General features: G+C 33.4%; 3 protein-coding genes, 1 long non-coding RNA gene and 1 pseudogene across 4 annotated transcripts; 3 read left to right on the top strand and 2 right to left on the bottom strand.

Annotated features, from left to right (window-relative positions):
- Positions 1 to 27,960: 27,960 nt before the first annotated feature.
- On the top strand, positions 27,961 to 29,180 carry LOC120208249. The gene is made up of 3 exons (XR_005524295.1): positions 27,961 to 28,050; positions 28,135 to 28,225; positions 29,012 to 29,180. It is a non-coding gene; the product is annotated as an uncharacterized LOC120208249 (long non-coding RNA).
- A 2,666-nt stretch (positions 29,181 to 31,846) lies between these two features.
- On the bottom strand, positions 31,847 to 34,149 carry LOC120208235 (phospholipid-transporting ATPase 2-like). The gene is made up of 5 exons (XM_039207555.1): positions 34,003 to 34,149; positions 33,241 to 33,338; positions 32,753 to 32,895; positions 32,019 to 32,106; positions 31,847 to 31,922 (listed from the first exon to the last, which is right to left on the bottom strand). The coding sequence occupies exons 1-5, from the start codon at positions 34,147 to 34,149 to the stop codon at positions 31,847 to 31,849; spliced, it is 552 nt and encodes a 183-aa protein (XP_039063486.1).
- A 506-nt stretch (positions 34,150 to 34,655) lies between these two features.
- LOC120208237 lies at positions 34,656 to 40,250 on the top strand (annotated as a pseudogene).
- A 1,316-nt stretch (positions 40,251 to 41,566) lies between these two features.
- LOC120208238 lies at positions 41,567 to 43,819 on the bottom strand. The gene is made up of 4 exons (XM_039207556.1): positions 43,419 to 43,819; positions 43,294 to 43,315; positions 42,415 to 42,525; positions 41,567 to 41,950 (listed from the first exon to the last, which is right to left on the bottom strand). Exons 1-4 carry the CDS (start codon positions 43,764 to 43,766, stop codon positions 41,787 to 41,789), a joined length of 645 nt encoding a protein of 214 aa, XP_039063487.1. The 5' UTR covers positions 43,767 to 43,819; the 3' UTR covers positions 41,567 to 41,786.
- Positions 43,820 to 56,406: 12,587 nt separating this feature from the next.
- Positions 56,407 to 57,807, top strand: LOC120208248 (F-box protein At5g07610-like). Its single transcript, XM_039207565.1, has one exon. The coding sequence runs from the start codon at positions 56,456 to 56,458 to the stop codon at positions 57,647 to 57,649; it is 1,194 nt and encodes a 397-aa protein (XP_039063496.1). The 5' UTR covers positions 56,407 to 56,455; the 3' UTR covers positions 57,650 to 57,807.
- Positions 57,808 to 72,089: the final 14,282 nt, after the last annotated feature.

Here is a 72,089-nt window from a genome sequence, read left to right on the forward strand (position 1 = left end):
GTACATCATTCTATTCTTCCAATAGGCATAGTTAGCTCCATTGAAGAAAGGAGGCTTGTTGACGGGCATCGAATCGAGACCGGAGTCGAAGTTTAAAGTGGAGGCCATTGATGACTTTGATTATCGATATAACTCTTCCCGAATCGACTCAAGAGGCGATTAAACCTTCAAATGAGTTAGGCTCTAATACCAATTGTTGAGTTAATCGATTGACTGAATCGGCCAAGAGGGGGGGTGAATTGGCAATAAAAATTTGGTGGAAGCTTTTGCAGAAAATTGAAAGAAATTACACAGCGATTTAGAGTGGTTTGACTTTATCAACCAAAGTCTACGTCCACTACCTTAGTTATCCACACTAAGGATTTTCCAACAAATTCACTAATTTGTTCTTTCTTTTGAGGCCAAAGAGATAACCTTACAACTCCCTCAAGAATATACCCCAATTCTTGAAAACACTCTTTTCTCAAAGAGAAATACAAATTTGCAAACTTACAAGAAAAACCTCACAAGGCAAATATGTTTGCACAATTCTAGAACAAAGAAAGAACACTCAAGAATAAATACAATTGAGCACAATAAGTGTTCTTGAAAGCAAAATGAATATTGAATGAAAAATAGGCTTGAAATGCTTAAACTTGAGGTTTGATGCTTTCTCTTTGATTCTCTCTTGATTCTCATTGCTTGATGTTTCTTGTTATTGATCAATGGCTTATAAGCTTGCTTAAATACACCTTGAATCAGTTCTGAATGTTGGGGATGATTAGAGAAGATAATATAGCCGTTTTAGTGTTAAAACAATTAATAAAACAGCTTGGAGCGTGGGGGGAATCGGTACCCCCTATGGGGAATCGGTTCCCTAAATGTAAAATTCAAATATTTTGACCGCTATACAAGGGGGGAATCGGTACCCCCCTTGGGTGGGAATCGGTTCCCTTTGAGCAATCTGGAATTTTTGGCTTTGAAATGGTTCGAAATACTTTGTAAAATTATTTTGAAATTGTTTTAAGATTAAAACTTAATTTTACACTTGAGTAAGGATTAAAAGTGATTTTTGAAAGATTTGGAGTAATGTTTTGATATTCGAATAGTTATATCGAATATACTTAGAAAATTATTTGGAAAATCTTAAAATTCATTTAACTTAATTTGTTATATCGAAATATCAAAATGTTTTCAACACTTAGTTAGTAGCTAAGCTCCATTGCTCACGTAGATCTAACCTAGCTCTCTCTATACTAGGTATCTATACTTAGAAAATGGCAATCTCTCGAAATCTGTTACAAGACTATGCAAATTACGCTACAGTAAATGGAAATCTTTCAAAAGCTCTTACAATGCTATGGCGTTCATATTATAACAAAATAAGAAAAACAACATTTAAAATAAAAACAGCAAACCATCCATTAACTTAAAATAAAATCATCCAACACCAAATAAGTTAGTACATGGGGTGGCTAAGCTCATCCAAGATCATTCAAGTTTAGTACAAGCCCAAATAGATAAAAAAAAATATAAAGCACAAGGAGAAGAATACTCCCAATGAGCTGCTGTTATGACTCTTAGCTCCACCGCCATGCATCGCCTTAGTAAGCTAGCCTCTCACAAGGGCCTAGCTGTTACCTCCTTGAAGCTCGACTATGGAGGATACCAAAAAAAGGGATGAAAAGAGGAAGCATATGAAGAATGTGTAGTCGCCTTTCTCTTAGGTCACCTCCCAAAAGTTCTATCTAAAATATAAGGCACCTTAGGTATTTATAGAGGGACATTTTCTAGGGTTTTGGGCCCAAAATTCCCTTTGTACCCTATATGTCATCATATTCACATGAATGGACAGTTATGGTAGTAGGTGGTCCAAAAAATTACAGCAGGGGTAGTGAGTCACGTGTGGGTGGATAACTTGGCAAAGATATTTTCTTGCTATATTATATTTTCTGCTCCAGATTCTACTGCCCATCTTTCGCTACAGTAAGTCTTTTAACTTCCATCTCCAGAATCCTACAGTAACAACATCTTCTCCTTAAGCTTTCATCGTCTACACAACACCACTAAAGCATGACATTTCCCTCAGGAGTACCAGTTTTCAATAAATACATGATGCAACAAGACTTTACCACCAAATACAACTACATGACCTAAATGCACTCTAAATTCTATGACATGGGCTTTAAAACAAACAAAAACCTAAGTAAAGAGGCATAAAATACAACATTTCTATGGGTTATCACACCCCTAAACTTAAGCTATTACATTTCCTCAAGCAATGGATAATGATTAGTAGAAAATAATGTTATGGCATAAATTTAGTCAAGGCAGTGATGGTTGGATAAAATTTTTGCCATCAGAAATAATTGGATTCAACATGCTAGACAAGTCAGGATATAAAGAACTTTTCCCTAGAGCAAGACCTTTTCTATTATGTGTGCGTGATTGTATCCAGTCTATGTTTAACAAAGTTAGAAAAATTCTAGGCAAGTTCTCTATTTTGCTTTGGCATTTCTTTACTCATTAAGCACACATTTACTCCAATTTCCTTAAATTAATAATTTAATTAATATTTAAGCACTTCTACGAGGGGAGTTAGCCTATCACAACTACCATCCCACACTCTAAATGAATTAGAGTAAACATTCCATCCCCTAGCTAATTAGGAAGAGTCATCCCGTGACTACTTTCATTCACTCGTATACTACAACTGCCACTTATTGAAACTTGATATACAGGCACTACTGATACCAAAGAGGAGTATCCCTTTACAATTATGCCGAAACATTTATTCGCAATAAAAAATTTATAAACATACGAGAGTTCAATTCAAACATATATCCATTAAGTCCATCATTCACAAAGTTATGATGCAACAGGCAAGTGTTCTTTCATAAAAAAATTTATAAGTCTCTTAAGCATAGAAAGCATACAATTGTGTATCAAAGGTTTACAAAGAATCAATCACTAAATTTGGTCCTATCAATCCTAACAGTCATGTACATTCAATTCACATCCATGGCAAAAATTTATAATTATCGAGCATCCTTAACTTATTCCAAAGAAAATTAACTCAACTTAACTAAATGCCATAACATAATTCTACTAACACTATAGATGAAAAATCTTAACTATGAACAATACCTCCCCTAAACTTGAAGGATGCATTGTCCTCAATGAATGAAGACTAAAGTAACTAAACTACACTACATGAATACAAATGCAAATATAAAGAGAGGTACCATATTGTGGTGGTATCTTATTCCAAGTACGTCTGGTTTGTCTCTTCTTTGGGGTTGGTTTAGTAAATTTTAGCTTGTTGGTGGTCTTTGTTGGTTTTATGGTCTCACATATCATGACAGACGTTTCAGATGAATGCCTAACAAATCTTTTCAAGCGATACTGGTCATGGGCAGATCTACAGGCTACGAGAGAATATGTGAGGGTGTGTTCTCCTCGATTTTATCAGTAGAGTCTGGCACTACTTCTTCATCGATCTTGTCGGCATCATCATGATGGACGAATCTTTGTTACCTTGGCAAAATATTCTCCTCATCCTCAGTATCAGATGAGGGGCGGTTATCGAGGACTTGTTATCTTCATCAGATTGTGCTTCTTGAGTGGGTAAGGTAGTTGTTTGCATATTCTGGTGGTATGTGGAGTGCGGGTCTTGGTCAGTAAATGTTGCGGCATCATTTTCATCCTCTAAAATATCTTCAGGGAAAGGAGGAAAGTTTTCAGTGCTTAGAGGTAGCATCTCCTTGAAAACAAATGATAGAATCGCATCATTTTGCCTCACATAGCTGAAGAAGGTATGTATCTTGGTCTTCAGTTTCTCCACCTAATCTTTAGTTTCTCGATAGGAGGCCACTATATTCGCCATTCTTTCCACAATAACAGTTTTTTTTCACCTCTTCCGAGGGTCTCTTTGGGTCCATCTTCATCAAAGACCATTAGCTAGGGAATCTGTTTCATAGTTATGTCAGCCTTCATTGGGATCGTCTCTTCAAACATCTCCTCCACTATCTTCTTCTTTTTGCATATGATGGTGATCAAGTTTGGTAATATTAACGTACCCTTCTTTCGTTTGACACAATTGTATACTTGTTGGACAATGACCTCGCCGATGTTGATTGGGCGTCCAAAAATAATGGAATGCAAAAGAAGCATCCGCTGTAGTGAGACATTAGTATGGTATGATGTAGGCATTAATCAATTTTTAATAAATTGATTCCAGAGCTTTGTTGGGGCTTCAGACAATGCATTTTCATGCTCTATTTACTCGGACTCTCACCCTTCCATTGTGTCCCTTAGAAACACAAATCCTCCAAGACTCCTATGTAGGTTTCAGCATATGCTTCAACAACAAATTACACATGGTGGTTGGGTACATTCTCCAGCCCGAAGAATCAGTTGATGGCTTTCAGAGTAAAACGAACTTTCTTGCCTATACCCAAATTTCATGCTTTGAAGGCTTGGTAAGATGAGCATAAAATTCCCTAACTATAGTTCGGGCAATGTCATCCAGATGCTTAATAAAGACCTCCCACTAATGTTTTGTTATGACATTCATTACTTCAGGTGTAAGAGGCTCTTCACCTTCCTCCGGAAGAACAAAACCCTGCTCCAAGTACATCGACTGGCCTTTGATGTACTGAAATATTTCATTCACAACGTTGTCTTTGAATTTTTTGACTGGAGTTTGCGAAGGCAGCTGATAGGAAGATCCCTCATCAGAAATATTCTTGCATCAAGCCATCTCTTCTGTGACAAAAGAAAACAGAAAACAAAGAAAATCATGGGTGGTGGTTATTACAGAAAACATGTGAAGAAGAAGAAGTTGAAAGAAAAAGCTAAAGAAAATAAAGTAAAGAAGATAGGGGTTTTGGACGGTTAGATACAAAAGGGGTTGGTGTGATATGGAAGTTTTGGGAAAGTAAAAAGTAATGGGGGAGTTAATGAAAAGTGAGAGAGAGAAAAGGAAAGAAATAAAAAAAATATTTGATTGGTGGGTTTAAAAATTAAAAATAAAAGCTTTTTTACTCTCTCCTACTTTTATCGCCTAAACAAAAAATTGCTAGGGTTTCTTTTTGTCATCTGTCAAACTTTCTCCCCATGCTGCTACGTGTCCTTGGATGAACTAAAAAAATCAAGTTAAAATCAAACTGAAAAAGAAAGGAAAGAAACGGTTAAGTAAAACAATTATTTATATATAAATTATAGACAATAAAATGCTATAACAAAAATTTTAAGGGATATGTGGTGCAAACTCGGAAACATCATGGATGAGAAGTGCTGACTTTACTCGCAAAATTGGGGCTCTAATATACACCTTGAGGCATTAGCCATTCACCTTAAATATTAAACCATCTTCGATGTTCTTGATGTCCACAGCTTCATGGTGGTACACGTGATGAACAAGGAATGACCCAGACCATCGGGATTTGAGTTTTCCTGAGAAGAGCTTCAGCCTAGAGTTCTATAGGAGGACTTGTTGTCCGTCATGAAATTCCCGTAACATAAGATTCTTTTCGTGCCAACGTTTAGTCTTCTCTTTGTGTAGACGGACATTTTCATAAGACTGGGCATGAAATTCCTCTATTTCATTTACCTCTAGCAATATTTTCTCACTAGATATCTAGGTATCCATATTGAGCCTATTAATTGTCCAATAGGCCTTATGCTCTAGTTCCACGGGAAGATGGAATGACTTTTCATAGAATAGCTTAAATGGTGGCATCTCCAATGACATTTTAATGCTATGTGATAGGCCCAGAGTGCCTCATCAAGTTTTAGGGACCAGTCTTTCCTCTTCGGGTTCAACACCTTCTCGAGAATCTGATTGATCTCAAGGTTGGAGACTTTAACTTACCCATTGTTTAGAGGGTGATATTCTATAGCAATTTTATATCGCACCCTATACCTCTGTAATGCTTTAGCAATCAACTTGTTATTGAAATGGGTGCCTTCATCACTTACAATGGCTCTAGGTGCTTTTAATCGTGTGAAAAAGTCATTGTGAATGAACTTAAGCACATTCTTCAAGTCATTTCTTGGTGTTGCTATGGTTTCTACCCACTTGGACACATAGTCCACAACTAGGAGTATGTAAAGATCACCAAAGGATGATGGGAAGGGTCCCATGAAATCTATTCCCCAAACATTAAAGAGCTCTATCTCCAAAATGTTTTACAATGATATTTCATGTTATTCGAAATATTCCCAATGCGTTGGCATTTATCACACGCATTGTAGAACTCGTGTACATCTTTGAAAAGCTTGGGCCAATAAAAACCAGATTGTAAGAACTTTGCACAGTTCTAACACCTTTAAAATGGCCTCCACATGGTGATCTATGACAATAGAATAGAATATCATTTTGCTTCTCTTCAGGGACACGCCTTCTAATCACTTGGTCAACATATGACTTGAATAAATAGGGCTCGTCCCATTGGTAGTATCGCACATCATGTTGCACTTCCATCTGCCCTGTCTATTTAAATCAAGAGGCAAAACATCAGTAATAAGAAAGTTAACTATATTAGCATAGCACAGACATGTCGCATCAAATAAAATTTTCTCATCAGAGAATTTCTCCTTGATTTCTAAATTCTCATGGCATTCATTTATGTTGTGTAGCCTAGATAGATGCTCAAATATCCTGATTTTCAGTTCTTTTTCTATATCTAACCTCTAAGTCAAATTCTTGCAACAATAAAATCCATCTAATAAGTCTAGGTTTGGCATCTTTCTTGTTCATTAAGTATTTAATGGTCGAATGATTGGTGTGTAAAATAACCTTAATGCCTATTAAATATGCCCTAAACTTATCGAATGCAAATACTACGGGAAGTAATTATTTGTCAATGCTTGTGTAATTTATTTGCGCTTCATTTATGGTACGACAAGCATATTAAATGACATGAAAAATTTTACCTCACATTTACCCCAGCACTATTCTCATGACATAGTCACTCACGTCGCACATCAATTCAAATGGGTAGTCTAATTAGGTGGAACAAATATCGACGTTCTAACAAGTCTTTCATTCAGCTCCGTAAATGCTCTATAACAATTTTTGTCAAACAAAAAGGTTGATTCTATTGTAGAAGAAGACATAGTGGCTTTGAAATTTTTGAGAAGTCCTTAATGAACTTTTATATAGAATACAACATGCCCCAAGAAACTCCTTATACCCTTCACGGTGGTGGGTGGAGGTAACTTCTCGATTACTTCAACTTTAGTTTTTTCCACCTCTATTCTCTTTTGAGAAATCTTATGCCTAGCATGATTTCTTCAGTCACCATAAAGTGACACTTCTCCCAGTTCAACACTAGGTTGGCTTCCTCACATCTCTTCACTACCTTAGCCAAATTGCCAGGGCATTTGTCAAAATTGTCACCCGAGGCGGAGAAGTCATCCATAAAGATTTCCAAAAAGTCTTCAACCATGTCTAAAAAAAATGACTAATATACACCTTTGGAAAGTTTTTGGAGTATTACAAAGTCCAAACGACAATATTCTAAAGGCATATATTTCATACGAAAAAGTAAAGGTTGTCTTCTCTTGGTCTTCTGGTGTTATGGCAATTTGATTGTACCCTGAGTATCCATCGAGAAAACAATAAAAAGACTTGCCCTCTAGTTGATCTAGCATCTGATTAATGAAAATGAGGGGAAATGGTCCTTCTTCATCACCTTATTGAGATTTTGATAGTCTATGCAAATCCTCTAACCCATGACGATCCTCATAGACAAGAGTTCAATCTCCTTATTTCTCATCGCGGTCACCCCTCTTTTCTTAGGCATGCATTGCACTAGGTTAACCCATGAATTATTGGAGATAGACTTATTCCAACATCATGCCACTTGATAATTTTCTTCATAACTACTTTCTTCATGATGGGGTTAAGTCTTCTTTATGGTTAAACAGAATTATTGTGGCAATCTTTGAGTTAAATCTTGTGCATGCTGATTGTAGGGCTTATTCCTTTCAATTCAGTCATAGTCAACCCTAGAGCTTTCTTATGTTACGCTAAGACATTTATCAAACTGCATTCATTCTCAGGTGTTAGACTAGCAAAAATTATAATAGACAAAGTATCATCACTACCTAGATAATCATACTTTTAATGTAATGGCAAAGGTTTGAGTTGTAGCGAAGCCGTTGGAAAAACAAATTCATCAAAATCAAGAGGCTCGAAATCCGTACTTGGTCTAGCTAGTAGCAAACTAGAATGTTTCACCTCTGAAGAAAAATCATGGGGCTCCTCAATACCTTCATCTCTAGTGAGCCTTTTATAGTCTACAAGCTGTAAAGAGTTGTTGCAGTAGAACTTTACAGCATTATCATCCACTTTCGAGTCCACGTATGACAGACTTTGGCATTCCTCCAAATCATCCACATATATGAGTGTGTTGAAGACATTGATTAGCCACTCACATGCTGAACTATCCTTTCTCGTAATCAATGAGAATGTGACCAGTGGCTAGAAAAGGACGTCCTAGAATAACAACCGCATTGTTTTCGGCCTCATAATTGAGAATAAGAAAATCAATAGGAAACACAAAATTGTCCACTTTTACTATGAAATCTTTAATTATGCCCTAGGGACAGACATGAGATCGATCAGCTAATTGTAGGATCACGATGATAGGTCGAGCATTACCGATTCCAAGCTTCAACAACACAGACTTGGGCATCAAATTTACACTTGACCCAAGATCACACATGGCTCTTCCCATATATTTATCATCGGTAGAACAAAGAACAACAAAGCTGCCAGGATATTTTCACTTCGATGGAGATTTACTCAGCGCAGAATAATATTCTTTCACTGTAGCAACAATTTCAAGCTTTTTCACCTTTTTTGTGATAATTTCCTAGATAAATTTAGCATATGTAGTCATTTGATCAATGGCCTCCAGAAGTAGGACATTTATATAAATATGGTTAAGGATGTCAACAAACTTCTTGAATTGGATGTCATCATTATACTTTTTCAGCCTTTGAAGGAAGGGTGGTGGGGGTTTGACTTCTTCCACTGCATGTGGGGGAACAACTTTTGATGTTACATTTGTTTGTCTTTCATCAGCAGATTTACTTGTGGAACCCTCATCTTTTTCCTCCTCTATAGGTAATTCATCTTCATATTCAGGTTCTTGTTGCATAAGCTATAGCGGGGATCTTCTACCTTCTTCCCCCTAAACTTATAATCTTGATTAAGTTGGGTACCACTCCTCAGCGTGAGCGCACTGCATTACTCCTTTACATGAGATTTAGTGACTTCAATATCACTGGGGAAACTTCCTTATGGGTGAGCATGTAATGTTGTAGCAATCTACACCACTTGGTTCTCCAGTGCTATCAAAGATAAGCTATGGCTTTGCAACAAAGCTGCTTGGGTTTTTGACAAGTGTTCATGCAGTAAATCATTTGTAGAATCTATAAAATCATGAAGGATGGATTCAAGAGAATTAATATTTGACGTAGATGTTGAACCTTTGTTAACATTCTGCCATGACATATTTTATTGCTATGGCTTATTCGAGCTTCCTATATTTTTGTTGTTTGCCCTTTGATAACCCCATGAGAAGTTAGGATACTAACGCTATCCAAGATTGTAGGGTTAGAATAAGGGTTGTTATTGCTTCGGTTGAAATTTCCCATATAATTGATGGATTATTGATTGTTAGAGCATTCACTCTCATGATGATTGCCACAACATAAGAAACATACAGAGCCGGCCATCTTTACTTTCTTCACCTCACTCGAACATTGCAAAATTTTCAACATATTTGTTATAGTAGAAAGTTGGGCGAACACTGAATCCTTATCATCTATTTCGAATGTCCCAAGTGCCTTTCTTGCAGTTCCTAACCTTGAAGACAAAAATTAATAAATGTTGTTGGTTATCCTGTCTAGGATGTCAAAGGACTCTTCAGGTGATTTGTCAAGAAAAGTACCATTTTCTGAAGCATTTAGCATCAAGTGTGTGGGTGCATTGACTCCATTATAGAACATCACCTCTTTAGTGTAGCGTGGAACCTATGATTCGTTCACTTACTAAGCAAACTTTTGTATCAGTCCCAACACTCATACATTGATTCGTTATCAGCTTAACAAAAGCTTGCTATTTCATTTCTTAACTGAGTGTTCATGTTGGGTGGATTATACCGCAGTAAAAAGCTTTTACATAGATCAACCTAAGATTCCATCAAGCCGAATGGAACTCTACTAAGCCAAGCTCTTGCTTGGTAACGCAAAGAATAGGGGAACAACTTCAACTTTATCATATCCTCGTATACTCCTTGCTATTTGAATGAGTCACAAACTTTCAAGAAAGATCGGATGTGTTACCTTTCATCTTTGTTAGGCACACCATTAAACTATCCGATCAAATTTAGCATGTTGAACATGATTGGTTTAAGTTCGAAATGGGCTGCCTGGATCTCGGGTTCTATGATCCCAGGGTTGAGATCATCCAAAATAGGAGCTAGGTGATCTCGATTAGATCTCGGCCGAGGTATAAGTTCTTTATTCCTAAATGCTGTAACATTTGGATCTACATGATCTTGAACTTGATGAACACCTTGGTTTTGATTGTTTAGGACTCTATTAGCATGCTGATCGCATTATATTTGACAGAATATATGTGTAACACCCCGAATTACAGGTTAATAGTTTTAGATTTATTCGTTTGGGCTTTTGGATAAATTTCCCTTAATATGTCAAGCTTTGGACCCAATTTGATTTTATTTGGGCTTGAGATCAGCCCAACAAGTATTAAAAAGGGTGTGTTTAATCTTACTCAAATATAGGGACCAAGGAAGTAATTAACCCATTTTTAAAAGTTAAGGCTAATTTTCCATTATGAAGGATGACTTCACGTCTGAAACCCCCCTTTAATATCTCATTTTCACCACATTTTTGTCTTCTTCTTATTTCAATTCCACTTTTTCTCTTCAACATTCCAAGAAAGATGAGAATTTTTCCATGTTCTAGACCTTATTCAGTAACACCAAGGTAAGAATACTAATCTCCTCACTCTAAGTTTTCATTCAAGCTTAACCTTGCAAGTTTTAGTTGAGTTAGCAAAACATGGGTTTAAGTGGGATTTAAAGAACCTTGTGATTTCAATATGGTTTTGGGGAGTTTTGGGTTGTAGGAATTATTTCTAGTGTTCCTTTACATTTAAGATAAGTTAACAACTCATTTTCATGGCTTTGATTAGTGCAAGCGCAATGGGAGAACTCAAAGGATAGGGGCAAAGAAAATCTAGTCCTTGGGTGATTCAAGAACGTTTTTCAGTCACCTAAGCACAAGGTAACACGATTTTAACTTAACAAAACTGCATGTAAATCATGGTATGTGCATTTTGTATGTTTTTCATTTAAGCATGAAATCTGTATTTGTGTTTCAAGTATGAAAGATGGTACATTTTCACCTCTAAGACTTCAAATAAGACATTAAAAACATTTTCTACCCTTAGGGGAGTGAATGGGTGAGATTTGGGTGTGTTTTTATACTCAAAATAGAGCACTCTGGTCTGTCAGCATCGGTATTGGACGAACAATACCGATACTGTTCTTCATGAAAGGCCAAAAACAAGCCATTTTATAAGGGAATTATTAATACTCCCCATAGGAGTATTGATACTTGGGGTTTGGTATCAATACTCATAGGGACAGTATCAATATCGACGTAATTTTGAAAACATCAAAGCCAAATTTAGTATCGATACCCAAGGTAGAGTATCCATACTCCTCATAGGAGTATTGATACCAAGCATTTGTAAAAACATTGAATATGATTTTGGTATCGATACTCACCTGAGTATCGATACCCAAGAGGTGAGTATCAATACTGCTAGCCCATTATCGATACTCACGGTGATTTTTGAGAAATTTTATTCAATTGGTTTAGGGGTTTCAAGCTTTCGTGTCTTGAGTCTGTATGAGCTTCAAGTATCCAAAACAAGTGAAAACAATTAAGACTCCTAATTTCTCACCTAGAAATCATGCAATATAAGATTTCATAAGATTGGCCTTGTGTGATAATCGGGAAATGGTTCGGACACCCGAGTTACTCTAGCATTAAGACGATCGTCATTTGTTTGTGAATATCTGGATATTGTCTGTTTGGTACGCATCCGATGCACAAAAATTCCAGGTTGTACCTGTACAAATTCTGATGTATGTAAATTTTAGGTCGTACCGATACAAATTTCAATGCACATAAATTCTAAAATCGTACCTTATGCTTGACTAGGTATGGGATGTGAGCTTTCGATGCACGTAAATTTCAAACCTCACCACGAGCTCTCAAGAATCCTACGTAGACTGAGGGCTATAAGATCTGACGCACATAAATTTCGTTTCTTACCCTAAAGATATCACATTCTACATAGGTTAGTGTGTTGTCCAAGATGCACGTTAATTCCTCCAACCATGCCATTTGGTCTATCTCGTGTTGATATGTACTTGTGCATGTTTATGGTCGTGCATTCCGGCATGTTCATGAAATGAATGCATGTAGTATTGCATAGTTATTCTCGTGGCATTAAGCTTATGAGCTCAGTGTATGGAATGTGTTTCCGTACGCAGGTTAGTAGAGGATTATTAAGGGAGTCTATCGCATTCGACCATTCCAGACCATACAATTTACAGAGTATGTCTTGAGTATTTATAGAGGGCATGTATTCTATATGGACCTTGTGTATTCGAATCATAACTTTGTTTTGATTTTTAAACTGATTGGTGGAATTGTATATATTTTGAAAGGACTTATGTTTTGTAATTGTTTAACTTAATTTCCGCTGCAATTATGTTAAGTTATTTTGATGATTATAAATGTTTTCGAAGAAATTTTTGGGTTGACCACTTCAATGGTCCCGTGTGGCACCGTAATCCCAGATCTTCGGGTCAGACTGGATTAGGGTGTTACAAAATGTTCGATCTTCGGAACTAGAGGATAAAGTGGTTCCTCAACAGTCCTTTGGGTCATGAAACAAAAAAACCTGAAAAAGAAATAAATAAAAGAAACAAGTAAAACTAAAAACAAAAACTAACAACAAAACTCTTGATACATCGAAACTTTAAAATAGCCAGTTTCCAATCCCTGACAACGGCGCCAAAAACATGATCGCTTGTAAATATATTGTGTTGTGGTACTTAAATCTATGCAAATATACACAATCAATGCAAGTAATTCAGTAATGAGTGATTATCATCTCCACAGGGACTGGAGGTATTTCACAAGCAACCTATAGCAAATAAAAATTTTCACAAACTAAATCTAAGTATATATTTACGATGATATAAATAAATGAAAGTTTAGTTATGGAAGATTGTATATTTAAAGGATAATGGAATTATATGGCAAGAATGGTGTGAAGTGGAGTGAAAATGCTATGACAGAAGTTTGATGAAAATGTAAAAGTATGTCGCGATAAGAATTTAAGCAAACTGAAAAAGTATGCTAGAGCAATATAATAAATTGGACCTTGGAAAATGAAATAAGACTAAAAACCTCACACAATCAAGCTTTTCTAGAGGTAAATGGCATGGATTTTCTATTGAAACAATATTTTGTGCTACAGATGATCTCTGCTTCTATGAATATGTTGCCCGACAGGATTTGCTGAAAATGATCCTAAACTCTCTCAAGCTAGGAACGTGATAAAACTAATGCTACAATAATACCTCTCAACGTGAACTGCAACACTAGTCTATCGATAAAGTACTATCCCTTTTAGTCGAATGAAACCTTCTCCTTATCTCTAAGGTGGGTTAGAACTTAGTTAGCAGCTAAGCTCAATTGATCACGTAGATTTAACCTAGCTCTCTCGATACTAGGTATCTATAGTTAGAAAATAAAAATCTCTCAAAATGTATTACAAGACTAAGCATATTATGCTACAATAAATGGCAATCTCTCAAAAGCTCTTACAATGCTATGGTGTTCATAGAAAAAAAGGAGCAAAACAACATTTAAACATAAAAACATCAAACCATCCATTAACTCAAAATAAAATCATCCAACACAAATCCAACACCAAAAATAGATAAATAAATATATAACATAAGGAGAAGAACACTCTCAATGAGTTGTTGTCATGACCCTTAGCTCCACCGCCATGCACTGCCTTAGCAAGCTAGCATCTCTTGAGGGTCTAGCTGCTACCTCCTTGAAGCTCGGCTATGGAGGACTCCACAAAAAAGGGATAAAAAATAAAGAAAATAAATAATGTGTATCCGCCTTTCTCTTATGTCATATCCCAAAAGTTCTCTCTCTAAAATGTAAGGCACTTTAGGTATTTATAGAGGGAATTTTTCTAGTTTTTTAGTCCCAAAATTCCTTTGTACCCTATGTGTCATCATCTTCACATGAATGGGCGGTTAAGGTGGCAGGTTGTCCCAAAAACTGCAGCAGGAGTAGTGAGTCACGTGTGGCTGGACAACTTGGCAAATATATTTTCTTGCTAGTTATCTTTTCTACTTCAAATTTTATTGTCCATCTTTCGCTGCAGTTCAACTTTCCATCTCCAAATAGCCACATCTTCTCCTTAAGCTTTCATGGCCTGTACAAAACCATAAAAGCAAGACCTTTCCCTCAGCAGTACTATTTTTCAATAAATACATGTTGCAACAAGATTTTACCACCAAATGCAACTACATAACCTAAATGCTATGACATAGGCTTTAAAAGAAACAATAACCTAAGTAAAAAGGCACAGAATACAACCTTTTTACGGGTTATCAAGAAGCACATTTGTTAATCATCACAACTATCATTCAAGACTCTTATTGGATAAATTTGTTACAATTTTTTTCGAGATCAGAGTAGTCGTCGTCGTTAGATTATTGATCTAAGATATTTGATCATTAATATTCATCTTCTTGTTTTCTATTCACTTATTGATGTTGAAAAGTATAACAAAAAGAAAAATAAAAGATGGAAACCCCATGTCATCATATGTTGAATCAACTGTTGTTTGGGAGAGCATCTTTGACATTGGTTGTCACGTTCTTCATGTCTATAGGACTTCTAGAGTTTTTATTGTTAAGTCTCGAATGTCATTCAGATTGTTTTTCAAGCAAGGGTTCTCTAATGTGGAAGGTTACAATCGATGACACCTTATGTTCTTGAACCGAGTGGTTTTCAATCTTTTAGGGGTTTAAAATGGAAAAAAAGTAGAGGGTAAAATATACATATGATATTTTATGTCAATGTTGATAATTTGTCCTAGCTTCTTGCTACTTCTAATAATGTTCAATCTTTTGCATTGTGTACCTATATATTTCAATAATAGAAGAAGAAGAGGACACAAAATGTATATTTTTATTAATTTTTTTATTGCAACGTAATACTTTCATTAAAGGATTAACGAGAGTGAACAACTAATAGACTAAAATTGACCAAATAGATAACGTAAGGACTAAACGCGCTTAATTTTTAAACCGGTGACCAACGGTTAGAATGAAAACAAAGGGAACTACTCATATAATTTACCCAATTTTAAAACTTACAAGAATTTTCAATTGACTTTTACTATGATTATTATCGTAAAAGACTGTAAAAATATGTTGATATGACTGTTTTAAGTTATTTTTTAAAAAAATTGGATAAATAGATAATCACTTGTCTCTTTTCATCTTTATTAGCATTTGTTATACATCGAATCAAGAATGGATCGAGGAGTTAGTGGAAACAATTGCCCTTAAAAAATTTAAATTCTTATCTAATTTAATTTTTCATATTTTCTATTGATAATATCAATTTGTACCTTAAAAAGATGTAAAGGCACACATTTAATAAAATTTATAAAAAAAGTATATTTTTCATTAAAAAGTTGTTGGAATCGAAATTAAATATTAATTAGCAAAGTTGAGAGTGTTGAACTTATATTTTGATATAACAAATAAAGGATAAAATATTTTTGGACTTGGTAGAATTTGTTCAAAGTTTTTGAAAATAACTCAAAGTTCATAAAACAAGAATTTGAACACAAAATAACTTCCTGGGTAAGCAATATTTAGTAGGGATGGGCATGAGACCCGAACCCAGCGGGTTCCAACCCGATCCAATCAGTTCAATTTTTTAAAAAAAAAGGATTTGGGTTGGGTCAAGTCGGGTTGGATTTTTTAAAAGTTATGCTCAGGTTGGATCAGGTTCGAGTCTAGAGTGAAAATATTTTACCTGACCCGACTAGAAAAAAATTATAATTTTAACTTATATATTTAGGGATAATTACAATAATTTCCCTCTATATTTTATTTTTCAATTAAATCCCTATATTTATTAAATAAAATAATATTTTTCAATAAATATATTATTTCGGGTCAAGTCGAGTTCGAATTTTATCTCAAAAAGGTAGGTCAAGTTTGGGTATGGTGGAAGGTGTATATTTTTTTAATCAAGTTTAGGATCAGTGGATGATGTATACTTTTTGGGTAGGGTCAGGTGGATCGAAAACCCGACCCTACCCGACCATGCCCATCCCAAGTATTGATATTATTCTTACAATATTGATATCGCATGAATAGTACCAATATTATTCTTGAGGTATCGATACCACATGTAAGAGAAGTATCGATAGTCTCTTAGTAGTACCGATACTACCTATTATTTTCAAAGTTCTTCAAATTCAAGAATGCAAAATTGTTACTGATACTCTAGGAGTACCGATACTACTTTACATAGTAGTATCGATATTGGTCAAGTCCAACGGTCATTATCGTGTAGTTTATTTAAATATTATAAAAAAATATTGATACTTCTTTAGGCATTACCGATACTCTTTTTTCTGGACAGTTTCATTTTGCAACAAATAAAGTTCCCAACAGCTCCAAAACATCCCAACGGCTAGAAACGATCATGAGCTCATTCCATCTTATAAAAACACAAGAACACTTGAAGAAGATTATAACACTTATCCAAGAAATTAAGATCAATAGAAAAGCTATTTCACTCTTTATTTTCATTTCTCTCATTCATAAGTGTTTTGAGTTTAATTATAAATCTTTAGATTTTATTCTTGTGAGCTCAGTTCTTGTAAACAACTACCTTGTGTGGTTTTCTTATTTATATCTTTTATCATTTATAAAAGGGTGTGGTTCTATCTTAGCTTTTGAAAAGATATTGATTTGTAAATGTTACTCTTGAGTCTAAAAAAGAAAGAATAAATTAGTGATTTTTTTAGAAATCCTTAGTGTAAAGCTAAGGTTGTGGATGTAAACTTTAGTTGATAAAGTTGAACTACTCCAAATCATTGTGCAATTTTTCCTGTCATTTCTCTTTCACACCGTAAATTTTCAAAAGGTCAATTCATCCCTCTTGAAATTTTTTTAGTTATCATTAGAGCCTCAAAAATCCTTAAAATTGATATAAAAGTCTGACTCATTAAAAGGTTTAACAACATCGAGATGATTCTTAAAAAGCTCTATCAATTTTGACTCATCCTAGAAGATGACTCTGATATCTATCTTGTATTACCTCGAGGACTCTCACTCTATCCAAGATGATGTTCATTTAAGTCATCGATACCATAAACCCTAGTACCGATAATAGTTATTTTTAAAGTTGTTCAAATTCCAAAATGAAAAACTAGTATCGATACTACTTTACATAGTAGTATCGATACCATAAACCTTAATACTTATACTGGTCAAGTCCAATGGTCATTAACGACTAGTTTATTTAACTATTATAAAGGAAGTATTGATACTTCTTTAGGAAATTCTAATACTCCTTATTCTAGGCAGTTTTATTTTACAGCAAATAAAGTCTCTAAGGGCTTCAAAATATCCTCAACAACTAGAAACAATCACAAACTCATTCCATCATACAAAAATAACAAAAGAACGCTTAAAGAATGTTACAATACCTATCCAATCAATCAAGATCGAGAGAAAAGCTCTTTCGCTCTTTATTTTCCTTTTTTTTCTTATGCATAAATGTTTTGAGCTTAATTGCAAATCTTTACGTTTTAATCTTGTGAGCTCAATTATTGTAAACACATATCTTGTGAGATTTTCTTATAAACATAATTTATCCTTTGTAAAAGGGAAGTGGTTCTATCTTAATTTTTGAAAAGATATGTATTTGTAAAGGTTACTATTAAACTAACTTTTTGATTTTGATATAACATGATTTTTTAAACGATTTAAGTTTTTAAAATTTATATTTCTCAATTTTATAAATAATTTGACATAAAAAATTTTAAAACATTATTTTAAATGTTAAAACACTTGAATTTTTATCAAAACCACTGTTAGTCTCGAGACCATCTGTCTAGTATCGATACCAAAATTCTAGAGGACTTATTGGTATCGATACCATGGCCCCAGTCTCGAGATCAATGGGTGAGTATCGATACTCATTTAAATAGTATCGATACTAATGGTACAACGACTATAAATTTAACCATTGGAAGGCTTATTCTCAAGACCAACATGTTGGTATCGATACCAAGTGTGTAGGTGAGCATTTAATGGTCAAAATCAATGAATCCAATGACTCTATTCATTCTCTAACGGGTAGATTGATGTTAGAAACATAAAAGGGACCAAGATTCAAATAGAGAAAAAAAAAGTCAATTGCAAGATCAAACGAACATCAATAGTGTTTGAGAGAAAAATTTGTCAAATTCTTTGTAACACACTTGTGAGCTATATTGTTAAATTTTCTCAAGTGTGATTTTTTGTGAGTGCTTAATTAGTGTAAACACATTTGCCTTTGTGAGGTTTTTTTTGTTTGCTAAATTTGTAATTACTCTTTGGGAGAGCGTGTATTCAAGGTTTTGGGGTATAAACCTTGAAGTGTTTGTAAGGTTACACCTTGTGCTCAAAGGTTTGCAAATCTAGTGAATTTGAGATATCTTTAGTGTGGATAGCTAAGATAGTTGATGTAAACTTGGTTTAGAAGTAGAACCACTCTAAATTATTGTGCAAAGTTTTTTTTATTTTTAATTGCTTCCACCACAAAATTTTCAAATGCTAATTCACCCCCTCTTGACGGTTTTCGATTGATCTATAAAGCTAACAATTGGTATTAGTGCGGGCCTCTATCGACGGTCTAACAACCTTGAGAAGATCCTAGGAGAGCTCTATCAACTTTTACAATCAACCAATAAAGAAGGCATCGACTTCCGACTGATACTATCTTAAGCATTTGCACTCCATCACTAGGCCACCCTACTTTAATGGAGCAAATATCCAAGCCACCATCCTTATGGTTTGGGATGCCATCATCGATGGTTATCCCATTCCTCTAAGAAATCGAATGGATTGGGAAAATAAAGATAGAATGTTTACCCAACTCAATGCCAAAGCCATACACATCCTCTTTCGTGCTCTTGACCCATACGAATATAGTAAAGTATCTTCTTACTTTAATGCTAAGGAGATTTGGGACAAGTTGGAGGTGACCCATGAAGGAACAAGCCAAGCGAATAATTCAAAGATTAGCATTCTCACTCTCAATTATTAGAACTTCAAGATGAAGTCCGATGAACACATTAAGACGATGTCCGATCAGTTCACCATGATCATAAATGACTTGAAGAGTTTTGGGAAGATTTATCCCAATGAAGAGATTATGAGAATTTTTTTACCTCATTGCCTACATCTTGGGAAGGCAAAACTAATGCTATCGAAGAAGCCAATGACTTGGAGTTATAACCCCTCGATGAGCTCATTGGCTCATTTCTCACTCATGAAGTAAAAATCCAAAGGAAGAATGAAGAAGAAGAAGAAAAAAAAAAGGATGTGGGAATCACCTTCAAATCAACCAATGAGAGTAATCAAGTCTCAAGAAAAGAGGTGGATGAAGATGAATAGATGTCCAAACTCTTCAAAATATTCACTAAATTCATGTCTTCCAAAGGAAAAGAATGGAAGCAGGAATCGAGTAAGAAGAAAGGTCCCCCAGTGTGCTATGAATGCAAAGAACGGGACATGTCAAATATGAATGTCCTCTTCAAAAGAAGAATGGATCAAGCAAGAAGAAGGATTTTGTGGCTACATGGAGTAATGAAGACATCACCGATGATGAAAATGAAGAAATAGCCATCCTTTGCCTCATGGCCATCCCAGAAGATTCAAAGGTATCCTCTAACTCATCTTATTCAAATTCATATACATTTGATGAGTTAAAAGATGCGTATGATGAATTAGTATTAGAATGTGAAGTCATGACTTCAAAACACAAAAGATTCATTCAAAATTGAAAATTGAAAATGACTCACTTTCTAAGATTAATAGTAAACTTAAAAGCAAAGTCAATGATTTGCAAGAAAAACTAAATATTTCTGAGAAAAAAGAATTCAGACTTGCAAAATTTGCTTTCCAAATTTCATGAATATCATCAATGGAAAATTGATAATCTTGAGAAAAAAAGGCTAATTTTTGTCAAAATCATTAAAAAAATTGAAAGAATAATTACTCTAAATCAAATTTTGTCAAAAATAGCTTTTACAATAGACATGCGTATTCCCCTAAATATTTTAAATGAAAAATGATTAAGAGTATATGGATCCCTAAAGAACTCAGTGATATTAAAGATAAGGATATCATATCTCTATGGATACCTAAGGGGAATAAATTGCTTAAAACTAACATTAATGAACCCAAAAAGATTTGGGTTCCAAAATTTGTATAATTGTCTATTGTAGGTGTGTTGGAGCAATGGTGAGCAATTTCAAGGTATTTAAAGGCTCTAGACACACTAAGAAAGGACACTTGAAGAAAAGGAGATTTAACAAATCAATCTAATTCAAGTGGTAAAATATTTCAATTTTATGCAATTTTATGCTTTTATGTGATTACATATGTTCTTGTGCTTGAATATGTAACCCCGCATAGTGCTTAACTAAAATCAATTAAGGGGAGTTGATATTGCATGAATTGTATTTTTATGGCCTTTTATGATTAATTTGATATTCTTTGGCCTCAATTAATCTTTATTGTATGTTTTGGACCTTGTTTGTTGTAACTAGAAAATTCTTTAAAAAGTTCATAATATACACTCTATTAAAGTACTTAGGAAAACACATTAATTTAGTATCAAATTATGATTTTTAGTGCTAAAACATGTTCCTAGTGCATTCTATAGTCTTAAAATCATTAGGTGCTTATTATGGAAGCATTTGAGGGTTAAAAATGTCAAATTGGACATTTCCAGGCTTTTTGTATCGATACCGAAATTCCAGTAGCCAAAATGGTATTGATACGCTATAGTAGTATCAATATTGGTCAGGGAGTCTCAAGGCTAAATGTCTTGGTCTCGAAACTAGAGCGTCTGTACATATCAAAAAATGCATTTTATCTCAAAAGTACCCAAATTTCTTTATTTTATCAAAACCCTAACCGACCCTCTCTAAAAATCCTCTCAAATCCTCTATACTCAAATTTGTTACCACTCAAAGTTTTACTCAAATTCATCATCCTTAGTGGATTTGCATCAATAAACTCATCGAAAAACATTCTCTTTCATCAAAATTTGAGGTATTTTCAAATGAAAGCTTTTATACATTTTCTAGAATTTAATTGTTCTCATTGGTTCAAATCATTTTTTAATGTTGTTTCTTACTTCTAAAATGGATTTTATTCTATTTGAACAAATTTCCATTACTTTTACAACATGTTTCATTAAAAAAATTCAAAATTTCATCAATATGGGTTTCGATTTTTTTTTAAATATGCAAAAATTTGTCATATTTAGTTGCAATTGGGTTGCTCATTAAATATATATATATATATATATATATATATATATATATATATGTATATGTACACACATATACATATACATGTTTTTCTTGTAGAAGGATTACTCATTCATCAAATTTTCAATTATAACCTTTGTTTATAGGTTGTTCACCAAGTGTTTATCTAAATTCCCTAACAAACTTTTTGCTCCCTTTTTCCACTAATTTCTTCAAAAATGGCTCCCACAAATTCCCACAAGCGTCCTAGAATTAGTGGGGCTACCCATCAAGGTCAATCCTCAATCTCCGCAAGTGTTGAAAATGCTTGCTTTATGGACCCTAATGCTCTTGGTCAATTTAATCGCTTTTACAAAACTAAACCAATTCATTATGAGCATGCCATTGACCATGATTTTCTTATATCAGTGGTTTACCATTCGCTACCTTTGAAACTTTCATTTCGTGGGGATTGCTATACTTGTTTAGCATTCCTCCCAACGTTCATCCAAACCATGTCCATGCTTTATTCTCAAATGCTATTCTTGTTCATGCCAAAAATAACGAGGATAAAATCATTGGGACTTAGTCGTATCTCATGGGAAAAACTTTTACTCTTAGTCCCTCCTCCATCGCTAACCACTTAAATATCATTGATAATGATAATGATCATTTCAAAGAAAATTGTTTTGTTCAAATGGAGAGGTTCCCCAATGATAGTCATACCCATCTTGAGTTTCCCGACCGTTTATTAATGCTCCTCATTACTTGGTTCTTTCACCTTTTTGGTGGTAAAGCTACTTATATGTGCTCTTGCGACAATTGGTGGTTTTATCATATTAAGAACAATATTCGTCCAAACTTTGCCAATATTATATTCTTAGGCCTTGTTGGTATTGTACATAAAGGGGTCAATTATACCAAAACACTTCCCTATGCTTCTATTCTTAGTTATGTTTTAAGGGAAAAACTTAAAGTGTCTACCACCCTTGACCCTCATATTCCTCTCGTTAGTGTCATTGATCTCAAATCGGTCAACAAGGCAAATTAGGATTTTAATGAAAATATTGATGAGTGGCGTCCTTATAGAAGTCATATATTTGATGAAATCAATAAGGAAGGAAATAAAATAGAAGATCTATCAGTGCCCCCACCTCAAGAGGAGATATCGATGAAGACCTCGTATGATTACTTGAGTATCGATATTGGGATGAACAATATAGATAATGGATGAATTGGGGGGAAATTAAGGATTTCAGGAGGGGTATCGGTATTGCACCTACAGTATCGATACTCAGGGTGACAGTATCGATACTGAGCCCCCGTTTCAATAACAAAATTCATTTTTGGTATCGATACTCATAAGGGTATGAATAATTGACCCTAGTTTATCGATACTGCAAGTAGAGTATCGATACTAATCATTTTGGATGGTTAGTTTTGACCCGATTAAGGCCCGTAAGAGCTAAAGATGACCCATAATAATAAGACTTAGTCCGTGAGGGATGCAAAAGACCAAAGAGGCATGAATACACTCGTAAGAGTGGGTTACAACCAAACTAACCATAGTAGGGGTGAGGCATTTAATTTTTTTCAGTCGAGCACGTAGCAAGTATCTAAGATTAGTGGATCATTCTAGGGATTTACCGGCAATAGTAGGACGATTTCATCAGATTGCAAGTTAGTGGAGTCATGAACTAAAAGTATTTCAGTGGATGGTAGATGTGTTATCATCCCTCTAATTCTAGGATGAATTAAAGGGAAGTGCAGCAGGAGTGACTAGGGTGTCGTTACTCAGAGTTGAACCCGATTCAGGTATCAAGCTAGTGAATAATACAACCTATGAACAGTAAACTCATAAATCATTGTGAAACTCCGAGAACACATAGAGACTTTTTCAGAGACAGAGAATGACCAAAAAGCTCTTAAGTATCTAACAACCATCATAAAACAGCCTAATAAATAACAGCAGTAATAGACCAATAAGCCTTCGCGTAACATTCTAAATGAGAGAACGAGCGAGATAGCAGCTAGGAGGAAAAAATAACTTAAAATATCTAAATATATAAGTAACATAAAACTAACCTTTGTGTGTGACACTCGAGAAACAGCCAGGACACCCGAGTGATTTTTGTTGAGACTGTCGGTGCACCTCACGGCGCAACTAAAACAAAATGCGACGGTTTCACCAGTGATCTAAGTATGTTAAATTCGAAACCTGGAGGAAGGGATGCGATTACTTGCATTGGGTTCCTTGCAAATCAACAAAGACAGTAACGACTAATGATAATCAGGAACAGTTCAAATCCTAGCCTCCACGAAAAACGTCTTGGCCTCTACTTAATTAACCTAGTTGAGAAAAAAAATTAACTTTCCCCAAAAACAGTTTTGAGAAAACGACTGAAGATTAAGTGTGTCTGCTAGACCTCACTTATCTTTAAATATCCGAGTTACCCTAACATAATAGGTTTTTTTATTTCGAATTAATTAAACTCTTATTTAATTAATTCAAATTAAATATCCATTAAATACTTATAATCTGAATTACACTCTTTAATGTTTATTTAAACTCTTATTTAATTATTCTGAATTAAATATCCATTACAAGAGTTGTAATTAGAATTGCATTCTTTTAATGTTTATTTACTATATTCGGGATAATTAAAATCATATGTATATCAAATATAATATATTAACTCTATAAATATATTTTAGTAACGTACAACAAATTGTACATCTTTGCTCATTTCAACCCTAGGGTGTGACCCTGTAGGTTCTTGTAACATTAGTAGTAATTATTAGAACAATTCTAATATTACAAACAATGAGTGAAATCTAGCAATATATCATTGTCACCTAAGTTACAAGAAATTATGATTTGACATATCATCTTCGAGATTAACTCTTTTATTATTACATCCTTTTGTCCTTTATATCTATAATAGGCACATGTCTTGCAATATGCACACTTGTATAGCTCATCTATTGTTTCTTGATATCTAGAGTAGACTATAATTAATAAATAATTTGTGATATCTCATATCAACTTATTCGAGCATGGCCATGCATTTCTAGTCTCACTCAATCAAGTGGCCTATGATATATTTCCTATTATGTAAGAAGGATAAATTCTATCTTAATCATACACACCCAACTACATATATCGAGATATATTCAATAACAGTCTTTTACAGTGCAACCATTTATGAAGCATGTTTAATTGTATCAAAACATACAATAATATATGTTGAGATAGTAATGATCTCAAGTCTGAGGATCATACATATAGTCATCACCTTGAGTAATATTATGACTGTCACATAATAATCCAAGACATATGCTAATAGTGGGTCAATCCAATACATTGTTCTCTAACAATATAACCATGTATCAATTCTGACATCTCTATATCAGTGACAACTCATTGTCATCAATCAATAACATGTTAGTCTTAAGCGTATTATTATTGTCCATGCCCATAATAATACTTGACTAAGGATCTTTTAATAATAATAATTACATTATTATTTGGACTTTATTATCTTTTAGTTTATGTTAAACATAGATATATAACTGAAAATGACAGTGGCAATGCCTTTATTCAATAAAATCGATAAATAAAAATGTATCATTACAATCATCATATGATTGGTCTTTTGGGCAAAATCTAACAACTTTAGCAGTAGGACGATTGTCTTGTTTGTTAGTATGTCTAGGTATATACCAGTCAGTGTCACAACACTTTTTTTGCCAGCTGGGCGTAAATGCCCCAAGACTCGACGGAGTAAGTTGGTAGGGTGTACGTTTCTGATGTAGTTCCAGAACGTAACCCAATTTACACGTGGGTATATGTAGGCTAGAGGGGTGCGTGAGCTCTAAGATGTAGCCCCTCATCCACAACATGATGCCAACCTCAGCTTGTGTGTTGTATATTAGTATAAGTAAGATATAGGGGTGCGTGAACTCTGAGATGTAGCCCCTCAACAGCACCATGATGCCTACCTCATCTTATGTGTTTATGTTTGTGTGTTGCATAGTAGAGTCAAGGTTGCATTTAGATAATGCAGAACAGAGGATTAAGGGAAGCATGAGACTCTTATTTTAGCATGAGAACAGCTAAGTCTTAAGTAGGTAGAACTTGATTTAGGCATGCATGTACTTACTACTTAGTACCATTTCTTTAGCATGCTTATGTTCATGAAATTCTTATGCTGGTCTAGATTAGTGATTATACTTTCGGCCTTTGTAAGCTCAGGCTTCAGATGTTTCCCGTTGGAAGGTTAGTAGCTTGAGCAGCTCCTGGAGCACTGTCGTAGCAGAACTTCTAACATCTCCTTCAGAGTACTGTATTGTAGCTTTAGTGGGCATGTGTATTCAGGGAACCTTACTTGTGTATTTATTTTATCAAACAATGAGATGTATTATTTTGATTTTAAATTATGTGTCACGGAGCTCCGGTTTGTAAAATGTTTTAATAACTGTTTTATATGTTGTATGATACCATTGAGTGTGTTTTAAAAGAAAACGAGCATATTTAGAAAATCAGAGGTTGCCTGATAGCCTAATGTGACACTTTAGGCCCAATCGGGTTTAGGGTGTTACATAGATATTAATTCTTTCTAATAAATGATATTTAGGTAGTTTCCAAATTTTAAAATAATATACATATTTTTTGAAATAACCAAATTTAATAATTTATTATATATTTTTTATAAAATTAAATATAATTAAATATATATATATATATATATATATATATATATATATATATTTAGGGTGGGGTCATGGCCCCCACTAGTCCTAAGGAGGTTTCGTTTGTATGTGCGTGACCCGGATCAATCCAGTTAATCGAGATGAAACCTTGGAACTAAAAGGAAACAAAAAAAACTGTTAATTTAAATAATAGAAATTTATAATTTAAATTTATAAACATAAAAAAATTACAATCTGAGAGGAATCGAAGTCATTATCTATCTTGGTGTTTTGTGATACGGGTGACTCGAAGAAAAGCACATGAGTCTGAAGTTCTTGAATTTTGATTCTACGATGTTTGTTCTTGTCATGTAATAATAGTTTTAAACGATATTGTTTTTGATTAATTAGTCGGTGGTCACGTATAGTCAGATATTTTCTTTTGGTAAAAAGTTATTTATCGATGTAATCAGAATTGTGTAGCGAAGTATCCTGTCAGATTATTTGGTTCGTTCTCCACTCCTTTATCACTTCGTCAAACGTCTCATTCGACAGAGACAAAGAGTTTGTATGAAGATTATTATATTTAGATATTGGTCGTCATTCTCAATGAAATGTTTTAATTTTCTTCGTATTTTTAGGTTTATTATTTACTTTTATTTGAGTATTTTGATGATTATTGTCTCTAAATTTATCTCTTTATTCTGATGCGTTATAATTTGATTCCTTTTATTATTAATAAGATCCATTTTCCATTGTTCAAAAAAAAATAACAACCGTTGTTTCAATAGCGGTTGATTATTCGAATCTATTAATTAAATTTCAAGACTTAGCAAAAACTACATGCAGTAAGCTCCATTGCGTACAAGTATTAACCTAAAGACGTGGTTAAATCTACCATCGCACTCAAATCATCTTTCATGGAATCTAAAACTGCGTGTCAAAATATCCTTTTTACGCACCCGAATTGGTATGCAAAGTAGATCACATTTCATATTCATATGTTGCCGGTTTTCAAATGCCTCCTTTCGGCGCTGCTGTGACATGTGAAAGAAGCAAAGAATATATTCTCTTAGCACTACTGGCCTCCTTATTCACTTTATTTCATTGGTTTCACAAGCTCAACTGTTGAATATTGATATTCTTTTCACATTCTGAATACAATGGATTTAGGGCTCGGAACTTGGCGGAACAATTATCTTTCTTAAAAAAATTTAAATTATCATATAATTTAAATATTTTTTTATAATTTTATTAATAATTTATTTTTGTTCTTAAAATTTTATAAATTTGTATGATAATATAAAATCTTATACCTTCTATGAATCTGAATACGATGGATCCTTGTGGCCGCCTTTGGTTTTCCTTTTTGACAAACAAAGGAATCAAAATCCATCTCGAGGAACGCCGTGGCTTGTCCTCTTTGGTTTACTTTTAGAATGTCATGAGGTGGAAAAATACAACTTTTCGTTCCCTCTTCACTGCACCAGATATAACCCAATCAAAGTAAAAGCAATGTATAGGATTTTTTAAGTCAACAGTTACACCTAAAAATGTAAATAAATTGATGGGTTGGTAGCAGAGTTAGAGACACATATACTCCAACTAATAATCTGTGCACTCCAAAATGGCGAAGTCAGAATTTGGACAAGAGAATCAGCCCCCTGCAGGTTCCATTCCTACTGACTCTTCTTCTTTCAGACGATAAATGGAGATTTGAGAACTTACTTTTTTGTTGGTTTTGATGAAATTAGGGTATCCCACCACTGCTGATCCACCTGCAGCTCAGAAGGAGCGCTTCCCTCGTTCAAAGAAGAAAGGAGATAGGGGCTTCATTGAAGGCTGGTAAGAGCTCATTAACAGTTTTGTACTTTTGTTTGTAAATATTCATGCAGAATTCAACCGTACTTCTTTTTGACTTAAGAGGCATAATTTCTAAAATTGTCCTTCACGTTTATTAAAAATGGTTGTTTTGACCCTTATTTTTCTTCTTGGAGTATTTTTGCATCCGACATTTTATGTAACAAACAATTTTCATCAATAGATGGATTTTTTCTCCCAAATAAAATGTTGGGGGCCAAAATATGCTCCAAAAAAAAGAATAGGGGCCTGAATAACTATTTTGATAAATATTGAGGGTTAATTTTGACATTGTGCCTAACTTAAATTCTTACCATGTTTACCCTAAAACCTTAAACAATTGATAATAATTTCGGTTACAACCAAGAATATTGTATTACGGCGGGTTTGAACCTAAATGTTTCATTGATTACATTAAAATGGTATACAATTGATAATAATTTCGATTACAACCGATAATGTTATATGAGTTTCTTAACTTTTAAAGTTGCAACTAAAATAGTTAAGTAATTTATAAAATTTGTTATGGAAAACGTAATATTTTAAATTTCAACCTAAAATGTTACTTAATTCGCTCTAAAGACTTGTGTATTAGGTAAGTCTTTCGATTAAAATCGAATCCTCTTTTAGTTTTATATTAATCTGTTTTATTTTAAACTTCACACCGAAAAAAGATAATTCTGAAAAATCAATTCGATCATTTCAGTGACTAACCTTGTATTTTATATTATCATCATCCTCCAATCTAATTATTTTGACTTGTAAGGTCAGCTTGTTCGCCCTTTGTTGCTGTTGGCTCTGCGAAGCTTGCTTCTAAACAATGCTTTTGAGGAACCGCTCCCATGTTTGGTAGAATACGAGGGATAATACTTATTTGGTTGTGATTGTTGCTCATATTTTGTAATAAGTAGACGAGTCGTGATGTTACTAGATAATCTTCAGATGTATTTATTTTATCAAGATTTTTCTTTCATTATATATATATATATATATATATGCTCTTTTTATGATTTTACATTTTAACTATTTACATTTTAATTTCTCATTTAATGTCAACCGAGCCGAACCTATGGAAGACAATAATGTCAAACTCAATAATAATGCCATACAGATCCCTACATTAATAGCCAAATAGACAGGGACGGAACCAGGATTTCACCTTCAGGGGTAGAGTATAACTTTTCTAAATTTAGTGTACAATTTCATAATTTTGTCAGTGAGATTAAGATCTGCATACTCGAGAGCCACTATGTCAGTACTCCTAAGCTCCTTTTTATTAGAAATGGAAACTGAACTGGTAATGCAGTATTTGTGTGAAAGAAGAGAAGGGAAGTTGTGGAGTTGTATTACCGACGAAAGAGTTTGTTTTTCAGCCCTTGGGACTGCACAACTATTTAAGTAAAGAGAAGAAACCATTTTTCCTCTATAATTTTAAAGGCTCACAACTAATCCATATTATTCCTTCTTCTATCTTCCTCTTGCAATCTTTGTTAGTCTGTGTCTATCTATTTGGTTTCAAGACTAGAAAAATCTGTCAACTTCAGACCATCTGAAGGTGTTGAAGCGCATAAAAAACACTTTAATGTTTTAACAATCCAAAATTCTTGGTGGATATAGTGGTGCCACTGCCAAGTTTCAGTTGATACCTCAAAGGGAACAAGTTCTTAGTACTTCTTAGAACAGCCAACGTAAAAATTAACAAAACATAAAATACAGTTTGTATAATGTGATAGGTAGTTGTTGTGCGGCGTTTAAAAAACGGCGTGACCGGTTATGTTATATCATTTAAGCGAAAATATTATCAAGTACAATAATATATTAGGTAGCGCTTATATAATGTCACTACAGCAAAACTGTACATTTGCGGCGTTTTTTTATACCTATAGCGGCGTTTTTAAGCACCGCCAAAAACACATGCGGCGCTATGACAAACGCCGCAAAAAGCGCCGCTGCAAATAGCGTCGCTAAAGTTCACGGCGTTTGGTAACAAAAAACGTCGCAATAGGTAACGATATATAGCGGCGTTTGTCCAACAAACGCCGCAATAGGTGTTGATATTTGGTGGCTTTTTCCAACAAACGCCGCAATAGGTGTTGAGATTTAGCGGCGTTTTTCCAACAAACGCCGCAATAGGTGTTGATATTTAGCGGCGTTTTGTCCACAAACGCCGCAATAGGTCTTGATATTTAGCGGCGTTTTTCCTACAAACATCGCAAAAGATCTGGTATATAGCGGCGTTTTAAGATACAAACGTCGCTAATTACCTCTCTATAGCTAAAAGAAATTGATTTTGCAAATTAAAACTAATTTGTCAAATGTTGTTTTCTACTCTTTTATTACCCAAATTTAACCTGTAGCATTTTCCAATAAACTTGACATCGATAACAACAAACTTAAAATCCATAACAAGAAAAATGAAATCCATAATAATAAATCAAAGTTTACATTAACGTAAAATATAATGTAGTTCAACATTATTAACTATAATAAACAATAATATCTAAGATATTTTGTTTCTAATCTTACACATTCTTCAAAACTCTTCGTCATAATGAGGCGCTTAAATTCAAAGAGATAAATCCAGTTTATATGGGAAAACAATGATGCAGAGCTAGTATCGTCCTGTCATTTCTTGCACAGATATTTTGCTTCATGAGGTCTTACTCCAATTGGCATACCACTTGAAAAGGCCCCATCCATGGCAATGCAAACCCGATCTCTAGTTTCATATCCAAATAAATCATCAGTTTATATGAAAATCCATTATATCTTACGTTAAAAAAGTTAACAACACATTTTTGCATGGTCAGTCCCAGCAGTCAACAACTCTATGGCATGGGCAACCTTCATGATGATAAGCAAAATATAGAGATAGATCTTAATAATTGTCCAGAAACATCCAAGCTTGAATTTCATGATAACTTCTAACAGATTATCGGACCAAACATATTTTAAATCAATAGTACCCAAAAAAAGGCTCCAAAACTCCAGAAAAAGGAAAGGTTAGAAAGAAAGCAAACGTGCGTGAGCAAGGTTCTCATGATGGGTTATTCCCAAGTATAGGTCTTCCCTTCAAACTCACGAAATTTCATACTTCATTATTATACTATTCAACCGCATCTTTGCACTCATCAAAGTTTCGATTAAATGAACCTAAATATTGAATTCAATTTCTTGCTTGCAAAGATATACATTATAATATCTATGTTAGTAAATTTAATAGGGTTTGAACTATATACACATATGATTTAATTAATAATAACGCTCTCTTTTAGTCTTTTTTATGTTAAAAAGTAACGAATGAAAGAGCTATAATGAAGAAGACAGTTTAATCGAGAAATCACCAAAACAACCCTAAGAGCATAAGAAAAACACGATTCTTTCGACTGAACAATGCAGATTCGATAGAAATTTTAAACATACACAAATATCTCATTGAATGAAAACAAAAATATGTTCCCTTTTTCTTCTGCTAGCTGATCCTGTGATTGGCATCCTTGACATAGCATGTCTTGAAAGAATTATAAGGAATTACAAAGTTCAGTTAGAATTAACAAACAAAGATCTATCAGCTAAGAGTATTCAGATGACTAACCAATTATAAGACTATAAATCTTTGGCAACTTCAGCAGTTGCACTGCTAATACAATTGGAGATGCGAAAATTGACACAAGCAATGCCCCTGAGAGAAAAAAAAATAAGCATCATACAATGATGTCCAAGTTTATCAGAACGGCTGATTCAAAGTAGTTTTAAACGCAAATTTTCTTAAACTCACTCATTCTTACAAGCAACAAAGCTTACCGATTGAATCATCTCGTTGTATAGTCCTTCAGCCATTCCCAATTCTCCTAATTTCACAAAGCCTGAGATCATAGCACATTATGGAATGCAATCACTCACAAGTCCGGCTTCCTACATCTTCTTCAGATAGCATTTCGCTACGTGTGGTAAATCTGCGCTAGCTAAAATCTGTATAAGAGAACTATAACCGCATTTATCCGGAACTACACCGTGACACTGCATGCTATCAAATAGCCAACATGCTTTATCGTAGCTCTTCGCTATCCCGTCAGCTTTGATCATTACATTAAACTCAAGGACAGTAAGTCATTATGTTATTTCCAAGAATAAAAACTAAAACCATAAAAATTAACTTATTAAAGACTATTTGAAATGATAAATCAGAATTTACAAGAGCTATGAACTTGAAGCAAAATAAGGATGTTAAAGATGAAATTTGTATTCTCATCTTAAACATAGAATTTACGGCCCACGGGCAAAATAACTTATTAAACTCCATTCCCAATTTTGGACCCCCCTCAATTATAAAATATCATCTTTCATTAGCAAGATATAAAAAGTCAAAATGTCCCTGATTATTCAAGCAAGACAATTTCATTCAACAGAAATGAAACCTAAAAATGGATTCAATGAGAATATGAACCTAAAAATGGATTCAATGAGAAAAGATTAGGTAATGAGCAAGAAGGTGAAAAATAGATAACGAACCTTTCAGCGCATCACCACTCTCATTTCCATAGAAAACGCCATTAATGCAGCATCTTCTAAAGATCATTCTATTTTCAGTTAGTGTTCCAATTTTGTCAGTCATTATGTACTCAACTTGTCCAAGGTCCTCACTTATTGCTGTGTTGCCACATAAAAACAAACCAATTTTATCAAATATATACATTCACTAAAATCTATGGCAGAATCCAACCATGTAGCTAAATAATTGCATATAATTCTTTTCAAAAACAACTCCTATATAACAAAGTTTTAGTTGTAAAAATAAACTTAATAATATAGTAAGGAAAAAAAGAGAGAGGTAAGAGTTGTGAAAAGTAAAAACAAAAGGAGAGTTAAGTGTGCCAAGTCATACAAGACTCAAACATTTGAACAGATAATGTTCAGTTTGAGTGACATCAACTTAGCTACCAGCTTTGTATACTAAGAAGGGCACTCCAACTAATTGATTTCTTGGAAAAAATACTTACTTCGTTGCATGTGAAGGAATACCAGTCTCATAATCTATCATCTCAGAATCCCAATCAATAAACTTTGCATATAAACTTTTCACAAGATCAAGAGAGACCTGCAAAAAAAGGCTTGATGGTTAACAAGATAAAATATCTGAGAAAGAACTCAAATATGGAAATAAAATCAAAAATTGAAGCAAATAAACAAGATTAGAAGCAAAAATTAAAAGGATATTTAAGATGAAGCTTATATTCTCATCTATTCAAAACCTTACTTCAAGTAAAGAAACCAATCATCTCCCAACCACCGAACCTAAGAGTATTAGAAAATAACCCATTAATCCAAGAGATTTTAACTTGGACCATCAGTACAAGGACATGTGTCTACAATAAATTTAAACTAGAACTAGTTTCTGACACCCACTTGGATTTCTATTAACAATCAAATGATTGAACAAAACATTCTACACTTGTCCTACTAGTCCTAGTACAATCAAATGAAACTAAAACATTTCTACATTAGTAAAGTTGTAATGCATTCCTAATCATATTATAATCATGCCATAATTATTATTATTATTTTAAACTCAAAACTCACATCACTGTTGCACCATATTTTGATCTAGTCAATGTCTCGTGTAACACAGTACAGTGACTAGCTAAGAACCTTCTATGCTATTAGTGGCAAGCTGGTCCGTTCAGTATATCAAGGTTCATACCAAAAAAAAAGAAGAGCATGGGCAACAATTCAAAATCATTAGTATTTTTATATTGGGTTACCTTAATAGATATGGGTATCATGATGGAACACAGAAGCTCAAAACGAAGAGGAATGACCAATAGCTCATACCATGGACCTTCAAGCGGATATAGAACATACCATTGCTGCAACAAAAAAGTGGGTACAAAGTCAACACATTGTTGCATATATATTTTTTTGGGGGGTGCGATTCTTTGTGCAAAGCTTCATGATAAAAAATATGACTGAAGAATAACAAAAATCCAGAAAATATATGGAAAACCACAGGCATGCATGGAGGAAAGGCAACTGAGCAGCAAGCAAATTTGAAAGAATAAAGCAACAAGGATTATGCAGGTATCCCAGGGAGACAACCTGCCAGGCCCAAACATCCAACTAGATATAGATTGGTTCACTGATAACTTTTTATTTAATTCTAAATCTAATTATATTACAAAATATTGAAATATTAATATAAAGTAATCTTGTGATGTTTTAAACGAGCAGGTTGCAGAATCATGGTATTGGCTTTTAATATAAGGACAACCCTCTAAGTTTACACACCGCTAAATTGAGGCTTAGATAAAATCACACTACAGAGGAAAAAGAGTGCAACGCCACCTAGTGCATACATCAGTTTGTATCCAAACCCACAAATTTCATCCCTGAACTATGTGATCACAGATCTTATACCATGATTCAGATTTTAGGATATTACCTTAATAGGAACCAAAATCCAACTTCAAGGAATTTAAAAGCTGAATTTTACCATAGAGCTGCAGAAATTTGGAAGCCATTGTTGCGCCTTGTGCCTGCAGAGAGAAATGGAAGAGAGAGATGTCTAAAAGCAATGAAAGAGGGGAATGAAAAGAATGGAGATATCTGGGTTGAATGTAAGGGGAAGATGGATCGAGCAATGGAGGTCGAAGGATCAAAGGATGAGAGTGGATGCGAAGAGATAAAAGGGAGGGGAGATATATTTCGATGCCCAGACTGAATCTATGAAATTAGGGTTTTGTTTCGATATGTTAAAGTAGTTTTCAGTAGCAACGTTTTTTTACGTAAACGCTACTAGGTTATATGACAATTGCGGCGTTTGGTATTAAAACGCCACTAAAGTACGAGTCTATAGCGGCGTTTGTTATTAAAACGCCACAAAAGTACGTGTCTATAGTGGCGTTTGTGTAAAAACGCCACTAAAGTACGAATCTATAGCGGCATTTGGGATTAAAACGCCACAAAAATACGTGTCTATAGCGGCGTTTGGTATTAAAACACCACAAAAGTACGTGTCTATCGCGGCGTTTGTGTAAAAATGCCACTAAAGTATGAGTCTATAGAGTCGTTTGGTATTAAAACGCCATAAAAGTACGTGTCTATAGCAGCGTTTGTATAAAAACGCCACTAAAATACTAGTTTATAGCGGCGTTTGTATAAAAACGCCACTACATTACGATTCTTTAGCGGCGTTTTTATACAAACGCCACTAAAGTATAGTATTTTGCGGCGTTTGTTCAAAAACGCCGCTATATGTAAACAATTACCGGCGTTTGCAGTAAAAATGCCGGTACATCTGCCGCTAAAAACTATTTTTGCTGTAGTGTGTAATAGGTAGCGCTTATATTGATCTATTTTCTAACTAAACAGGTATATTTAAACCGGTAACATTACAAATTTACCTATTACATTATAATTATCGGTTTTGATATTTTTGGGATTGATACAATTTTAAATGTATTGACACTTTATGCGTGCACCTCGTTGTGCTTTCATTTTGGGAAAAAAGTATCGATACATATTTAAAAAGTGTCGATACATAATGTAAACCTATTTGCTAATTAACCAGTATATTTTTACCGGTTACATTATAAATTTACCTGTTACATAATAATTATCGATTTCGATGTTTTTGAATCGATACTTTCATAAATGCATCGACACTATGCGTGCACCAGTTTGAGTTCTTCAATCATAAGTTTATTCTTTAAGAAACTAAAACTGGCCTAACTTTATCCTATGGAGATAATAAGAGTATCATAAGTTTGCGTTGAGAGATGTTGAGAGATTTTTGTTTCTGGATGAGAGAAACTGATAACATGGTGGGTTTCCCAATGTTATTCTTTTGTTACTGCAAAGTTTTTGTTATTTTCTTACTTGGTTTTGCTTAAAATATCCAACTTTTTGTATTAAAAAATGAAAATTCTAAAATAAAAATGATCACACAAGCACACTTTTTTACTACCGGTTTTGTCATTTCGAGATCGATTTTGTCATATTTTTACCTGTTATATTGTTATGGATCGATACATTTTTATAAAGTATCGACACTTTATTGACGCTATAACTTCTTTTCTTTTAAATTCCAAAAGTGTCGATACTTATATAAAGTATCGACACTATCAACATATCAGGTAGCGCTTTACCTGTTTGTCATTTATAAACCGGTTTTGTCATTTTTTTACCTGTTTTGTTATGGATCGATACATTTTTATAAAGTATCGACACTATCAACATATCCGGTAGCGCTTTACCTGTTTTGTCATTTATATACCGATTTTATCATTTTTTTAACTATTATATTGTTATGGATCGATACATTTTTATAAAGTATCGACACTTTCAATATATCCGGTAGCGCTTTACCTGTTTTATCATTTATAGACCGGTTTTGTCATTTTTTTTACCTGTTATATTGTTATGGATCGATACATTTTTATAGAGTATCGACACTTTCAATATATCCGGTAGCGCTTTACCTATTTTTTCATTTATAGACCGGTTTTGTCATTTTTTTACCTGTTATATTGTTATGGATAGATATATTTTTATAAAGTATCGACACTTTCAATATATCCGGTAGCGCTTTACCTGTTTTGTCATTTATAGACCGGTTTTGTCATTTTTTACTTGTTATATTGTATGGATCAATAAATTTTATAAAGTATCGACACAAACCGACAAGCTAAGTTTGTCGGTTGCCAAATTTTTTAATATTTCTTTATGATTTCCACCTATTACATTATTATTACTCGATATTTTCGGTAGCGCTAAACCAAATTTATCAAATATCTTTTAATGTATCCGATAACGCCGTATATTAGTCATATATTAGTTCGCCTTTATGGAGACAATCCCCCCTTATCTACACAATTGTTAAGCAAAGAGAATAAACCATTTTCCTTTATAATTTTACATGCTCACAACTAATCCATATTATTCCTTCTTCCATCTTCCTTTGGCAATCCCTGTGTCTATCTATCTGGTTTCAATACTAGAAAAATCTGCCAAATTCTGACCATCTGAAGGTGTTGAAGGCTCGGGGGCCCTCTCAATGTACTTTTGGATATTGGTTTATATTTCAAGACCGAAATGTCTATACTATATAGACAGGCATGTAGAAGCCCATAAAAAGAACACTTTTATGTTTTAACAATCCAAAATTCTTGGTGGATGTAGTGGTGCCACTGCCAAGTTTCAGTTGATACCTCAAAGGGAACAAGTTCTTAGTACTTCTTAGAACAGCCAACGTAAAATTAACAAAACATAAAATACAGTTTGTTTTTTACCACTGCGGACACTCAACGGATTCTACTCCATTATAAATGTTAAAATATTTTGGGGTAAATTACACAGTTGGTCACTAATGTTTGAGGTAACCACCCTTTGAAAAACCTTGCAATTGACTATTTTGAAATTTTTAGGCGATGTTGGTGACCCAAATCTGGCAGGATCATGTGGCTTCACCCTGCTTCAAGACCTGCTCCCTAAAACTGTTGACTCACACGTTCATATCACCGGAAAATTTGCCCCCTTTCCGGAACAGCCAGTTAAACGTTCTCTCCCGGTTAACAGTACCATCACTTCTATAAATGGCATTTATCTTCAGAACGGAGCTAATCCTTTATTCGAGCTAGTTTCTAGCTACCACTTGTTTGACGGTGACGGGATGGTTCATGTTGTTAGCACCAACAATGAAGATGCTAGTTTTATCTACCGGTTCACGAAAACGCAAAGGCTTTTACAGGAGAAAGAATTGGGCTACCTTGTTTTCCCTAAAGCAATCGACGAACTCCATGGCCATTCGAGGATTGCAAGGATTATGATTTTCTATGCTCGAGGACACTTCCGCCTCGTCAATCATAAACAAGGCATCGGACTCCATTTTCAACGAATATGATGAGAGGTTAAAGAGAATATTGTCCGAAAGCAGGCTTAGGTGAATCAACGCGCTGCCCTATAATCTCGGAATCCGAGCAAATCAACATAGAAGCAGGAATAATGAACCAGTATCACCTCAGAAGAAAGTCACAATACGCTTATCTCTCCATTGGGTTAAATTAAAGGAAAATAGAATGTGGCTGTTAGAGATATATTTGGGTTAAATATTAAGGGACCTGAGAAATTTTGTCAGTGAGATTAAGGTCGGCATACTCGAGAGCCACCAGATCAGTACTCCTATGCTCCTTTTTATTAGAAATGGAAACTGAAATAGAAGCAGATGATCTGGTAATGCAGTATTTGTGAGAACGAAGAGAAGGTACTTTGTGGAGTTGTATTGCCGACGAAAGAGTTTTGTTTTCAGCACTTGGGACTGCACAACTGTTTAAGCAAAGAGAAAAAACCATTTTTCCTCTATAATTTTACATGCTCACAACTAATCCATATTATTCCTTCTTCTATCTTCCTCTGGCAATCTTTGTTGGTTTGTGTCTATTTATCTGGTTTCAAGACTAGAAAAATATGTTAAATTCAGACCATCTGAAGGTGTTGAAGGCTCGGGGCCCCTCCCAATGGGCGTTTGGATATTGGTTTATGTTTCAAGACCAAAATGCCTATACTATTTAGACAGGCATGTAGAAACCCATAAAAAGAACACTTTTATGTTTTAACAATCCAGAATTCTTGGTGGATATGGTGGTGCCACTACCAAGTTTTAGTTTAATACCTCAAAAAGAACAAGTTCTTAGTACTTTTTACAACAACCAACGTAAAAATTAACAAAATATAAAATACAATTGTTTTTACCACTTAAACCACTCAATGGATTCTACTCCATTATAAATGCTGAAATATTTTTAGGTAAATTACATAGTTGGTCACTAATGTTTAAGGTAGCTACCCTTTGAAAAACCTTGCAATTGACCTCTTTGAAATTTCTAGATGATGGTGATGACCCAAATCTAGCAGGATCATGTGGCTTCACCCTGCTTCAACACCCACTACCTAAAACTGTCGACCCACGCATTCAAATCGCCAGAAAACTTTGCTACCTTTCCGGAACAGCCCGATAAGCGTTCTCTCCCCATTGCCGACACCATCCTTTCTTCTATAAATGGCGTTTATTTACGGAACAGAGCTAATCCTTTATTCGAGCTGGTTTCTAGCCACCACTTGTTTGACGGCGATGGGATGGTTCATGCTGTTAGCATCAACAATGGCAACGCTAGTTACGCTTGCTGGTTCACGGAAAGGCAAGGCTTTTACGGGAGAAAAAAATTGGGCCGCCTTGTTTTCCCTAAAGCAATCGACGAACTCCATGTCTATTCGGGGATTGCAATTTGCAAGGCTTATATTTTTTATGCTCGAGGACATTCGGCCTCGTCAATCATAAACAAGGCACCGGCGTGGCCAACGCTTGTTTAGTCTACTTCAACGACTGAGTTCTTGTCAAGTTCAAGGATGATCTCCCCTACCACGTGCGTATCACTCCCTCAAGAGATCTGGAAACAGTTGGACGATACGATTTCGAACAACAACTCTATTCGACAATGATCATTCATCCCAAAATCGACCATGTTTCCAAGGAACTCTTCGATTTGAGCTACGATGTTGTCCAAAAACAGTACTTAAAGTACTCCAAATTTTCACTCGACGATAAAAAAAATATAGAACATCGAGATTCCCTTGCCAGTGCCGACCATGATGCATGATTTCGCCATCACGGAGAATTTTGTGGTGATCCCAGACTATCAATGCTAACGATATCATATGGATCGAATCGGAAAATACCTTTTGTTTTCATCTATGGAATGCTTTGGACAAACAGGAATCCGATGAAATTGTGGTGATCAGTTTTTGCATGACACTACCGGATTCCATTTTCAACGAATATGACGAGAACTTAGAGAGTGTACCCTCCGAAATCAGGTGAGGTGAATCCACGTGTCGCCCTATAATCTCAGAATCCGAGCAAATCAATCTAGAAGCAAGAATGATAAACCGGAACCACCTCGGAAGAAAGACACGGTATGCTTATCTCGCCATTGGGTTAAATATTGAAGGAGATTAGGAGGTGACCATTAGAGATATATTTGGGTTAACTATTAAGGGACCTAAGAAATTTTGTCAGTTAGATTAAGGTCGGCATACTTGAGAGCGAATAGAAGCAGAAGCTCTGGAAATGCAGTGTTTGTGTGAACGAATAGAAGGGACTTTGTGGAGTTGTATTACCGACGAAAGAGTTTGTTTTGCAGCCCTTGGGACTGCACAACTGTTTAAGCAAAGAGAAGAAACCATTTTTCCTCTATAATTTTACAGGCTCACAAGTAATCCATATTATTCCTTCTTTCGTCTTCCTCTGGCAATCTTTGTTAGTCTGAGTCTATCTATCTGGTTTCAAGACTAGAAAAAACTGTCAAATTCTGACCATCTGAAGGTGTTGAAGGCTCGGGACCCCTCCCAATGTGCGTTTGGATATTGGTTTATGTTTCAAGACCAAAATGCCTATTCTATTTAGACAGGCATGTAGAAGCCATAAAAAGAACACTTTCATGTTGTAACAATCCAGAATTCTTGGTGGATATGATGGTGCCACTGCCAAGTTTCAGTTGATACCTTATAAAGAACAAGTTCTTAGTACTTCTTATAACATCCAACGTAAAAAATAACAAAACATAAAAGACAGTTGTTTTTACGATTGAGGCCACTCAATCGATTCTACTACATTATAAATGTCAAAATATTTTATTTTCTCCAGTAACCATATTGTCTTACTCCGAAACTTTATTTTTCTTGTCTGACACATCCAGTCACATGAAAATAACCTTCAAAATCCTTTCAAGAATGCATGTCAGTCTAAAGATGAAACAGAGGGATATTTTATAATCAGCCCTCCAAACATATTTTAGGGGCCAACCCACAAATTTTTTCCGCAAACTTGAAATAGTGCAAGAATTATGGAAAAACACAAGAAAATGTTATCATGAACAAAAATTAAAACTTGTAAGTATAAAATATATGGTTTTATAGATTTGGTTCCTTCAAGTTGACTATTCACATAGAACCATACACATTAAACAGTTGGTTAATACACAAACTTTGGATAGTGTGGGGATTAATGAATGCAAATATTGCAGTCTGGGTTATGATTCCTAATAAACTGAGACATTCATATAACGTAAAGCAATGGGTTTTGTTCTTTAATACATTTTCACATGCAGGTATCTTCGGGGAGCTCGCCTGAGGCAGTCAGACCACAACCGATACCACTTGCCATAAACAAGTTCGATCACTGAAATTCAATATCAACAATGGCTTCCTCATGATAGAATGACTAAACCAATAATTGTTCAAAGATCCAGTTACCATACACAGTACAGTTAAAATAAGGAAACCAAATTAAAAATATCTACTTTTTCACTCCCTGGTCCTACTGAATTTTTACAGAAGTCCAGCTTGGACCTCTTTCTTAGTTGCAAGGCTAGCCCCAGACAGCTCAGCTCTCAAAACATGAACACACATGAAAAGAGTTCAGTTAAGAATGACAGGAAGAGCTATATATAGCTCAATGTTGGTTGGGCAACCAATGGCAAAATATGAAAAGAGGTCAGCTAGACTTCACAAAGTGGCGTGATAGCATTTTCCCAATCTCCAGGAAACCGACCTTTTCTTTTCCATCGAAAATGGTCTTAAGCTTCTCATCACAAAAGATCTCCCTCTTGTTATCAGGATTCTGCAGGCAAAAGTTTCCATATATTTCAGTGCATGTTACTAGAAAGTATACTCATACAAAAAATGTCAGTCACTCAAAATATGATATCTAAGCAAAATCTACTAAACACAACATAGTAAAACCAGCAACTTTGACATCACAACATGCAGCATATACCGCAATTATGACAGTAACCGCTTACAAGAGTTTGCATAAATTTCTGTTACTCAAAAGAATTACCATTTCTGCCTTAAGAAAACAAAAATATAAACCACATACATTTCTGTTAACTTCAATAGACAAAATATGAAACGGATGAGGTTATGAGGATCCATAAACACCGTAGAGAGAATCTCAACTATGATCCCATATTTATGTAATTGTTCACTCGTGATCACTTTTCTACTGACAATGGCTACTCCATAGTAAGGCACCGATTGAATTCCCTTAAAAGGTCAAATTTCTAAACCGTGTGCATAGAATGAACATTGCGTGAGAAATATGTGGAAAAATGTGAATTCACCAATGGAAACTCTTAAGCAAACATTAAATAAGATAAAGAAAGCAGAGGGTGAAAATGCAGCCTCGGAGGTAGACATCTTAAAAGACAGAGATATCAAACACCAAATACAACCTGCATTTAGAAAACTCAAATGCTCAATCAGCATATTAATTGAAACTGTGAAAAGGGTAAATGATGTATAAATGAATACAACATTTGTCACCAGAAATAGGAAAGATCCATTACAGTGCTCCAGTCTCAATATTTTCTCTCCAAAATCCAAGCAAGAACTTAGCGTGTGGAAAATCAGGAGATGCAATAAGGACTATGGTTGGATAGCCTATGACTTAATTAAAGCACAGAACCCAAAGTTTTTAAATCACTTTTGGAACACTCCATTCTTTCGGTTCACCTTTACACCACTTTCTTACATGAAGAAACTGATATGCCTTCTACTCACATCACTTCACTGAATTATAACAAGTTTTCTCCTAAAATTGTAACTTCAAAAACACAACAGGGAAAAGAATCCTTTCACACTAACAACCCAAGCATAAATTTCAATACCCTTCAAAAGAACTAAAGTTAGATTCATGAACAATAAGAATCCAATCTCCCTAAATGAGACCTACATTGACAACTGAACATTCACAAAACTAATCCAACTACAGTTGCCAGCTTAACTTCTCTTCAACACTAAACACCAAACACGTGCAAAACCCAGCATTAGAAACAACAGAGAGTGGGGAGAGAAAAGAAAACAATGAAAATGATACATAAACCTCAGAAACCCAGCAAGCAAACAACATGGGGTAAGAACCAAAAATAAATCAAACTTATAAAAAAAACCAAAGTTGAAAGCATTTCCCCAGACATTTACTCAAGCCCACATTCCTTTACATTGTTCATCATTCCTGAGACACTAAAATAAAGCAATTCCAATAAAATGATAAACCCAGGAAAAGACAGCAAGGAAAACCCAGGAAAAGCAATCAACTTTATAAAGGAAGCAAAAGAAACACTACAGAGATAGAGAGAACCTGAAGGTTGTGGGCCTTGATATAGTTCCAGATCTGCTTAACAGCGTCGGTACGGTAAGCCTGTTGGGCTTCAACGAATTGACCCAAAGCAGGGGAAACAGGGGCAATTTTAAAAATCCCAGACGGTCGGGTCCTGGTTCGGGGAGTAGCTGGTTTTTCAGCCTTGCGTTTTGAAGTGGTCGACTTTTTCGGAGTTTTCTGAGCCGCTTTTGAAGTAGCTGATTTGGAAGCAGTGGCGATCGAAGCCGAAGAAGAAAAATGGGCTGCTGCAGCTGACGACGCCGACGCAGGGGAAGCTAACAGCGCCTTGAAATTGATGAAAACCCTGGACATGGTTCATTGCCAGAGGGAGAGAGATCAGAGACGGGCTCGCCTGGAATCTATATTTCGAGCGCGACCTTTTTGAAAGAACGAGGGTTGAAGCGGATATTATGGGAAGTATCAGGGTTTTACTCTGCTTAATACACTTTCTGCCCCCTAATATTTAACTGTTATCTCGACTTGGTAACTAACGTATTTCTTTTGGGCAACGTTTATAAAAATTGTCTGTCTTATCTTAGAAGATAATTGTAATTCAAAAATAATATCAATTGCACGAAAAAATTATTTCAGATAATTGTTAGCTTTAAGGTGTTTGATACGAGCATCAGTAATTATTAAAGTATTTAAGTATTTATTATCAAATTATTGAGAATCTTTAAAATAAATATTACACTCATAATCATTTTAGATTAATAAAAATAATAATAATAATAATAATGTCAATCATACTATTTACATTATCTTTTATTTTTTTAATTTAAAGTTATAAAATTTTGATAATAAAGGAATTCATCATCAAGTGATTTATATGGTTAAGAAGAAGGGAATTCATCATCAAGTGATTTATGTGGTTAAAGATTCCTCCTCCTCCTCCTCCTCCTCCTCCTCCTCCTCCTCCTCCTCCTCCTCCTCCTCCTCCTCCTCCTCCTCCTCCTCCTCACAAAGAAGAAAACTAACAACAAAGTCTAGCTGTTAACCATCTTTTTTAACTCAACTAGAAAAATTAGTATTTAATTGCTGCATATGTTGCCCACATGTTAAGCTTAGCTAATACCTATTATCTATTACCCACCTTGTGTTCTTGTTCAGATCTTCAGAGGAAGAAACTCAAAATATTGTGTTGTTGTTGTAGTTATAGTTTGATGCGTACTTTCTGATTGGTGTTTTTGTTGCTGATATTAATGTTGGTTTCAAGTGGAAACAGCTCGAGGGTCTGCTCTTGTCTGTCTTCTTCTTCGAGAACGGTAATTTTTTTCTTGGTGGGGTTTTGATGGACATAAATATCTACTGTCCGATGAAATTGTTGCAGAACAAGACCGCTCCGAGTGTAGTTTCTTATCGTGAATTTGTATCAACTCGTTATCTCCACTTTTTGCACTTCCATGTGTCTCTATGAAACCCTGAAAGAATGGTCAAAGAGAAGATAAAATTTAAGTGTAATTATAAAAAAAAATGGAGGATTAAGTGAACGCAAATTATAAAACAACACGCATATATATGTACAGTGATGGACGGAAGGGGCAGGTAGGTAGGGTTATCATCATCTGAAATTTTAAAATTATTATATATTTTAAATTCTTTAATATATATTTTCTATTAAAAATCTATTTTCGTCCATAAAATTTTAAAATTTTAAGTTTGCTCCCAACATAAAATTCTACGTTTATCTCTATATATACACACACCATTGAAAGTTTGCATATGTTTGAAGGAGAAGCATTGCTGTTATCAGTTCATATTCATAGCAGCCCAACGAAAATACTGGAAAGAAACAAAAGAAATCTGATTACTTTGTCTTTGAAAACATATATGTCACACCCCGAAATTTATAGATTAATATTAATAATTATCTCAGTTAATTACGAGTATATTTTAACACTTTGTTATAAATTTCAGAGCCAATTCGAATTTTAAAAAAACTCATGGACTTAAAACTCGGGACAATAGGGGATGGGTGTGCCATCTTCTAGCCATTAGGCTAGGCCTATGTTTCTAACAAGAAATGCTTGAAATATTTCTTAGGCCATCTAGTTGGGAATGTCTCAGGAAAGGCGGGTTAATATACGGCTAATATACAGCATTACCGGATACATTAAAATGTATTTAATAAATTCGGTTTAGCGGTACCTATTATGTTGACAACTAATAATGTTTTAGGTAGAAAATATGAAAAACTATTAAAAAATTTGGTAACCGGTAAACTTTGGTTATCGGTAAGTATCTATCCTTTTTATAAAAGTGTCCATACTTTTAACATATCAAGTAAATTTTACCGGTTTTGTCATAATGAATCTGGTTTTGTCATATTTTTACCTGTTATATTGTAAATTATCTATCCTTTTTATAAAAGTGTCCATACTTATTTCACTGTGAAAATATATTTATTATTATCTTTAGTTAATATTGTTAAATTTAAAATCTAAATAATATTTTATAAAATATCAAAACAATCAAATAATTTTTTGTGTAAATGAAATTATTAAATTAATATTGTAGGTGGAAAACATGAAACACTATTAAAAAAATTGAAACATAAATTACATAACTTTCAAAAAAGTATATATCATTTTTATAAAAGTGTCCATACTTATTTCACTGTTGAAAACATATTTATTATTATATTTGGTTAATATTGTTAAATTTAAATTCTAAATAATATTTTATAAAATATCAAAACAATCAAATAAAATTTTGTGTAAATTAAATTATTAATTAATATTGTAGGTGGAAAACATAAAACACTATTAAATAAATTGAAACATAAATTACATAACTTTAAAAGCAGTTTTAAATCCTAAAAAGTGTCGATACTTTTAAGAAATATATCGATCCAAAACGATATACCAGGTAAAATTATGATAAAACCGGTAACAAAATGATAAAACCGGTAAAATTAAAAGTGTCGATACGTTATATAAGGATCGACACTTTGTGAATTTAAAAGAGAAGCAGTTATAGCGCCTATAATGTGTCGATACTTTAAAAAAAAATATCGATCCACAACGATATAACAGGTAAAAATATGATAAAACCGGTATCAAAATGATAAAAAACGGTAAAATGATACCGGATATATTGAAAGTGTCGATACTTTCGTAAGTACGTGTAATAAATTATCGACACTTTCAAAGAAATAGGTAATTATCCTTTCGAAAGTATCGACACCTGACATAAAAGTATCGACACTTTTGTATTTGTATCGATTAAATATAAATAACATATCCGATGAAAATATAAGCTAAATATCCTCTGAAAATAGATAGAACGGACGAGTTTTGAAATCGAAGAGTAATTGTTGCTGCATTTCAGAAGGCGTTTCTAAAGCGAAGTTTGTTTGTTTGTTGTTGCAGTCGAATCGAAAAGTATGTTGTCGAAACCCTAATTTTTTATTATTACAGTAATCGCGATAGGGTTTTTTATGTGTTGTTTGGGGTTTGGAGTAAGGAAGCATTTGGGACCGATTGCAGGTAGAAATAGATATTCAAGGAAAACGATAAATGTCGATACTTTTATTAAATATTATAGGTAGAAAATGATATTATAGGTTGTATAAATGTGCCGACACATTTTGGTGTGGCCATTCAAATTCTTTTGAAGAAAACCGTTTTACCACAAGAGTAGTTATCTATATTTGTATATTGAAAAGTGTATGTAACAAAATAATTTGATTTGCGTAAACTGATATATGAAGGAAAAATGGAGTCAATGGGTTGGAAAATTGTTGGTGGAGCAGATGACTTTGAAATTGAGGCCGAGACTCGAAAGCAACCAAAGGGTGGATATATGTACTTCTAGTAAGTATCAATGTCTTTTTGTTATTATTGTTGAAATGGTAATTGGATTAAAGTATCGATAAACTTTAAATTGATTACAAATTTTAAATGTTAACAGTATGGCCGAATGCAAAAGGATGAAGGGAGATGGCACACAGAGCGGTTCGGTATGTAAAATGAAATTGACATTGAGTAGTATTAGTATTTAGTGTTAATGTATTGATTAAGAAACGTTTATGTTTAATATTAGGTGAAAAAAGATGTGAGGTCCAAATGGAATTCAATGAGTGATGCTGAAAAGGAACCTTACATCACACAGTCACACCGGAGGATTGGCTACCTTCCATACCTCTTAGTGGTGAGTTAAATTAATAAATATTGAAAAGTAGTGTTATAGACGGTAAATTAATAATGTTTGTTGCGTAATTACAGCAACAGGCGTTGGAAGCCAACAATAAAGAAAGTGTTGAGAATATTTCTACCTTCTGGGGTGTCATATTGGATAACTATGTGAAATTCACGGACTGTGAGAAGGTAAGACACCATACCAATTGCAAATGATGTTTTCGGATATAGAATGTTGAATTTTGTCAAATTGGGTGTGAAATTTGTTGCAGATAATGATCACAATAAACTACCATAATTCACACTGGTATCTGTTGGTGTTGGATATGGTAGATCATGTTGTAACAATATATGATAGTATGTTTACAACTGAAGCAGCTAAACAGAGAGTGAAGGATGCTAAGAGATTGGTATGTATGTATGTATGAAAGGACATTATGTAAATTATAATGCATAATTTTTTTGGTGCATAACTTCTTCTATTTTAATGCAGATTAAAATATTAGATTCTTATAATAAGAAACGCATTTGGGTTGAGTCATGTGGATCTCTAGGAAAGTATCCCTTGAAAAACTTCAAATTTGTGGAGCATAAGAAGAATAAGCAATTGAATGGGTATGAGATGTTATCACAAATAGAAAGCTTAATTTATGCAGTATTCATCATAATTGACATGTGTGGTTTTCAAATTTTGTAACAGATATGATTGCGGCATGTATGTGATGATGTGGATGGAATCGATCGGTTCTACAGGGGCAACTGGTGATTTTGTAAGTGGATAGAAAAAATTGTTTGTGGTAAAATTGTTAAAAGTCGTAGATTGAATGCTGTAGTTGACAATACTTAACGTTCTGACAATTTGAATATAGGTTGTTGGAGACTGGGATCGATCGCGAGTATTAAATGATCTCGTAAGCCACAATCAAAATGAACGAAGACAGGAGATAACAAAAGCCGCAATATTACATAAGAATAACAAAAGGATGCATGATGTAAATGTCGAGTTAATTTTGTATAAGATTTATAATTTTGTATACGATTTATAATTTTGTATACGATTTATATTTTTTTATGTGAATATAATTATGAATGAGAGAAAAGTTAGCAGTATGTTGTACATGTTTCTTATACACATTAAGGGTCATGTCGATACTAATATAGTTTGTGTCGATATTTTTTTTCCAGAATGAATTTTACAAGGTGCATCAATAAAGTGTCGATCCATATATAAAAAAGTGTCGATCCCAAAATCATCGAACCCAAAAGTATAATGTAATATGTAATTTTTTAATCTAACCGGTACAATTATACCGGTTTTATGAGAGAATAAGTCTAAATAATGTGTCGACACTAATATAGTTTGTGTCGATATTTTTTTCCCAGAATGAATTAAAAACAGGTGCACCCATAAAGTGTCGATCCATATATAAAAAAGTGTCGATCCCAAAATCATCGAACCCAAAAGTATAATGTAATATGTAATTTTTCAATCTAACCGGTACAATTATACCGGTTTTATGAGAGAATAAGTCTAAATAATGTGTCGACACTAATATAGTTTGTGTCGATATTTTTTCCCAGAATGAATTAAAACAAGGTGCACCCATAAAGTGTCGATCCATATATAAAAAAGTGTCGATCCCAAAATCATCGAACCCAAAAGTATAATGTAATATGTAATTTTTCAATCTAACCGGTACAATTATACCGGTTTTATGAGAGAATAAGTCTAAATAATGTGTCGACACTAATATAGTTTGTGTCGATATTTTTTTCCAGAATGAATTTTTACAAGGTGCATCAATAAAGTGTCGATCCATATATAAAAAGTGTCGATCCCAAAATCATCGAACCCAAAAGTATAATGTAATATGTAATTTTTCAATCTAACCGGTACAATTATACCGGTTTTATGAGAGAATAAGTCTAAATAATGTGTCGACACTAATATAGTTTGTGTCGATATTTTTTCCCAGAATGAATTAAAAACAAGGTGCACCCATAAAGTGTCGATCCATATATAAAAAAGTGTCGATCCCAAAATCATCGAACCCAAAAGTATAATGTAATATGTAATTTTTTAATCTAACCGGTACATTATACCGGTTTTATGAGAGAATAAGTCTAAATAATGTGTCGACACTAATATAGTTTGTGTCGATATTTTTTTTCCAGAATGAATTTTTACAAGGTGAATCAATAAAGTGTCGATCCATATATAAAAAGTGTCGATCCCAAAATCATCGAACCCAAAAGTATAATGTAATATGTAATTTTTAATCTAACCGGTACAATTATACCGGTTTATGAGAGAATATGTCTAAATAATGTGTCGACACTAATATATTTTGTGTCGATACTAATTTAAATATCAAGTGTTTTCCACCGTTTATAGTACTCTTAATCGAGAAACCCTAAACATAAATGCAAGCAGGCAGATCTTCCTCTCCTCTTTCTTCCTTCTACGTTATCATAAGTGACGATCAGATATTCAGGTAAATTTATCGATATTTTATGGGTTTGATTGATTTCTATATTGGAGTTTTTATCCTGAATGTGTTTGTGTTCCATTGTAATAGGGGTAGCATCCAACCAAAATGGCTCCAAAACGTCAGCGTCAGAAGCGAGGTCTTTCTCAAAGCTCTTCTCAACCCAGTTCTTCTCAACCACCTCCTTCTGTAACAAACGATTCTTCTGAGGAAATCAGGTCCTTCGAAACTCTGAACTTTAGATCCGACATGGAGAAACAAAGATGGCAGACGAGTTTTAAAGTAAGGAAGATTCGTCCCGAACGTGTCATTGACCTGGGTTTCTTGTTTGATGATAAATATGCATTTAGTTTTAAATCCACATTTACATCTTGGGGTTGGCTTGAATTCCTTGGTGTAGAACCAAGATATTATCCCAACCTAGTTAGAGTCTTCTACAACAATGCTTCCTTACAGCACGAGCCTAATAAGACTAATATAATAGGATTAATACACATGTCATGGGGAAGGATATATATATCTCCAGAGTCTATTGCGGAGGGTTTAGGTGTAGCGAATACAGGGGATTCAGATGAAAATGGTGTAGATTGGTCTACAATTAAACGGGTTACTAGAAATAGCCCAATTCACCTCGATGTAGAGTCGAGAGTGTTTCACAAAATGCTCACATGGTATATCCGGCCTAGTGGGGGAAAACATTCAACGCTTCGAGACAGCGATTATTGGTGGATAGCAAAGTATAAATCCAAAACGGCTCCACACATTGCAAAACTCATATTAATACAATTGTATATATGGTCACAAAGGGAGCAACAATTTCAACTACACTACCATATGGATGTGTCATCACCCATCTGTTGAAGAAGAAGGAAGTTGATTTTTCGCATGACGCCCCTGTTCGATTAACCCGCAAGATTGACATGGTATTTATTAAAAAAGCGGGATATGATTTTGTTGAAAAACTCGGTTGGAAGCGTGTCAAGGAGGTCGGATTAGATCAAGAGAGGGAGGAAATGGACCCCGTTGGCCATGAAGAAGAGCAACCAAGTGGAGACGCAATGATGGAAGAAGCAACAGTTGCAGAGGATGTCACAATTAAGACCGTGATGGAATACATGGTCAATTTTCGGGAGCATATTGATTCCCTTGTGAGTGGAATGCGATCCGATATTTCATCATTGCAACGTGAAGTCTCCATGTTGCGTAACGAATTACGTCAACGACATCAAACGAGTTAGGTAATTCATTATCTATGTTTCTTAACATTTACACGTTCTGAACTTTATTTTATTTTCTTTTAACAGATGTGGACAACCAATCGGTCGCAGAAGATGAAGCTGACGATGAAGATGACGATGATGATGATGATGACGATGATGATGAAGATGATGATCCAAACAAGTATATCGTGTCTGCAACGCCGCCTTCAAGAAAACTTTTAATTTTTGATCTCAATGGTGTCCTTGCCTACATGAAACACTGTTAAAAAAATTGAAACATAAATTACATAAGTTTTAAAAAAAGTATCGATCCTTTTTATAAAAAGTATGGACACTTTCAATATAATAGGTAAACATATGATGTAATAGGTAGCCCTTATATAATGTAATAGGTATCGTTTATATAATGTAATAGGTAATGGTTATATTGTAAAGTGTCTATCCTTTTTATAAAAGTGTCCATACTTTTTTCACTGTGGAAAACATTAATTTAAGGTTATCTTTTGAGTGAGTTTTAAGATATTAATTTAGTAATTATAGGCGTCTAATGATTTATTTTTTACGTTACGGTATATATTATTATTAAATTAAAAATTCTAAATAATATTTTATAAAATATCAAAACAATCAAATAATTTTTTGTGCAAATGAAATTATTAAATCAATATTGTAGTGGAAAACATGAAACACTGTTAAAAAAATTGAAACATAAATTACATAAGTTTTAAAAAAAGTATCGATCCTTTTTATAAAAAGTATGGACACTTTCAATATAATAGGTAAACATATGATGTAATAGGTAGCCCTTATATAATGTAATAGGTATCGTTTATATAATGTAATAGGTAATGGTTATATTGTAAAGTGTCTATCCTTTTTATAAAAGTGTCCATACTTTTTTCACTGTGGAAAACATTAATTTAAGGTTATCTTTTGAGTGAGTTTTAAGATATTAATTTAGTAATTATAGGCGTCTAATGATTTATTTTTACGTTACGGTATATATTATTATTAAATTAAAAATTCTAAATAATATTTTATAAAATATCAAAACAATCAAATAATTTTTTGTGCAAATGAAATTATTAAATCAATATTGTAGGTGGAAAACATGAAACACTGTTAAAGTATCGATCCTTTTTATAAAAAGTATGGACACTTTCAATATAATATAATGTAATAGGTAAATTTGCAATGCTATCGGTATAAATATACTGGTTTACTTATAAAATAGGTAAATATAAGCGCTACCTATTACATTATATAAGCGCTACCTAGTATGTTATTGTACTTTATAATATTTCCGGTTAAATAATATAACATAACCGGTCTAAATTTTAACCGGTCACTTGTTTAACCGGTCACGCCGTATATTAGCCGTTTTTTAGGCGCCGCACCGCAGAACGACCCCATCTAGTTGGAATTTTAACTCCCCAAAACTTATCCTTATCGTCAGATTCGAATGAAAATCATGGAAAACTAAATCCGTAAATCAGAGGTAAACCATCACCGTCAAAGCTTGACTCACCGTCGTCCAGCCACCGTGACCGTCACCACCCCCACCTTCGTGACCGATGTCATTCCCCGATTAAAACCCCTTTGCCTATTCACCGTAAATCACAGTTGATCAGCTTGGAGAGCCTAGAAAAGATCAAAACTCGTTTATGTCACCTTTCGATTCCAGCTACCGTAGGTGTCCATGGATTGCGCCTTCGCCACCAATGTGACCACCGTCCAAGCCTGATCGAAACCTGGCCACTCTAGCTTCGATTGGCCCCACCGTTCGCCGTGAAGAACCCAGTGAAGGTTCGTCGGAAAACCTCAAGTCGTCGTTGTCTACGTGTTTTTGCGCCAAACCTGAGCCCGTTCATCTCACCGCCACCAACATCAGGTTCCTCATTCCGTTCCAACCAAAACCCAGGCTGTATCATCGCTTCACCGTCGCTTATTCACCGATCGTCGTTTAGTAAGCCTTCGATTCTATTTTCATTTGTTTCATTCAGTTTCGGGTTAATTTTTTATCTGATATTGTTTGTTTTGGCGAGTAATTTAATGAGGAAAAATCGACCGTTTGAAACCAACCTTATCATCGTCGCACGCGCCACCAGTGTGCGTAGGCCTCGTTCTCATCTAGTCATCCGAGCCTTCCGGAAGCTGAGTCAATTCAGATCGAGTTAATCCGTTGATCAGGACACGTTGATCGTTGATCAAACACTTTGATTTTGACCACGTTGACATTAACTTTGACAAAAATAATAAAAAAAAGGTATATTTATATTTTTCGTCGTATTGAGTTTGAATTTATAGTGCGTTTCTTCAAATTCTAATCAGAAAACCTCTAAATTGACCTTCTAACCTAAAATTTTATAATTATTTTAATTAAATTGGTTAAGGAAAATAAGGAAAATGACAAAGGCTGATTTATGAATTTGGTTATGGTAGGTACTTGTGATTCGCTAGATCGTACGACTGTTCAACCCAGCTCTTCTCGATTTGTCTGACCGTGTGAGCTGTGATTTCTTGTATGGTTTTGAAACTCTGTTAAATAATCTATTCAATTCATTACTCCAATAGTAACCTTATTTTGATTTGCTTTAAGATCGTGTATTGCTTTTTATCATAGCGAGACCAGTGTTCAGTAGACCACCCTAATCGACCTGTTTCGCGAGGTGTGTTCCTTGTGTGCTGTATTCATCTATTTTTAATATATATATATATATATATATATATATACATATCTGAACTATGCATATGATTTTGTTTACTAATTTTCCCGAGTTCTGTTTTACTGATATGAAGTTTCTGATTTGTCTGATATATGTTCACTAGATTTTTATAAAATGTTTGTTTTATGATATCCTGATTTTACTGGTATTATCTGAAACTATTTTTTTGGTACTGTCTGAGTAGGTGTCTGGAGACTCTGAGGTTTAGCTAGCTGGTAATTCTTTTTTGTTCTGATCTTTCATATTGGACTCCTATATCATAGGGGTCTAGGATAAGTCTTTATGGATGTCTGTTCTGAGATATTTCATATGGTGTACGGGTGGAGGGTAGATATTTGTTTTAAATAAACTTCACTAATATTTTTATAGTACTTTACTGAACTATTTTTTGAATTCTTCTATATGTTTTATATTGCACATAGTGAAATACACTGAGCTCCTTACCTCACTCCTCTTTCGTTTCTCCTTTCAGATATTTTGGTTAGAAACCAAACCTGACACTTGGAGGAACGACATATTCTGTACAGTAATTTTTATTGCAATGTTTAATCTTCTGAACTGTCTTTATTTTGGTGACAAATGCCTATTATTTTGATATACTAATTTATGGCTTATTTAATTTGGTTTTTGATGTATGGAATTATTTTATTCACTAGTTATTAATTTAATCCATGTTTTATATTAAATGGTTTGAGTTTTATCATTATAATCATGTTTTTAAATAAATGGTTTTTAAAGTGTGAAAATTATTTTGAAAATTTTTATTATAATCCGTTAGATCTTATAGAAATATATAGGTTGGATCTAGGGGTTAATATATGTCTAAATTCTATGTGTGCATATAATTTACCTGCTAATTCTTTCTTCTTTAAGCTATCGACATCATCAAGTCTGATTGACTTGACGACGACGTTTTAACGTTCTCTTGCTCTATGGTTTTGGAACCAGTAGAAAACAATGGAAAATTTCATTTATTTTCCCCTAGAATAGGCCTCACACGTTTTGCTTGAGTGTTAATTGAAGACACCTCTTGTGCTATGGTTTTGGAGTCGATAAAAAACATTCTTAGCTTTACTCTTCAAGTGATTGGTAATATCTGGTTCTACATGTAAAGTTATTTCTTTTTTATGGGAGATGGATTATAAAGCCTAAAAAAATTAATAGTTTTCTTTTGGGGGAGGGGATTGTAAATCCAAAGTTATTTCTTTTTAGGACCCGTTTGTTTCACTGAAAATATTTTTTAAAAAATGTTTTTCGTAAAATGAATTACATCTTCTGAAAAACATTTTTTAGAAAATATTTATGGTGTTTGAAAGATGTTGTGTAAACCATTTTTCACTAGTTGATAAATTTTTTAAAAATTATTTATTGTAAATATAAAATATAATAAATAATATTATTTATTATAAAAACTTAATATGATTATTTTAAAATATTAGAATAATTTATTTAATACTATTTATGTCAATATTATTATTAAAATATTATTTTTATAATTTTATAAATAAAAATATTAACTCTAGTATATTCTATTAAAATAAAAATATGATAAATTATATTGAATATCTATAAAAATAAAAATATTCTTAAAATTATTAATAAATATATTTTAAGGAATTTTTATAATATTATTAGACTATTATATTAATATTAAGTACATAAATAAAAGTATTCAATATTAATAATTCAATAATATTAATTTTAAGAAATTAATAAATAATATAACTTTTATTAATAATTTATTATATATTATTAAAATAAGAATATAATAGTATCATATATTATTATAATATAATTGAGTATATTATTGTAATAATATTATTATTATAATAATAATATTATTATATTATATTATTAATAATATTATTAAAAATATTTTAAATATGTTAATAATTAATATTTTTATTAAAATAATACTAAATATTATATTAATATTAAATTTATAAAATAATATTATTTTGAGTATTTATGCTTTCAAGTGAAAATTTTAGAAAATAACTTACGAAAAAGTAAACTGTAAGTTATTTTTCAGAAAATATAATGAAAATTATGTTGACCAGTAAAATATTTTACATTGATCAATCTATTTTCTTTCAACCAAACAATGAAAAGTGAGGAAAACATTTTCTAACAACTGTTTTCATCTAATATTTTCATTGTTGGGTTAAAGGATATTAATGATCGAATGATTTAAACAGAACATACCGTTAACGTAAAGGATTAAAAACGTTTAATTTTTAAATCAGTGACTAAAATCGTTCATACAGGAAAAAAAAACAAATGGAATTATCCTTATAATTTACCCTTCTAGTAAAACCGACTTAATTGATAAGATTGACCATGAAGCTCCAATTAAATAAAGCGATTAAGGTGTTAGAGTAACAGGCTGCATAATTCCCAAATCTCGAAGAATTAGGGTTTGCGAGCATGAAGAAACACAAACCCTCGTCCTCAATTTCATCCTCTTCGGCAGAAACCATAGCCCACAACCAGGACCTCCTCACCGAAATCCTCATAAGAATCCCTTCAAAACATCTCCTCAGACTCAAACTCATCTCACAACAATGGCGTTCCCTCATCTCCAGCCTCCAATTCTCTCATTACCACTCCCTTCACCACCAAAACCGAGGCTTTCTGACCCCAACAGCTCTCTTCCTAGGCATCGGGAACTATTACAGGCCACCCTTTGAATTACCTGCCCTTCCCTTAAACCCTGAAACCAGAGTTCCCCTCTTGGATTTCATTGCCGACCCTCACTTCAAGATCCTCCAATCTTGCAATGGCTTGCTCTTGGGTCATTTCTATTACAATATAAATGAAGGGTTGAGGTATTTCATCTGTAACCCCACTACCCGTAAATTCAAAATGATTTCATTGCCTGTTTCACAATTGGGTTCTTTGCGTGCCGTTAATTTAGCATTTGATCCTGTTAAATCATCCTATTATAAGATCATTTGCGTCAGGAAATTGCTTTCTCCAAATAAAAGGTTCGGTCTGTACATCTATTCATCCAAGTCTGATGAATGGGATTCTTCTTGGATTAGCTTTCGAGCCAACGAGTACATAAGGTTTGACCATGGAGTTTTCTTTAATGGGATTTTTCATTGGAATAGTAATGGTCGGAAATCTTTGCGGTTTGATTTGGAGAATAAAGTGTTAAAGAAAATGCCAATGTTGGCTCCTATGTTTCAAGCTCCCGAATTGTCCGAGGATGAGGATAGTCGATATTTTGGGGAGTCTCGAGGCCATTTGCATCTTGGAGTTACATACATGCCACTTTGTTTTAAATTTAATATCTTTGAGATGGCGGCTGATTATTCCCATTGGTTCCTTAAATACTGTCTGAACCTGGATGATACAATGAAAGCTTTCCCAGACTTGAGGTTGCCTGTTGTGGATATCTATTATGGATTCCATGTTTTATCTGTCATCCGATCTGAAGGTGAAGAGTCTAAAGTTGTGATTCTTGTGGATTATAAAGCAATTTGTTATGACCTGAAGGATGGAATTTTGCTAAATGTTTATGAGCTGAAGCAGTATCCTGAGACACTCAATCGGTGTCCATTGAATTATATCGGGATTCAAGTCTATCAATATTTTGAGACCCTCTCTTGTGTATGAGTGTCTAGCACTCTAACTAGAAGTCTGGCTTGATCGGATGCGGACCAAATTTCTCATGTTTTATTCAGTAAATAATCCACTTATTATGTTGTATGCTTAACATTGTGATTGCGTAAACTTTTCTGCAGTTATAGGAGTTTGGGAATAACTGAGGAATTTTTACCTCTTGTGGAAGAAACAGAAGAACATTGAGAATTTAAGTTTGATGAAATGGTAGAGAAGCTAGAGTTGCGGCGATAATTCTGTCTCTGTATAAACCTAGGAATTTATCTCATGCTAAGCATGTGTTATAGATGAAATCATTTCTCAACTGAAACTTCTGCGCCACTTGAATTATAGCTGTTATGATTCAGATCAGTACGAAATCCTTTTTTCTAGTGTTCGTTTAGTCGATCGGACTAATGCTGGGCAGCTTGCATCAGTATTGATTCATCCCGAGTTTAAGTATGCATTTAACCTTTACTAGAAAGGAGGCTTGCCCTATATAGATAATGCTTCAAGAATATTATAGATCTAACTCGTTTAAGTCCCACTATGTCTACTGTAGAGGAAATCACTATGTCTACCGTAGAGGAAATTGATTAAATTTAGGACATCTCACCTGAGAGGATAAGTGACTAGGAATGACATATAACACCGATAACGATGGTTGAGGCTGGCGGTGATGGAGCCTGCTGAGCAGGGTAGTTGGTTTTGATATGCAAACTTCCATTACTAGCAATTCAGAAGGTGTGCTCGGAGGAATTCAGTTATCAACTCATTTTTCACTGAATCGGAATTCGGCTTCGACATCATAAAGGGATTCGGCTTTCATATTGGGCAAATGAATTTTTTAACCAATGTGAATTATCCAATAACGTAAATTACACATGTCATGCTTATATTTTTTGATTTTTTAAAAAAATATTTTTTTAAAAATATTTTTAAAAAAATCTAAACGTGACATATGTTACTTAACGGGGTTTTTAATAGTAGGTGTCTTAAAGTGTAACGGAGAAAATATCAGTCACTTATTTTTATCAAAATTTTTTTACGCATTAAAAGTTAATTTTAAATATAATTTAGACACTTATTTTTATATTAAGCCATTTTATTATACACCGACTGACTTCTATAAATGGAATTTCCCTTTAGATACTATTTTACTTATTATTGATTTTGATATTAATTCATATTAAAGATGTTTTACATATATATATATATATATATATATAAAAGATGATTCACTTACATTATATAAAATTAATAAGTTTTAAATTAATCTATATCTATTAGATTTAAATAAATAAGTAGCTTATATTTAATTAAAATTTACAATCCATAAATGAACATCTTTTAGTTTACATTATGTAAAATTAATAAGTTTTAAATTAATCTATAGCTATTAGATTTAAATAAATAAGTAGCTTATATTTAATTAAAATTTACAATCCACAAATGAATATCTTTTAACTCATAGTAAAATAATATATCTTTTTATCCTAATCTTAAATTATAAACCTTAAACTTAAAATAAAAAAAACCCTAAACCCCTATCTTAAACCCCAAATCTTAAATTCTAAATTTCAAATCCCAAATTTTAAATCTTAAACTATAAATCCTAAATCTTAAACCTTAAACTTAAATCCTAAACTGTAATCTTAAAAAATCTTTTTACTGTGAGTTAAAGAAATATTTATTTATTAGTTATAGATTTTAATTAAATCCAATGACTATAAATTGGTGCAAAACAAATATAACCCCTCTCTCTCTATATATATATAACTTGATAATTATTTACATAGAATTGATATACTCAAATATCCGAATCATATTCATGACATTTTTAGTTATTTGCTTATATTGTGTTTATATCAAGTATTAATTTTTGGAATATCAATGGAACGAGCTGTGAATAAAAGTTGTTAAATCATTTATCATTCCAGAATTAACACTATTTGTAACACCCTAATTTGACTCTGTATGAATTTAGAGGATTTAAGTATCCCATGTCATTATCGAAGTAATTAATTATTTTTTAAATTATTTATTCAATTATAAAGACACAATTATTAGGAGTGTTTATGTTTTGGTTTTAACCGATTAAATCAAATTAGTTTAGTTACAACGGTCGATCATCGAATTGTCGATTAGGGAATATTTATATATTTTTTAATATTCTATTAACGGTTGATTCAGATTGAAATTGGTTAATTAACTAAATTAGCCAAATTAATCGAGAATATTAAATATTATATATATATTGAATACATATTTTAAACTCAAATCTATTAAGAATTAAGACCCGATCATTTTTAACCCAAATAAAAAAAATATCTCTATTAAACTCAAATTAATCTGACTAAAAATTATAAAAAAATCAGTTAATATTTTCAAAAAATGTTTAGTTTAGTTAACGAATAAAGAAAAAATTCGATTAATTTGGTTAACGGGAATTCGGTTTAGTCGGGGGTCGAATTAATCGTTTAATCACCCCTAATAATCATATATATAATAAGTATGAATTAAATTTATAAAATATTAAGCTTCAAATAACACAATCCAAGTAATTATAATAAGTTTAACAAAATAGAGTTGTAGAGAGAAATATAATGTATGGTCAATGAATATGCACAATCACTACAATAAATCAAGTTGTACTTTAAAGAGATATCAGTTGGAATTCTGACTCGAAGACGACGCTACATGGAATTCCACCTAAGACTACGAATGAAAACACATTTTAAAAGACGAACTAACACGCTTAGTGTCTATATTAAATGCATTTCATAACATAAGCATGTCGAGAAGTATAATAAAGAAGTAATGTCATCAATGCAATATAAATCCACAAGCACATATGTAGGAATTATGATATATGTTAGGATTTATGAAGCTCGATCGATCAACCGAAATATGGTAATAGGGGGTGAATTGGCTTTTTAAAGTTTAGGGAGTAAGGAGTATAAAGTAGCAAAATTTGCACAATGATTTATAGTGGTTCAACTCCCTCAATGAAGTCTACATACACTACTTGAGCTATTCACTTAGGATTTTCCAACAAATCCACTAATTTGTTTTTTCTTCTTCAAGGATAAAGAGATAACCTTTATAAACTCCCTAGCTTTTCAAAGGCTTAGCTAGAACCAAAACCCCTTTACAAAGGAAAAGAAACGTGTAAACAAGAAAACCTCTAAAAAGGAAGGTGTTTACAAATTCAAGCTCACAAAAACACAAATATTTACAAGAGAAAGAAAATAAAGAATGAAAAACTTTTCTCTTGTGTTTGAATGCTTGGATAGGTGGTGTGTACCCTTCTTCAAGTGTCTTGGACTTGTTTTTAGATGTTGGAATGATTTACTAGCCGTTTCTAGCCATTTGGGAAGGTTTGGAGCCGTTGGAAGACTTTATGCACAAAAAGTTTCGAAACTCTGTGAAAGTTTTGAAACTCTTCGAAAGAGTCATTGGAAAAATATGATCGTTGGAGCCAAAGTATAAAAACTTTAGGGAAAGTTTCGAAACTCTTGAGATAGTTTCGAAACTCTTGAAAAGTATCAAAAACTTTTGGGAAACTGTCTTGGAAAGTTTCGAAACTCTTGGTCAAAATACTCATTTCAAGGTTTTGATTGGACTTTGAATTATTTTTGAAAACTTTGAATAAATTCAATTTAGTCCAACAAACCTTTTGCCCTTATTTGTTATATCAAAATATTAGTTCTACAATCTCCCCCCTTTTATATAACAAAACATTTGAAAAAACGTTTTTGACAAAAAGCTCCCCCTTTTTAAAACATTAAATGAAAAAGAGAATTATTAGGAAAATATTAAAGCTCCCCCTTTTTTATTCTTGAAATTGAATTTTTCAAACCTATACTTCTCCCCCTTTTTGTTTTATAAAAAATAATTCAAACTTTAAGGTACAAAATAACAATGGAGAGTAAGTAGAAATTTTAACATTAAAACCATTTGAAAAATCAAAAGCTTCCCCTGGACAAATGCATTCCAAATAAAAATTTGACTTTAAAAGCTTGACACTTAAAAGACATTAAATTTCAACAAAGATGAACAAACATGTTAGTAGTACATGAAATTCAATATATCCAACTCTAATATACTTTATGCAGTACCAATTGTTGTATTTAAGAGCATGAGCATAAAGCTATCCAAAAATGTTATGCATTTGAAAAAGTGATATCAATTGTTGGAGAGATATCATTTGCAATAAATCACAAGCATAAACATTTAAATTATGGTCAAAAATTAAAATTTGTAAAAACAAAGAATTAAAACCAATTTTGACCAAAATTCATTATGATGAGCAAACATTTATGAAAATCATTAAAACCTTAGAAAATTTTCATCACAACACTTTTTAACATACATGAGATAGAAAACATAAAACCATTTAAAAATCAAAACTCATGCATGCTTAAACCAAATGAGCAACTAATTATGCAAGATAATCAAAATAAGCTTAGAGGTTACCCATTCCTTTTCAAGTGTGGCTATAGCATTTGAATATCTTCACTTTCATCACCATTTCTCCCACGCACCTACAAGAGACATTTATGTGGATTTTGGTATCCAAATTGCTTTGGATCCTTGAACGCTAGTTTTAATTCCCCTTGTTCCCTTAGGAACCCATACTTGTCTAATTTTAAAATGTTTTCATTTCTTTAAAGGACAAGTATGTTCCAAATGACCATGAAAATGGCAATGTGAGCATTTTGGTATTTTTAAACATAATGAGTTGTTTTTAGAAATTAATTCTTTTTCTTTTGTTAAGTTTTCAAGCTTAACTTTATATCAAAATTTCTTTTTCTGAGTCATTGATTTTGATTTTTGAAAGTTGTAAATCATTTTTCAAAGTTTCATTTTGTTTTTTAAAATCAACTTTTGCTTTCAAAATCAAATCATTTTCAACTTTAAATTTTGAAATTAATTTCTTATATTTGGAATTCATGGTCTCAAATTCCAAATACAACTCATCATAGGCATCTTGTTTCTCTTTAAATGAATAAAATTTTAAATCACAAGAGTTAGAAGTTTCCATTGAATCTTCTTCGATAGCCATGAGGCATAGATTGGCTACTTCATCATCATCAGAGTTTTATTCATCACTCTAAGCCACCACAAATGCTTCTTTTTGCTTGATCCCTTCTTCTTAGGAGAGGACATTCATACTTGACATGTCCCGTCATTTGGCACTCAAAGCATATTGGGGGGACCTTTCTTCTTTCTCGATTCATGCTTCTTGTCTTCTTTGGATGTCATGAATCATTTGAATTTATTGAAGAACTTGGCCATTTCTTCTTCTTCATATTCTTCTTCACTTGAGGGTCTTTCATCTCGAGTAGAGGATTTCAAGGCAACATCTTTTTCTTTCTTTTCTTGTTTTTTTCTTTTCTTCTTGTTCTTGTTCCTTTCCATTATCTCATGAGTAAGAAAGGAACCAATAAGTTCATCAAACAATAGAGTTTTTAAGTTCTTCATTTCAATGATCGTCATCTTCTTCGATTGCTAATATTTTGAAAGAGAATATATCATCTTCCTAATAAGCTTATCATTAGGGATAATCTCTCCATATCCCTTGAGATCGTTGAAAATCACGAAAAATCTATCCGTCATAGTTTGATGCCTTTATCCAGTTTCATCTTGAAATTTTCATATCTATGATTGATAAAAATGATTTTCGTTTCCCTTACTTCATCGGTTCCTTCATGAGTGACTTGAAGCTTGTCCCAAATCTCATTGTCATTTGAATAAGAGGAGACTCTTCCATATTCATTCAAGCCTAATGCACAAAGTAAAATGTGCATGGCCTTAGCATTGAGTTGGAACTATTTCTTCTCTCTTTTCTCCATTCTGCCATAGCTCTAGTTGGAGTAGGTTACCCATCAGATAGAGCTCAAGCATCTAGACAATTGTTAGAATTTATGAAGCTCGATCGATCAACTGTAATATCAAGAGAGGTGAATTGGCTTTTTGAAGTTTAGGGAGAAAAGAGTATAGATAGAAAAATTTGCACAATGATTTATAGTGGTTCAACTCTCTCAATAAAGTCTGCATCCACTACGCTCATCACTTAGGATTTTTCCAACAAATCCACTAACTTGTTCTTTCTTTTAAGGATAAAGAGAAAGTGTTTACAAATTAAACTCACAAAACAAGCATTTATAAGAAAAAGAAATAAAGAATGAAAAAAATTTCCCTTGTGTTTGAATGCTTGGATAGGTGTTGTGTACCATTCTTCAAGTCTTGAACTGTTTTATATGTTGGAATGAGTTACTAGCCGTTTCTAGCCATTTGGAAAGGTTGGATCCATTAGAAGACTTTCTGCACACAAAATTTCGAAACTCTGGGAAAGTTTTGCCTACCCTTCGAAAGATTCCTTGGAAAAATATGACCGTTTGAGCCAAAGTATCCAAAGTTTAGGGGAAGTTTCGAAACTCTTGAAATTTTTCGAAACTCTTGGTCAAAATACTCATTTTAAGGTTATGATTGGACTTTGAATTATTTTTTAAAAAATTGAATAAATTCAATTTAGTCAAACAAACATTTTGCCCTTATTTGCTATATCAAAATATTAGTTCTACAATGTAGTCCAATGTCACATAGCCTCAAAAGCTTTTATCCTTCTAACCTACTAGTGTTGGTACTTTGGATGAGATTTGGGTTACTCTAGCATTATGAACATACATCTAATGGCCCCACAAATGCCAAGTACTTTGGGTGAGACGTGGGTCACAATCATTATTAGGAACGTACACTCAACTAGTATAATTCTCTCGAGTATTTAGGTCGCATAACGTTAGAACAAAATTCATCTAGCATTCTCAAAGTGATAGCACAACTCTTGAGAAATTCAGATAACCCACCACCACAAAAATAAACGACCATCATACATAAATACTTCGATTGTCCTTATAGTTTTCTGAGCTTACTTTCCTGATAATAATGATGTCATCACACACATTTTGATGATGAGCTAACATATTTAATGTTAACAGATAACTCTACTATATTACATGCATTTAATAAAATAAGCATGTCGACACATATAGTAAAGAAACAATGTCATCACTGAAATATAGATCCACAAACAAACATGCATGCATCATGATGTACTTGAGTATCACATAGCCTCTGAAGTTTCCATCACTCTAACCCACTAAAGTTAGTAATTTTGATGAGATTTGGGTTACTATAGTATTAGGAACGTACATTCAATGACCTTATAAATGTCAAGTACTTTGGGTGAGTCCTAAATCACCGTTAACATCAAGAATGTATACCCAACTAATCTACTCCGTTCTAATATTTTAGATCATATAACGTTAGAAAAACATTCAACTGGGGGTGAGTCTGAATCACCGTTAAGATCAAGAATGTACACTCGACTAGTATACTCCGCTCGAGCATTTTAGATCATATAACGTTAGAAAAAACATTCAACTTACATTTTCAAAGTGACATAGAATAACTCTTGGGAAGTCTAGATAACCCACCATATAATGGGCGATCATTGTACACAATGATGTGAGTGTTCTCATAGTTTTTAGCATATGATTTATAAAATCTCATCTCATAATGTTCTTATGCTAAACAAACACATGTTATCAAATTCTCACTTTAAAGATTATTATTCAATCTCAAGTGGCATTAAAATCCTCATTCTCAAGTCTTATTTGATAATCAAGGTTCATGAATTAAACTTCATTGATGATATCAATACCCATACATGGGTATCAGTACCAACTCTTGGTTATTAATACTCTTCTTGAGTATCCGTATAAAATTAGGCTCAAAATACAATTAAACCTCCAAGGTATTCTATATGAGTAACGATATTCACCTGTAAGATATCCATACTCCTCTTGAGTATCGATATCAAATCTAGCCTCAATGTTGAATTAAAACACCACGGTATTGATATAACACACTCAGTATTGATACCAAATCCTATAAAACTTATATTATTTCTTTTTCAAGAATAATATCGATACTAATTCATCTAGTATAGATAATAAAGTTAAAAAATGTCATGTTTTATTAAAAAAAATTATCATTTCATCCTAAATACTTGTTTTAAGGCCTAAGATAATTATTAAAGCTTATGGGAGTACTTGGAGATCATTATACATCATTTTTACGTATTTTTGAAGTTTAAATCTTTTTCAATGATCCATAAGCACCAAAACCACAATCATATTTCAAACATAATAAAAGCAAGTAAACTACGTTTAAATGAACTGAAGTGTAAAACTCTAATCTAGTCCGACCTGAAGATCCATTGATTATATTGTTACACAGTACTACCGAAATAGTAACCCAAATTTTTTCTTTAAAACATGCTCGTAAAATGGTTGATAAAACCATATATATAAATAAAGCAAACATGATAATAAATCTGAGTTTACAAAATATGGGGAGCTCCCAAATCATCTAGATAATACACTGAGTTAAATCAAAATAGAGTTACGTATGAATACATAGGTTCTACAATAGTACATGGCCTATATATAATTCAAGAAATACTCTGAAAGGACTCTGTTGATGTTAGAATATCTAGTGATGGCAACGCTCTCGAACTGATCACTTAAGAACCTGTGCATGAAAACACATTCTATACGCTGAACTTACGAGCTTAATGCCTCACAAATAACTATTCTATTTTACATGTATTAACTAAATAGACTGGCTAGTGGCACAGGTCTGAAACATGAAACTATGAACTACTAGCTGTGGCTGGCATCATGGTGTGGCTGGGGGTTCTACATCTTGGAGCTCACATACCCCTCTAGCCTGCCAGTATACCCTCGGGTACACCAAGGTGAGATCCGAAATCTGCATCAGAAACATACACCCGATAACTTATTCTGTCAAGTCTTGGGGCATTTGCACCCGTTCGGCTATGAAGTGCCTTGGCACTAACTTTCGTATTCTGCTAAGGAGGAACTCGAGTGTCCTGACTGTTTCACGAGCATCAAAGAAGGTTAGTTTTATGTCATCCTAGTTGTTACTATTTTTACTATTATAATATTAATTATTGTTCTCCCTTAAAGTATTATTTGCTATTTTCTGAGTATATGAGGTATCTCAAGTCTGATCCCTTAATCCTTGGATTATTTATCCAAATCTTTTCGTGTGTACTGATATTGACCCTTCAGTATCGATATTAAACCTTTAGTATCGATACTAACCTGTTGGTATCGATACCCTCACTGATTTAGGCTATTTGGTTAAGGTGATATCGATACTCAATGTTGACTATCGATATTCTGATGTTGGGGTATGGATACTTGACTGAGTATCGATACCAAATTTAGGTTCGATGTTTTGAAAATTACCTCAATATCGATACCCCTACTCTTGCCCTGGTATCAATACTCTATGAATGGGTATCGATTCCACCCCTTTAAATTTCTTATTTTTTTGAACAATGTCGATATTGTTCTTACAATATCAATACGGCCGCTGTGGGAACCTTGATTTGGCATAAAAATTTCATCTTTCCACCCTAAATGCCCCATTGAGGTTCGTAACTGATGTTTAAGTCTTTTATTTGATATTAGGGGTCATAAAGAGGTCATAAAGATACTGAAAACACTTAATCGATGCAAACTACTATGAACATGCTTCAAGCTTATGCAACCTACCAAAACTTACCTAAATGAGCTACATATGGTATGAATGAGTTAGAAGTGAGTTACCTGATGATTCTAAGCTATTAAGGGTGTCTAAAGGTCAACCCATAGTGAGCTTCTCATTTCCCCTTGCTTGAGAGCTTTTTTCAACTTCTATCACTAAAACAATTTAAACACACATGTTACTAATGTTGTTGGGAATCTTAGAGGAGAATTTAAACATTTCTAGAGGTCTGAATCTTCCCAAAAACTAACTGAAATCAATTGGTTTTTCTAAAACCCCACTAAACCAGTTTTAAGCTACCTTGGAGGAATAGAGAGGTTGTGGGTTTAATTTGAAGCTGAGGTGATGAGGATTACGAATCTTACCTTAGTTTTCCTGAACCGAGTTTACAAAGCACAAAGCTTCCACCTTTTTTCTTGCTAAAGGGAGAGAGAAGATTTAGAGAATAAGAGAAGAAGACAAAGAATGTAGTGAAAAAGAGGAATAAGAGAAATCAAATGTGATGTCACCAATCTTAATTGGTTTTCAGCTTAATTTTGAACAATAGTACAATCACTCCCTTGGTCCTTCTGATTTTGGTTGCAAACTAAAAATACCCTTTTATTTGCTATTGGGCTTAATCCAAGCCTAATTTCACTTATTCTTGGGTCAAGGCTTTCTACAACTATGGGTTTTATTCGAACCTGGAACTAAATAACCCGAAATCCCTAACCCGAGATTCGGGGCGTTATAACTCTCCCCTCCTAATTAAAATTTCGCCCTCAAAATTTATTTGGATAGAAGAGGTGAGGATACTAAAGCTGCATATCCTCCACAGTTTCCCAAGTTGTTTTCTCAATGTCATGGTTCCTCCACAACACCATTACTAAAGGAATCCTCTTATTCCTTAACTCCCTGATGCCCCTCGTTAGGATTAGGACTGACTCCTCTGTGTAAGTTATGTCTGAACTGACCTCAATCTGTTCTAAGGGTATGATGTGAGAAGGACCAGAATTGTATCTTTTGAGTATGGATACATGGAACACATTGTGAATGGGCTCCAACTCTGGTGGTAAGGGTAATATGTAAGCCACTGGTTTGATTCTCTCGAGTGCCTCATGAGGTCCTATAAAGCGCGGGGTTAACTTTTCCTTGCATCCAAAGTGGAACACTTCTTCCAAGGGGAAACCTTAAGGAATACCTTATCCCCAACTACGAATTAAATATCTTTACGTTTCAAATCCGCGTAAGACCTATGTCTGTCTGAAGCTTCCTTTAGCTGGTTCTGAATGAACCAAACTTTCTCCTCTATCTCTCTAATCAAGTTTGGGCCTACTATCTTACCTTCACTAAGATTTGTCTAGCATAGCAGAGTCCTACACTTACGCCCATACATGGCCTGTAACATCCATAGCCAGTATACGTCTCGAAATAAAATCTAAATATGTAACACCTAAAACCTGTATAATTATACCCATACAGATTATAGATGTCACATGTATTTATTAAAATATTTTCCAATTCAAAAGTGATTTAAAATTTATTTTCTTAAAAGGGTAACTGATAATATAAAAATATTATATCACATCAAACTATCACATACTATTTAAAAATATATTAATATGGATTTATACTATCCATATTGAAATAGAGTAAAATAGTTTAGTTTAGTCATTACAAACCATTTCCAAAATAGTTCAACAGAGCAACTAGGACATTGATAAGTACATGCCACTAACTAAGTCAAAATCACATCATAGGATGTCTTATTGATATTGAAATATACTCCTCGATGCTTAATGTCGCTCTGAGCTCTTTTCTCTACTACTCACTTTTTACCTACGCGTGAAAATCATCACACGCTAAGTATATACTTAGTGAGGCAATTAAAACAATAAATAGTGCAATACAAATCATGCATGAAATTTATATTATTTAAAATGCCAAAATCAAAACAACATGATATAAATAAAAATCATTTTCATCAACAACTATTTCCCACAATTCTCAATCCATGAGGAACCAGGTATAAGAGCCAAATATTGCAAAATATGTTAGAGTATGCCCAAAGATCAATCATATGATGATTGTAATAATACATTTATTTACCGATTTTATTGAATAAAGGCATTGCCACTATTATTTTCAGTTATATGTCTGTGTTTAATATAATCTGAAAGATAATAAAGTCCATATAATAACATTATTAAAAGATCCATAATCAAGTATTATTATGGGCATGGACAATAGTAATACGCTTAAGACTAAAGTGTTATTGATTGACGACAAGGAGTTGTCATTGACATAGAGATGTCAGAATTGATACATGATTATATTGTTTGAGAACAATGTATTGGATTGACCCATCATGAGCATATATCTTGGATTATTATGTAACGATCATAACATTGCTCATGGTAATGACTATATGTATGATCCTCAGACTTGAGATCAATGTCATCCCAACATATTGTTGTATGTTTGATACAGTTAAACATGATCCGTAATTGGTTGCACTATAAAAATTATTGAATATATCTCGATATATATAGTGGGGTGTATATGGTTAAGATAGGATTTGTCCTTCCTACATAATATGAAATATATCACAAGCCACTTGATTGAGTGAGACTAGAAATGCATGGCCATGCTCGAATAAGTTGATATGTTATATCATAAATTATTCGTTAATTATAGTATACTCTAGATATCAAGAAACAATAGATGGGCTATACAAGTGTGACTATTCTAAGACTTGTGCCTATTCTATATATAAAGGACAAAAGGATGTAATACATAAAAAGAGTTAATAACGAAGATGGTATGTCGAATCATAATTTATTGTAACTTAGGTGACAATGATATATTGCTAGATGTCAATCATTGTATATAATATTAGAATTGTTCTAATAATTACTACCAACTTTACAAGAATCTACAGGGTCACACCCTAGGATTGAAATGAGCAAAAGTGAACAATTTGTGCATGTTACTAAATATATCTAGAGTTAAGATATGTATATTTGATATACATATGATTTTAATTATCCCGAATATAGTAAGTAAGCGTTAAAAGAATGTAATTTAGATTACAACTCTTTTATTTGGTATATATATATTTTGGAATAATTAAATAAGTTTTAAATAAACATTAAAGATTGTAATTCAAATTATAAGTCTTTAATGTATATTTAATTAAATTAATTAAAAATATTTATTTATTAATTCGAAATAACTTTAAAAACCCTAAGATGTTAGGGTAATGGATATAAAAGGATGTGCTAGGTCTAGCAGCCGTGTTAACACACACATATACTTAGCCGTTTTCTCAAAAATAGTTTTGGGGAAAAAGAAAACTTTGCTCTTGGATGAACTAAGTAGAGGCCGAGACGTGTTTTTGTGGAGGCTTTCGATTCGAATAGTTCGTGATCACCACTTCTCAATGTTGTCCTTGTTGTTTTTCAAGGAACCCGCTATAAGTATTCACATCCCTTCCTCCCAATTTCGATTTTACGTACTTGGATCGCTGGTGAGACCGTCGAGTTTTGTTTCCGCTGCACCGTGGGGTGCGCCGATGGTCTTATGAAAATAGTGTTGAGGTCGAGCTTTGCTCACCTAAAATGCACCGTAGAGCTGAGGTCGAGCTTTACCCACCTGACTTGTACTATGTGTTTTTATTTGACACTATAATACTACTTAATTCTGTAGCTGCTAGACTCTATTGCATGCCATTAATACCACTGAACCTCAATAACATACTTGGGAATCTAGTCATGAATTAAATCATCCATGGCAAATTATAACCATGTAATAAACATTAGGGTAGTTCATACCCAAAATAACATCCACGTCAAAATCTCATGCTGATAAAACAAGGTAGATTTATCACAAGTCTTGCTGATGATGTATAAAACATCTATGTATATGATGTATAAAACATCTATGTACAATTTCATGCATGTATTTATTCACCTTGACACTTTATATACCCAATAGATGTGCCTCACTACGATCCACAATAAACACTTTTGTACTTGACTTGCTTCGATCACAAATCAATCACTATCTGTACAAATCACAATTTTATAACAATACATATGTTAGTACCGTAGTAACATAAAAACATCCCTAAGACAAAATCCATAATATACTTGAAACTCATTATTTACCAAAATACTTAACACTTAATAATTCCTTTTAACTTTGGCACCAACTTTTCCAATTTACACAAAATGATCCTTCACCATTTTATCACTTAGATTCTTAATACCAAAATTCCAACATTGAAATTATTACCATTCAAGTTCTTTTACAAAGGCATAATTACATTTAAACACCCCAGCTATGCTAATGTTGCGCTTAAATCACCAATCTTTTCAAACTTCCAAAATGGTCATATTTCACATCTAAACACTCATTTCAATTCCAAAACAGTAATTCTAGTATAGTACATCAACTAGTAGGCAATTACAAAATCATTCACATTTTTTCCAAAATTATTGAATTGGTCCCCCAACTTTTCAAAAATTACAAAATGCTCCCCAAATTTTTCTAAGGCTTGTAGAATACATCCTATATCATTTCCAGCCTTTAAATAATTTTTCCATAGTTTTTATCACTCAAACAACCCATGGTCGGATGCTTTAAACTTAGAAACTAAGTTTTCATGATTTTCTTGATTTTGATTCGATTCAAGCATGAAATCAACTTCCAATCAACCTTACAACATCTCTAAAATCAAAAATTTAATCAACTCTCATCATAACACAAAGTTCTATAATTTCTTCATTTGACCGAAAATTATAGAATCATTTCTAGGAAGTTTGAACAT

Source organism: Hibiscus syriacus, unplaced genomic scaffold (genome assembly GCF_006381635.1).
Source record: "Hibiscus syriacus cultivar Baekdansim isolate YM2019G1 unplaced genomic scaffold, ASM638163v2 tig00016066_pilon, whole genome shotgun sequence".
Lineage (NCBI taxonomy): Eukaryota > Viridiplantae > Streptophyta > Magnoliopsida > Malvales > Malvaceae > Hibiscus > Hibiscus syriacus.

Coding starts and splice junctions, on each gene's coding strand:
- LOC120208235 (XM_039207555.1), bottom strand. CDS start 34,149: ATGCAACAATGTGTTGACTTTGTACCCACTTTTTTGTTGCAGCAATGG. Junction 33,339..34,002: donor TGATACCCATATCTATTAAG/GTAACCCAATAT, acceptor CTTTTTTTGCAG/GTCTCTCTTGATCTTGTGAA. Junction 31,923..32,018: donor TTTGTTGCTTGTAAGAATGA/GTGAGTTTAAGA, acceptor TTTTTCTCTCAG/GGGCATTGCTTGTGTCAATT.
- LOC120208238 (XM_039207556.1), bottom strand. CDS start 43,766: ATGTCCAGGGTTTTCATCAATTTCAAGGCGCTGTTAGCTTCCCCTGCG. Junction 43,316..43,418: donor TTCAGGTTCTCTCTATCTCT/GTAGTGTTTCTT, acceptor GCTTTATTTTAG/TGTCTCAGGAATGATGAACA. Junction 42,526..43,293: donor TCTCAGGAATGATGAACAAT/GTAAAGGAATGT, acceptor TTCTAAATGCAG/GTTGTATTTGGTGTTTGATA.
- LOC120208248 (XM_039207565.1), top strand. CDS start 56,456: ATGAAGAAACACAAACCCTCGTCCTCAATTTCATCCTCTTCGGCAGAA.